At 41.5% G+C, this 71,829-nt stretch overlaps 1 protein-coding gene and 4 long non-coding RNA genes across 7 annotated transcripts in view; 3 read left to right on the top strand and 2 right to left on the bottom strand.

Annotated features, from left to right (window-relative positions):
• LOC121012071 (uncharacterized) overlaps positions 1-15,713 on the top strand; it is a 27,858-nt gene extending 12,145 nt beyond the window's left edge. The window contains exons 4-5 of the long non-coding RNA XR_005781928.1: positions 13,495-13,559; positions 14,287-15,713. This is a non-coding gene — a long non-coding RNA (uncharacterized LOC121012071). The remainder of the gene's footprint in view (positions 1-13,494; positions 13,560-14,286) is intronic.
• Positions 15,714-29,096: 13,383 nt separating this feature from the next.
• On the top strand, positions 29,097-34,952 carry LOC121012060 (uncharacterized). Of its 2 annotated transcripts, none has more exons than XR_005781926.1 (2): positions 29,097-29,204; positions 30,328-31,063. It is a non-coding gene; the product is annotated as an uncharacterized LOC121012060 (long non-coding RNA). The 2 variants fall into 2 exon arrangements; XR_005781925.1 differs by lacking the exon at positions 30,328-31,063 and adding an exon at positions 34,756-34,952 and having other exon boundaries at positions 29,153-29,204.
• On the bottom strand, positions 30,539-59,232 carry NREP (neuronal regeneration related protein). Its single transcript, XM_040446791.1, has 4 exons — positions 58,952-59,232; positions 57,555-57,618; positions 36,583-36,660; positions 30,539-32,292 (listed from the first exon to the last, which is right to left on the bottom strand). Exons 2-4 carry the CDS (start codon positions 57,555-57,557, stop codon positions 32,167-32,169), a joined length of 207 nt encoding a protein of 68 aa, XP_040302725.1. The 5' UTR covers positions 57,558-57,618; positions 58,952-59,232; the 3' UTR covers positions 30,539-32,166.
• On the top strand, positions 35,222-42,222 carry LOC121012041 (uncharacterized). Of its 2 annotated transcripts, none has more exons than XR_005781922.1 (4): positions 35,222-35,389; positions 39,775-39,960; positions 40,050-40,185; positions 42,117-42,222. It is a non-coding gene; the product is annotated as an uncharacterized LOC121012041 (long non-coding RNA). The 2 variants fall into 2 exon arrangements; XR_005781923.1 differs by lacking the exon at positions 42,117-42,222 and adding an exon at positions 41,984-42,079.
• LOC121012052 (uncharacterized) lies at positions 49,131-57,548 on the bottom strand. The gene is made up of 2 exons (XR_005781924.1): positions 54,719-57,548; positions 49,131-54,484 (listed from the first exon to the last, which is right to left on the bottom strand). It is a non-coding gene; the product is annotated as an uncharacterized LOC121012052 (long non-coding RNA).
• Positions 59,233-71,829: the final 12,597 nt, after the last annotated feature.

The raw sequence follows: 71,829 nt of genomic DNA, 5'->3' as shown, positions 1-71,829 counted from the left end.
CTTTTGGTGGTTGTTGTTTTACGGACACTAAGGTGGAAATATGGTGACGGCTGCTTCATGGGTTCTGCTGAAATGCCTGGTCTTCACATCCCTGGCAGAGGGTGTCCAGCTCCTTTTGTTTTCAGTTTAGAGCTGTCTCCAAAATTATCCATTTCTGCCAGTCAAGAATCTTGAAGGAGCAAGAAAGGGGGTGCTTGGGTGGCTCAGTGGGTTGAGCATCAGGCTCTTGATTGCAGCTCAGGTCACGATCTTGTGGTTCAGGAGACTGAGCGCCACATTGGACTCTGTGCTGACAGTGTGGGGAACCTACTTGGTCTTCTCTCTCCCTCCCTCCCTCTGCCCTTCCCTGGCTGTCCCTCTCTCAAAAAAAATAAAAACATTGAAGGAGCAAGAAAGGATCTTGCTGTGCACACTGTACTCTTCTGCTACAATTACCTTGGTGTTTACCATAGGAGGGTAACATGAATGCATGTGTGCATCTGTTTACATCTGTTGATCTTGCTTCTTAACTATAAAAGTAGTAGATAATATAGCAGCAAATTCAAACAACACAGGAATAGAACAAATAAAAACCAATCTTCTGCTGGTTAATTGCCTCACCCCTGCTTACGTTTAATGACTCTTATCAGTTTAGAATATGTCTATGTGTTCTCTGTATATAGTAGGTTTTTTTAGTGTGTGTACACACATAGAGCTGTATTTGCTTTCATTTTTATAGAAATGAGATTATACAATGCATGTCTCTATATATATGCACACATATGCTATATATGTGTGTGTATTTTTCTGAGTCTTTATTTCTCATTTAACGTATTACTATGTCAGGACATTTAGATCTGCCACATCATTTTGGTGGCTCCATAATATTCCTGGGTATGAATGTTCTAGGATTCGTCTCTTTTCTAATCGATGGTCTTTGGGTTGCTTGTAATTTGTTGCTGTTACAATAACATCACAATGTGCATGGGTGTGTGCGCGCACACACACACACACACACACACACATCTTTCCCTCTAGACTCAAAACGTTTCTGAAATAGAATCTTGTAAGTGGGACTGCTTGGTTGGAAAATATGTTTGTTTTAAATTTGCTAAATTCTGCCAAATTGTCTTTCAAAAATGTCATACCAATTAACACACCCATTAATAGAATATAAAGGGGCTTATCTTCTTATCCTCTAAGAAACACTATATGTCATCAAAATATTTTTAAATTTTGCCAGCTTAATAAAAACAAAGAGAACTCATTTGTTTCAATTTAAATTACTGTAACTGTTAGTTTGAGTATTTTTCAAAGGTTATTGTCCGTTTGTAATTTTCTGCCGTAAAATGCCTCCTTTTATCGTTTGCCCATTTCCCCCTCCCCTTCGGTTTTTTATACTGCTTTGTAGGAGCATTTTAGCCATGATGGACATTAACTCTTTGCCTTTTATATGTGTTGCAAATATTTTCCCACAGTCCTCATTTGACTTTTAAATGCGTTCATGTGAACTGATTTTGCCAAGTAGAGGTTTTGGCTTCTTAATCATTCCAATCTGTCAGCCTTTTCCTTTATGGTTTCTGGGCCTCCTGTTAGCCATAGACGGTGCTCCCACTCCAGGTTTGTGAAGATAGGGAGAGTGTGCTTACTTAGAGCCTGAGATGATTAAATTCAAAGAGGCAACAGTAACATAATTGATGGGATGCCAAGGAAAATCGCCCTGAGCCCAGGGAGGAATTCGCCTGGCCCACATTTCCCCTCCACTGTACTTTTCCAGCCTGTGGTTATTTGTTATGCCTCCAGGCAGCCCTGACTTTCCACTAAGTTCGCCTCCTTCCTCCCTCATTCCTGTGCAGAGAGCTGTTGGTTTTCTGTTTTTGCTTTTGGTTTCCTAGTCTGTTCTTGGCAATAGGGGGGCTCCATTTACCTGTAGGTCTCCCATCCTGAGACTGCATGCAACATGACTGGTTACATTTTCATCTTCCTGCACCCCTTTCTACCCCCCCCCCCCCCCACTACTTCCCGGAGTGAGCAAGCAAGGCAGACAAAAGCAGCTATTTGACACATCTGCCCTGGGTTGGCTCCATTCCAATGGGAAAGTTTGATGTTGCAAGCTTTTAAAAGTCACTCGCATTTCCCTGATTTACAATCATACAGGCTTCCTTGACTTCCTTCTAATTCAATAAGGACAAAGAAAGCAAGCTGAGTTTGCTGCTGCTTAGGTCCTGGGGGAACCAGCCCCAGGCAAGGAGATGACATAAGAGTCATTGTCTTGGGCCCCTTTCCTTCCTCCAGGGCTGCCCTTTTTCTCTTGGCTCAGGGCGCTCTTTCTGGGCATAGTCGGCTGTAAAGTTTCTCTCCCTAGTGAGGTCAACCACAAGCCAATGAAAAGCACTATCTTAGGATTTTTGCCCCACCATAGTCTTTGTCGGTGTCCTGACGTCAGTTAGGTACATTCCTAAAACATACTGAGTAAAAGCAGCAGCGTGTCTGCTATGCAAATGTGGCTCCACCACAGCCACATTTCATCTGCCATGTTGAAATCCTCCTGTGCAGACATCTTGGACCCACCCCCTCTCTCCACAGTTTTCCAGGTATTTCTGGGGACAGGAGGAATGCAGGAGATGGGGGACGAAGCCCAAGGGCTAGGATTTCAGTGAGCAAGCCTGGGAGGCATCTGGCCAGGACCTCTGGACTCCCAGCCCGGGGGAGGGCCTGCCTCCTCACTCCTGCCTTGGGGGAACACTACTTCCCATCTAGCCTTTGCTGGCACAGAGCAAGAGATTGTGGACACTTCCAGCATCTCCTTTTGCCTCGGTTACCCATGCTTTTGGATTGTTTTCTCCTGTAATCCTAAGCATTGCTTTTAAGAATAAAACAAGGTTTTAGTCTACACATTTGAAAACATTATCCTCCTGGAAACTCTCAAAACTCCCAGAAAGAATGAAAAGGAAGCTATGTGGATATTTAAGTGAATTAATAAGTTCCCAGCACTTAGGAAGCCCTGGCTATATGTCAGCTTTTCTCATTCTCATTATCAGGACTGCTTTCACTATGCAGGAGGCCATCTGCAGGTAGAGTCAGCGATGAGTGAGGGACAGACAGCTGATTCTGCAGTCCACGTCTCACGGACTATGGAATCTGCTCCTATCAGCCACATTTATGTTTAGGAAGCATATGAGGTTTTCAACTAGTGAGGTTCCCAGCAGCTTGAAGGATGCTAATATCTTGATGTTTCCCCCTGGGGCCTGGATGATGGTCAAATAATTCAGGGGGGAGAAAAGAACTTTTATCAACATAAAATACTGAAGAGAGATTAGAAAAATTGAGAGAGTCGAAGGGAAAGATGGTAGGGACTGACTTCTTAGCTGATCCTGGAGCAAAGAAAGGTCATTGGTCTAGAAACTCCTGAGAGGCGTGTTTATCATTTGCACAGAGGCTTTTCTGAGATTGTCCTGATTTGGGATATTCTGTCCCTTCAAGAAATACAGACAAGGGTTCTGATATTTAAATTAGAAAGCACGACCACCATATGTCTCCTTAGGCACAGAAAAAAAAAAAATGTCTAAATGATGCATGATTCCCTCTGTTCAACATGCATTGTACATCTCATATGCTCAAAATATTTTGAAGTTTCCCTTCACCAAAAGAAGTAGAAAAGCAGCAGCTCGGTGGTGCACAAGTTGTTGAGAACGCATTTCAACCAGAGGGTGCTGTCGCCTGTGTGGCTTCGTGCCTCGCGCTCACACACAGGGCTTCCTCTGTTTGGGGTGCCAGGAACCCTGCTAGGGATCCAAGTTTTCAAGGCTAATGAAGATGATTTAGATGTGACGTCTGAAAGGGCTGCGTGGCATAAGGCCTTCCCTGTATGAAATCCTGGCACAGCTGCGTGGAGAAATGCGAGTGGGCGGGGCCGACGGGGATGTGAGAAGGCTCTGGTGCCATCCTCAGCCGGGCTGGCCCTGAAGAGGAGTTAGAGAACATAACTACTTTTTTGTCTTAACTCTATCAATTTAATCTTTTCTTTTTTTTTTTTTTTAAACGCTCCATTTTAAATAGTTGGCAAGTCATCCAATAAAACGTGTCTCTCTGCCTAAGTAGTGAGATTTACTTTTTAAGATGCAGAATTTATGATCACGGGGTTAGCAAGAGACGGCACAATTACTGGAACAAATGGCCGCTGCTCACGTGGTGAATCAAATAAACTTGAGCCTTAGGACAGCAGGTGGACTGTGATCTAATCACTCTTCATGAACCGTCAGGAACACCTGAATCATTCCAGGTGGAACACTCTAGAACATATATTCATTGGCCATGCCTTTAGTATAAATACTCACCAGCCACTGAGGAACCTTCCAACACAGTAAGAGCAACACAATAGGCTGTTCTTATCCAATGGAGGCAAAAGTAAAAAGATGTGTGGCCTTTCATCTTGTGTCTTTGCTCTCAAGCCTGACCTTTAACCCTCTTCAGAGATGGACGAGCCCAGTACAGTCCCTCATGCCCCCTGAGCTCAGCTTATAGGTCTGAGATCCTGACCTAACAGTTGAACTTCTCATTCTTAATGATTTCCTTAGGTTTCTTTCTGTAGAAGAAGCACACTAAAGGCTCTGCAGTAATGAGGAGCATGACTGCATAGCTACTATTCTAGCCTCACCAAGCTGATTCCTAAGATCAAGGTGGCAATTTTAAACCTTGCTGTATTTTTCCTGATGATGATGTTAATGCTCTTTACAGAGTTAAGAATGATCTGAACTGATTTAAACCTTTTGAGGCTTGCTGCCTTTGCACGAAAGCCTGTAATGACATGTTCAGAGTACATAAAGAGTCACCATTCTTGGTATTTTGGAGGAATCCCAGCAGGAAGAGCCTCACTCATGTGTCTGCTCATTCTTTCAACACCATGGCCTAAGGACCTGATGGCACAGGAGGAAAACGTTCTCTATTTTAACAGATGCTCAGAGGAGTGTACCCTTGGAGTTAAGCCCTTAATTTCCTACTATGTTACATTAGTGATTTTCTAGAAAGGCACCCTTTCTAGATTTTGAATAAATTAGGACAGTTAAGAAGTGCTTTATTATACACTAAGCGCCATATATTCATGTTCTCTTTTATTTCTCACAGAAATCTTATGAGGTTGCTTTATTTTTCTCCCCATATCATGGTTGAGAAATGAGGTATAATATAGAGAGGTTAAGTAGCTTTTCCAAAGTCACAGAGCAGTAAGTCGCAACATTGGGACGCTGTCAGAGATATGTCCAACAATAAAGTTCATGCTCCACTGAGTCTCTTTTTAGGGGATTTATTTACAAAGAACTTCCTCACATGTACTTCAAAACAGCCCCATACACAAGATATTATTACCTTCATCTTACAGACAAAACTAAGGTCAAGACATCCACTTAAGTCAATTAGTTTTTTGAATCATTTTTAAATGCCAAACAATCACATGAACCATTAGAAACTCTTAAATATGATATTTTTCACATGGCATATCATTTAAATATTCATCCCCTAAGAAAATGTTAGTGTTTAATTTTAACATAAAAGTTTGCCAGCTGCCTTTCTGGATAGAGATGCCAGGTTTAACAAATAAAAATACAGAACGCCTAGTTAAATTTGAATTTCAGATAAACAGTAAATGATTTTCATGGGGCACTTATGCTAAAAAAAGTATTCATCGTTTATCTGAAATTCAAATTTAACTGGGCACCCTGAATTTTATCTGGCAACCCTATTTCTGGAGATCTGTTTAATGTGCAATAAATAAGGGTACTTCAAGCCAGTTGGAAAAGATTAGCAAACGATTCCTTTATCATCAGCTATGTTTGTACCAGGCACATAACTGTGGAAGGTGGCTACCTAGCAGCTATGCAGCTTTGTGGTCTGGTTTCTGCCCTCCAGGAGTTTATGGTGCCAGTCATTGTCAGTGTAAAAAGAGTAATAAGTTGGGGCACCTGGGTGGCTCTGTTGGTTGAGCATCTGACTCTTGATTTTGGCTCAGGTCTCACAGTTTGTGGGTGCGAGCCCCACATCAGGCTCTGCGCTGACATTTTCGAACCTGCTTGGGATTCTCATTCTCTCTCTCTCTCTCTCTCTCTCTGTCCCTCCCCCACTTTTGCGTGTACTTTCTCCTCTCTCTCTCTCTCAAATAAACAAATGTTAAAAAATTTTTTTAAATATTTAAAAAAAGGGTGATACGTTGATGATTCTGTTATATGCTTTTAGTTCTTACTACTAAAATTTAATCATAGGAATTGCCACTTGTGTAGCATTTGATGATTTGTGCTAATTTAAGATTCACAAAATCTTATGATGAGTATTCCCAATTCACAGATGGAGAAAAAGACTAAAATGTCATGTTTCTCAACAGCAGGTTGGTCGCAGAGGTGGACCATAGGGAGGGTGCTGCCAGATAGAAATAATGTGCTGCTTTTTGGGCCACTTTTATGATGGCACCAGATACTGGAGCCCCAGATGACATGGAAGGTGATGACACTTCAAGGAAGTGTCTTCAGGTTGGCCTTGGGCCCCTCAGATTCTGTTAATGTAGCAGTCAGGATTGTCTCAGGTGAACAACCTGGAAGGCAAGTTTGTTGTAAGCAAAAAGTAATCCAGGAAAAGCTCAGACCCTATAGGGGTGGTCTGGCCCCCACCTAGGTCACATTTCTCTAAGTGGATATGATTGTTAATTTCATGAGTCACCTTGACCAGGCTGCAGGTTCTCAGATATTTGGTCAAACATTATTCTGGGTGTTTCTGTGAGGGTGTCTTTGGGTGAGTTTAATATTTAAGTCAATAGACTGATAAAGCAGATTGCCTTCCCTAAGGCTGGTGGACCGCATCTAATCAGATGAAGGCTTGAATAGAATCTACAACCAAACTGCTGACATTTCCTCAAATGAGAGAAAATTCCTCCTGCCTGATGGTCTTTGAGCTAGAGAATCATTTCCACTGCCTCCCGCCTTTGGACCTGAAGTGAAACATCTACTCTTCTTGGATCTCAAGCCTGTTGGCCTTTGAACTAGAGCTATACTGTGAGCTCTCAGTCTCCAGCTTTGTCTACCACAGAGCGTGGGACTTGTCAGCCCCCATAATCACATGAGCCAGTTCCTCATAACAAATCTCTCTTTCTGTCTGTCTCTGTCTCTCCCTCTCCCTCCCTCATTCATATTCTCTCTCTCTCTCTCTCTCTCTCTCTCTATATATATATATATGTATACATATATATACACACACATATACACATATATACCTCTTACTCTGTGTCTCTGGAGAATTTTTAACATTCCAGTGGAGACCCATATCACTACCTCTAGATCTGACAGGGAAAGCAGATGGGTGTTCCTTCTTTTTTTTTTTTTTTTTTTTTTTTTTAATTTTTTTTTTCAACATTTATTTATTTTTGGGACAGAGAGAGACAGAGCATGAACGGGGGAGGGTCAGAGAGAGGGAGACACAGAATCGGAAACAGGCTCCAGGCTCTGAGCTGTCAGCACAGAGCCGGACGCGGGGCTCGAACTCACGGACCGCGAGATCATGACCTGAGCCGAAGTCGGCCGCTTAACCGACTGCGCCACCCAGGCGCCCCGGGTGTTCCTTCTTAAAAAACCCAACGTTGGCTTATTCCACAGTAGCTCGCCTTGTCCTGCCCCTATTACTGCAGTCAAGAAAAGTGACATGTCAGGATAGTTCAGGGAGCCATCTATCCACGTCAAAGGCTTTCAGACATTATTTTTAGCCAGTCTTTTTTTTCTAAGCTTACCGAGAATCTCACTATATAAAGTAGATTAAAAGGGGGATCGACTTTGATGAAATTAACAGCCCTGGGGCAGGGTAGTATGGCATTGAGCTCCACTCCTGTACTGGTAACTCCTTGCTCGAAACCTCTTCACCTTTTTTTTCATCATGTGGAATAGAACTTCATTCTGTTTATCTTTCAGCATCTTTTTCTTCTTGAAAAAAAATTTATTATACAAGTTACAAATACTTACTGTAGAAACTATAGCTGTGCTCGAATAAAAGCAAGAATTACCCATTATCTAAAATGCTACCACAAGCAAAAACTACTGTTTTCATATTTCTGAATTGTTAACACATGCACAAATAAATACCCGCATATTCACATTTATATTTGCATAGTATACATAGACCAAAGCCCTTCTGAAACAATTCCTTTCAGAACAATTAGCCATAGAGAATTAGAATGCATCCTTTCATCAGGAAGTGGTGGAGTAAAATTTATATGGACTAATGACACTTTCACCTCTTTAAGCTGACTTTTGATTACACACACCAGAGCCTTTATATACAGATGAGTGCTATCCTTTTCCAAACAGTTACCTAGTGAGACTCGAAATTCCAGTAATGATGAAAAAAAAATATTTTAGAATGTCTAGAGTCCTCAGTACATTTTTCTGGGTATTTCTAGTTGCAGCAAATCTGTATTCTTTAGGAGTGAATAGAATGTCTGAAACACGATGGGTAGATCATCTTCAAGGGACGTTTTGGAAGAGTACTGAGGGCCGTCTTTTCGCTGTCCAGAGAACCTCTCCAGTTTTTGCTCCTGCTTCTTGCCTCCACATGCCATCCCTCTTGTCTGGTTCCCTAACAGCTGTGCTCCCTTCAGTCTGTGCTCTTAACATACTTTTCTTCCTCATCTGTGGAAAACATACTCCTGTTTTGAGCCAGTGGTTCTCAAACATCAGTGTGCATCAGAATCACTCAGATTCTGATTCGTTAAACCGTAGGTGGGCAGGGCTGCGCTCCTGGAGTTTCTGATGCAGTAGGTCTGCAGGAGGGATGACAAATTTGCATTTCTAACACATTCCCAGGAGATGCTGATCCGGGGGTCACGCCTGGAAGCACTGCTCTGCAGGGCTTCTCCAGTGTTGTGTCTGTAATCATCAAGTGTCTTGTTAAGTGCAGGGCCTAGTTCAGGAGGTCTGGGGTGAATCCTGAGGTTCTGCTTTTATAACAAGCTCCCAGGGTCCCCACTTTGAGCATCATGATTGTGAGGCTCAGCTCAGATTAGCCCTAGTTGTTTTGGGAGGCAGAGGGCCCACTTTCCTTCTTCATGTCGGTGGTTCCCAAACTTGTCTGCACACTGAACTCAGACAACTTGGGAGAACTCCAGTGCTTCCTGGTGCCTGTATCCCATCGCAGAGATTGCGGTTGATCTGATGTATGGCCTGGGCTTTGGGATTTTTAAAGATCCCCAAGTGGCTCTAATAGGTAAACAAGCTGAGGAGCCACTGCTCTAAACACTCAAGGTACCTCCCATGCCTCCATGATATTTTCATTATAGGTCCTCTCTGTTTGCTTATTTTTGTCTTTGCTTTTGTCTAATCTGCCCTGCCAGCTCATTAACCCCCCGAAGGGAGGGATGGAGCCTTTGTTTCCCTCACAGTGTTTTACATGCACTAGTGATTAGTGTTTGTTGAATAAACAAACAAATGACAAAAATCAAAATCAAAATGAATATGTCTAAGACATTACCCAGACCACCGGCCCTCAGTAGAGTAGGATCTCTCAAAAAGCCCTTTATCTAAAGTAATTTGTCTGATTTTTCTCAGAATAGGCTTATAGGAACTGCTTCTCTTTACATGTTCAACTTTCTGACCTTTTGCCTTATGAATTCCATCAAGAAACTTCTCCGATACAGGTTTTATTTTACAGTTGATTTTTTTCACTTGCTACCATGGGCAAGGAATCTTGCCCAATGACTTTGTTCACTTGCACAATGCCGGATCCAGGGACATATGCCTGCCAGCTCCTGGGGCTCTAAAAGCGGGTGCAGGGACCACCCCTAACATGTGCACTGAACCTTTCCCACAGGGGAGCTCCTTTCTTCATATGCACGGGACCTGGAGCATTAGGGTGTGGCCTTCCCGCCCTTGCTGAGGGAGCTCCTCCAGGGGCTTGAAAAGATGGGCTCACTTTTCTTTGCTATCGCATTCTTCCCTTCCAGACCTCTCAGCAGCTGCAAATGTAGCTGAGTCAGCCAAGTGTAGGCAGCTGAAACCCACGTCTCAAGGTCCTGTGTCTTGTGATAGAGTGACCACTTCTGTGGGTTTGTGACAACAAGCATGGTTTCTTACAGTCCAGTGGCTCTATAGTCCCATCTGGAAAGGGCAGAGTTTCTTCTTCACACTGCATTTATTCTCAGAGAGCTAGTAAGTCTTATACTCACCCTCTGTGCTCATGGCGACTGCAGTGAGTTCCAGGTCCTCAGGCTGCTTCCTAATGTTCCGAACAGATTTGTTGGAAGTCCCATCGCTGTACCTAACCCAAGAACGGTGCTGAGGCCCTGCGGCAATGCATGAGTTAGGAGAGAAGTTAGCTGCTCATAACAGAAAACCAAATTCCCACTTAAACAAGTAGGATTTATCTTGTTTTTCCTCATCTAACAAGACTTTGCTAATGCTGCAACTCAAAATACCATTAGGAGCAAGTCCCCTTCTATTTTCTGCTCTACTCTCCTTAATAAGAAGACATTATGGTTTCCTGGTTCCAGAATGAATGCTACAGCTGTGTAGTTCATGTCCTTAATTCTAGACAGAAAGAATAAGGAAGAGGGAGGCATCATTCCTTTCCATAATTTGCAAGAAACTGAGCTGATGTTACAAGGCTCCCCAGGGCTGCAAGAGAGTCACATAAAGAGTATTTTTATTTGGGCATGGGGCCAATTTACCCCTTTGGCATGGTACCTTGAGCCCACCATATTTTTAGAAGCCTAAAAAAATCTTAGTTTCACTTTCTTTTAGAATCCAAAGTAAAAAAGAATGTAATAAATATGAATAATAATAAATCCAGTCTGGATTGTATTTGTCTCCATACCAATGCAGTTGTAAGAGAGTTTTAGTTTTAGTTTTTCAGTGGAGAAGGGGGCCACAAAGGCAACAGCCCCTAAGGACTGTGACAGTTGTATATGGCTCAGATTGGGATGATCACGTTGTATTCCAGACTGGAATGATGCCGCCCCAGCACTGGAATGTCTTTGTTCCCTCACCTTGAAACCAGGCCTCTTAAGATTATGAGCATTAAAAAACCAATACACATGAATGATAAAAATAATTACGCTGTGTCTACCAGATAGATATCAGCCACTAGAAATATCCTTTAGTGTTGGTGAGTTTTTCTGAATGGCCTATGAGAACACGTTTTTCTTTGAAATAAGATGCTGTTGTGCAACATGAAATTTCTTGACATCAGTTTCCGACCCAAGAATCTTAGTAGCTTCAACCTTTGGTTGCCTGTTGTTTATCATTGCCCGGTCTGCAAATTCCTTTTCTTAATGTTTTGCCAGTCAACTGGGTATGGCTTAGACCAGCGACTGCCACAGGGTATATGCTTCCCAATTACCTGTGTACCTGCACAGTCTGCCACCTTGGCCCTTCCCCGGAAGACCATTTAAGGAGGAGTCAGGCTAGTGATTCCTGTATTTTCGTTTGTGGTTACAAAAGAATGGGTTTTTCTTCTCCACAAACATTTGGCTGCCAGCCGCCAGAAGTACCACTTATGAGCCGTTTGGAAGAGCTGCCGGTCCTTCATGGTTTCCGAACGATATTTAAAATGGATCATGTGGTTGAATGCCATTTCTGTTCTCTTAGCGCCTCAAAGTTCCGTGCCCAAAACATTGTACAGAGAGCACCTACCATGTAACCTGTTCCCAAAGAGGAGGCTTTAGTTAACAACACTAATGCTGGGGCGCCTGGGTGGCGCAGTCGGTTGAGCGTCCGACTTCAGCCAGGTCACGATCTCGCGGTCCGTGAGTTCGAGCCCCGCATCGGGCTCTGGGCTGACGGCTCAGAGCCTGGAGCCTGTTTCCGATTCTCTGTCTCCCTCTCTCTCTGCCCCTCCCCCGTTCATGCTCTGTCTCTCCCTGTCCCAAAAATAAATAAACGTTGAAAAAAAAAATTTAAAAAAATAATTAAAAAAAACCAATACTAATGCAGAACCCTAGAAGCAGAGACAGTATCTTTTTCTACTTGGTATCTCCACAGCACAATGTACAGAGTGGCCTCTCTAGTCTCTCACCGAATCCTGGTCCAAATGAATTAAATTACCGACCTAAGAGAAGTTGACCCTAAAACCATTTTACATTTCCAAAACCGATGGAGGATATTAGGTTTTCCTGGGAAAAACAAACTGTCAGTACTTACGATCTTGGCTAAGAGCAATGCCAATAACCAATTAAATATCATTAGCATCATGGTCTCCTAGACAAAAGGGTATCCGTAGAATCAGCTTAAAATGAAAAAAGTAAAGAGAGTAAAGGTTCAAAAGAAAAAAAGCTTTCTGAGAAGCAAGATTAATGGGCAAAATGCTTCACTGTCTAAACCTAGTTTCTTCATCTAGAAAATGGGGTAATATTACCTACTTCAGAGTAGGTTGTGATGAAGATACTCAAGATAATGTTTGTTGGGGTGCCTGGGTGGCTCGGTCGGTGAAGCGTCCAACTTTGGCTCAGGTCATGATCTCATGGTTTGTGAGTTGGAGCCCTGCATCGGGCTCTGTGCTGACCGCTCAGAGCCTGGAGCCTGTTTCAGATTCTGTGCTCCCTCTCTCTCTGACCCTCCCCCGTTCATGCTCTGTCTCTCTCTGTCTCAAAAATAAATAAACGTTAAAAAAATTTTTTTTAAAAATGTTTGTAAAGCAATAATGCCATGTCTGTCACATCGTGAGACCCAGATAGGTGGCGCCTCTATTGTTACTGTTGCTGTTGTTCTTACGGTGCAGTGCAGTTACCAGTCTGGGTCCGGAAATTTATCTATGGTTGTCACCACCGTGGTAGGGGTATTGGGAGATGATAGTTGGGAAAGAAGAATATTAGAAAAGCACGTACTCTTGAGTGAAGTTTCTCCTTACCCTAAATGTTCTTCTTCCGTGCAGAAAGATTTTTTTCTTACTAGTTCACAACTACCAACCACCGTGAAGAAAGTGTTTGAGAAAGCAATAACCAGAGGCATGATTCTTTAGCTCTCTACCAAATCAAGGAATGGAGTCTCTTGCATACCAAAGACGTTTTGTGATCTTTTAAAAGCTAATTTTTAATTAATTAATTTAACGAACCATCTCCTGTGTAACTGCTCCTTTTAGTTACACAACTGTTTACCAGATTTTGAAAAATGAAACACAAGGACTGTGAGGTTGTCTTATTGTGGGTGAGCCCACACTCTGTCAGTGGCAATGGGTGTGTACTCTGGAGGGTGGAGATTTCCCCCTGCCAGCCATCCAGGGCATATTAAAAGTCATTCCTTTGGGGGCGCCTGGGTGGCGCAGTTGGTTAAGCGTCCGACTTCAACCAGGTCACGATCTCACGGTCCGTGAGTTCGAGCCTCGCGTCGGGCTCTGGGCTGATGGCTCAGAGCCTGGAGCCTGTTTCCGATTCTGTGTCTCCCTCTCTCTCTGCCCCTCGCCCGTTCATGCTCTGTCTCTCTCTGTCCCAAAAATAAATAAACGTTGAAAAAAAAAATTTAAAAAAAAAAGTCATTCCTTTATCCTGTCTCCAAGGCGATTCCCTTTTCTTAGGAATGAGATGACGTTGGAGGCCTCAGTGCTGGCTGAAGGAGAACAAGGTCAGTCTTCTTGTGCATAGAGGTACGGTGGTCCCTTCATGGCAGCTCAGGGCCAAGATAACCTATGGAAGAGCCCAGTTGGAAGTCCCTAGGATGGGAGTCTAATAGATATTCTGTCTAGGAGCTAGTTTTGAATCTTTGTGTTTTTTGCATGATTATTGCCTAACAGCTTATACTTTGATAATTCTTTGTTAAACGTTGCTACACAGTCTTAGCTGGTACTTGGAGGAATAGCCAGTATCCATGTGGGAGGATCCAATGTTCCTACTTAGGGAGGAAGCAAGTTAGGAGATGGTAAAAGATGAATGGCTAATAAACAAGGAATGTCATTCAGAGCAAGAAGACTGGCCGAGGGGTACAGGGATCACCAAATTGTTTAATGAAACATGAAAACATTCCTAAGTGAATTCTCAAAAATTTAGTAGGGGAGGTAGGGTGGATAAGAATCTGGTAATACCAGACCTCCACATAACACAGAATGGGATTCTAGACTATCGACGTGTTTGTTTATGGTCATTGTTTTTTTTAAATGAAAGAATTGCCCAAAAAGCTAGAGAGTTTGCCAACATTGGAGTTACATTAGTTTGCTAGGGCTGCCATAACAAAACACTACAGACTGGGTGGCCTAAAGGACAGTTTATTTGCTCCCAATTTTGGATGCTAGAAGTCTGAGATCAAGGTGTGGGCAGGAGTCGTTTCTCCTGAGGCCTCTCTCCTTGGCTTGCAGATGTCTGCCTTCTCCCTGTGTTCTCACATGGCCTTTTTTCTGCACACCAACGTATGTGGTGTCTCCTGCTTTTCTTGTAAATACGTCAGTCCTTTGAATTAGGGCCCAGCCTAATGGCCTCATAATCACTCTCTAAGACCTTGTCTCCAAACGCAGTCCTATTCTGCTGGTGTGCTGGGAGCTAAGGCCTCAATATAGGAATTTGGGAGGGACACAATTCAGGGGTTAATACGTATCTCAAAATGCAATAACATCTAGGTCCTACAGTCTAGAAAAATAAAACAAGGAGATGCAGTTGACATCAGTGTCAGGGTAATAGCCTTCCTCCTCTTTACTCTGATCCCCTCTCTTGTCTGCAAAGCATGGCATCATTTTTAACTGGTGGTTTTTCTGAGAACCCTAGGCTGTGTCCTAAATGCTAATTTTCTAGAAGGTTTTAACAGACAGCTCTCCATCAGGGATCAGTGAAATGGTGTGGTGGAAAGGACCACAGGGCTAAACTCATGAAATGAACAAAGCCTCCGGTCTCCAGGCCCAGCAGTAAGACCTTGGCTAACAGACAAGCTGTGGTGTGCAAATCTGCTTTCTGCATTTGACTTCCCAGCCACCTCTGGGGTGTCCAGTACTTGATTCAAACACACTCAAGACGAAGCACTCAAATGCTTGCTGAACATTTCTTTGGTAGGTTTCCAGAGCTTCATTCTTCTTGTTAATGGTGACAGAGAAAATTACACAAGGTGTCCATGATGTTTGATTTGCTACTTGCCTCACAGTTTACTTCAAAGTTCCCTCAGAGTTTTCTGAATTTTACTTTCTAGAGCAAATATTACTGGCATAGACATCAAGCATGCCCATGCAATTATTCTTAATGGTTGTGGTAAGCAAGTTCTGGATTTTCAGGTCAGGAGCAATCTGTGTTTTAGCAATTAGCAACTAATGGCCATGTAGTAATAAGTTTAGTTGGCACAGGCTTATTTCTCCAATTCCCTGAGTCAACAATGACAATAGCACCAATGAAGTGCAAATATGAGCATGTTCCTGTTGAGTTTCCTCCCTTAGCTCTCATCCTTACCTGGTAATAAAACGTGGCATCGCCCCAGGTTCTCCTTTGGTTTCCATGACTGAAGATGACATCTAAGGAGACTTATCTGATTAATCAAATCATAAAGTTAGACAGGAGCCCAAGAAACTGTTCAGTTAAATCTTCCAGGAAAGCTTCAATGCAACCAAACCATCAGAGTTTTCCAGGGCAGAAAGGGAGTGTTTCCTGTATATTTCGCTGTCAGAAAGGTTTCCTGTGTCAGTCACTCCCTTGCCAGTGTCTGAACTTGAATTAACTCTAACTCCCACCATGTCTCCTGACTGATATCCAGTCTCAGGAAAAGGCCTGGTGTTCCAACATTTTGCCAGAAAATACACAAACTGAACTCTGAACGGTGACCCTGCGTTACCCTTGAAATCTTGATTTCCAGCATTAGTCATGGCCATGTTAGAAGGGCATTTAGCCTATGGCTGATCTAAAAGTTCTTGCTTAATCAATGACTCATATGGTCAATCCCTTGAAATCTGGAGATTAATGCTGGTGGTCATAAGTGTGAATTTCCAGGGAAGCCCTTTGCAATTATTTTGAAGCCCAGTTGTTTTTCTTTCGTGTTAGAAATTTGGCTGTTGCTTATTTTGGGCTATTTGCTTATCACTTTGTTATGTCTTTGTGTTGATGATCAAACCATACTTTGTTATGTTCCTTTCTTTCTGTGGTCTCCCATTTTGCTTTCTTTACATCTTCAACAAAGACCAATATTTTTAAGGATTCCACCCGCCCAAGTGGCAGCTTAGCAATGGTATCAGCCAGTTCTGGTTCTGCAACCCAGCCTGTGCTTTTGGCCAAATGGGAAGTGCAGTTTGTTCTGTGATCTGCTGTTTGCAAAAAAGAAACCACGGCATAGTGACAAGTGGCCAAGGAAGGACTTGGGCTATACAATATTGCATGTTAAAACCCTGGGTTTCTGGGCATAGAAAGTAGAAATGCTTTCAGAGCCATTGGCATAGTTAAACTGTATCCCCCGCCACTGCCACACCTAGCCCAGCTCAGACCCTTATTGTGTAGGTGAGGAAACCGAGTCCCAGAGACATGTGGTAATTTGCCGGAGTTCATGTAGGTCACTGTTGGAAAGTTGTGTCTATAACTTGGATCCCCTGACTTCCAGCTCATTGTTTATGACATTATACTGTGTGGCTGTCAAGGGCTTTTTCACCATCCTTCACCTACAGTGCCACCCTAAACCTCAAAACTGTCCAAGTCAGCTTGCTGCATGCAAAATAAAATAACATGTCTGAGTACATGAGCTGTGCAGCCAAAAAACCTGAGTATAATCTCCTCTCCACTCAAGAATCGTCCATTTCCTCACCAGCCAGCGCTGGTGACTTTGCACCCTCATTCTACAGAGAACAAAAGAATATAAAAACCAAACCATACTACTGGTCTCGTCAAATTCCTTCAGTGTTTCCCTACAGGAGTTCAAACCCCTTGCCTCAGTACTAGAGGCAGCCCTTAGCCTGCCCTAAACCTCCCTACTTCCTTTCTGCTCACTCGCTCCTCACCCTGTTTGTCCCTGTCATTGCTGTATTCTTGCCCTCCCCCCACCCCCACCCCCACTATCCTGTTCCCCTTGACCAAAGTGCCCATCCTATGCTATTCTTCACTGAATTCTAAACCTCAAAGACCCGAATTCTTTTTCCCAGGTTTTGCTCAAGAGGGATCCCTTCCACATCCTCTCTGACATCGTGTAAGCACTCCCTGAACCCAGAGTATATAAGGTCTGGTATTGTCTTTTGTATGCACATCACCCAGGTTTCTCCTTTCTTAAAAGCTCTCATGCTTTTTCATGCCTACTGAACACACCTTGCCTCACCCTTCTTACCTCTGCACCTTTGCCCACACTGTTCTCTTGCTTGGAATTCTATTTCTCATTTTTGCCTACTAGAATCTTATGTGCATATCAAAGTTGAGCTGAAATACTAACCTCCATGAAACGTTCTCTAATATTTTGTATTCTAAGGCTGCTGTAACAAATTACCACAAACTTAGTGGCTTAAAACAACACAAATTTATAATTCTGGAAGTCAAGAGTCTAAAATGGCTTTCACAATCAAAGTATCAGGTCTGTGTGTTTTCCAGAGGCTCTAGAGGAGAATCCATTTCTTTGCCTTTTTCATCTTCTAGAAACTCGTGGCATCCCTTGCCTTGTGGCCCCCTTTTCCATCTTCAAAGCCAGCAGAGTAGCATCTTGAAATACCTCTCTGCTTCTGGAATGACACTGCATTCCCTGTCTGAACTTCCTGCTTCCCTCTTCTGAGTACCCTTGTGATGACATTGGGACCACCTGGATATTCCAAGAAACCTCCCACCACAATATCCCTAAATTAATCACATCTTCAAGGTCCCTTTTACCACGTAAAGTAATCCTCTTTAGGTTAGGATAAACTCTTTGAGAGCAAAGACTGTGTCTTGTCTTTATATTCTGAATCAGAGCCCCAAGCTCAGCCAGTAAAGCTCTACTACTGAGAAGTGCTTCTTTGGCTTGAAAGCCAGGCCATAGAGATATTTGCCTTCTTTGCAGCTGACTGACTCGTGTTCCAGAACAGTTGGGCTGTACACGAGGCCCTGTGAACTCTGGGCCCTGTGAATTCCAGGCTTACAGCTCCACATGGTGTGATGTATTCATGAGGTGTGATGTAGCATCTCAGCACATAGAGTGGCTTAGCATGATGTATCTACACAGAGAAAACCTACTAAAATACACCTGAACTCTCATATTTTCTGTTGGTAGCTATATAAATTATTGCAGTTTTTCTAGGGAATGGTTTGGCAACAGATTTGAACATTTTAATTGTGCATATCCTTTTTCCTTATGATTTCATTTCAAGGAACATTCCAACCTTTCTCTCCCACGGTGATGCCCACACATGGGCACAAAGATTATTTACACAATTATGTTCATTGTAGAAGTATCTATAGCAATGGATAATTGGAAACAATGTAAAAGTCTATCAGTATGGTACTAGTTATTAAATGATGGTATAGTAACAAAAAGGGGGTAGTAAGCAGACATTCAGACAAGAGGGAGGTTCATAAACTAGCATGGAAAATGTTCACAACATGTTGTTAAATTAAAAAAAACAAGTTGCATACAGTACATCTATAACTGTTTGGCTTTTGAAAACAAAATCATAATATACATATAATAATATATATATAATAGAAATATCTGGAAGTAAAGACGTTATCTCTTGGGTCTGTGATTTTGGAACGTTTTCACCTTCTCTGAGTATTTGAACATGATTTTACAGTTACGGTTTGCTTCTATTGTTGGAAAAAGGGAAAGAAACCTATTTCTGAAAAATACAGCAACAGATGCTACGTGAATCCTGCAAATGAGAGAGGTCAGTAATGGGCAGTTGGTTAGAGACCAAGGCATTTTTTTTTTTCCAGAGGAAATGGAAAGCCAAGAAGGAGGTGGTACCCCTTGTTAAATTTCCTGAAATCAACTGCTTTACATTTTCTCTCTCCTCCACAATGTGACAGTAGTCACATAAAAATGTTTCTTAGTGACATTAGGATGTCACAATTCTACTACTCTCTACATCTGACCCTTTTCAGTGTTTCTGCAGCTCGACAATAAGCTTAAGGAGATCTTCCAGAATTCCCAGGATGAGGAGGGAGAAAACATTCCTTATTGTTACTGAATTGCTAACTGTCCTATACCAGTTCGATCATTCACTTGAATCTGAGGTTTTTCTTAGTATGTTTGTTTATTTGTTTATTTGCTTTGTGAATAATGATAGATAATTTTGATAGGTAATATTTAGAAGTAGGTGAGATTAGTTGCCTCCTGACAAAGTCACTGCCAACAGTTCATACAATCTGAAATGCCAGCTCTCTGTCTTTCGTGTAATCTGACCATACTTTTTGTGGAGAAATCTCTAGATAGGACAATATTTGAGTGGCAGAAATCTGTAGCTCTGAAGGAAGAGCTGGCTCCCAAGACTTACAGGACTGTCACAAGGGCAAAGGCTTAGAGTTTCAAAGCAGCTTAGCAGAACCTAACAAAACACTGAAGAGAAAAAAGCTGGAGACACAGACATGCCTGGGTTCAAATATTGGCTGTCTCCATATGCTAATTTCGGTATGTTACATATTCACTTTTGCTTCCATTTATTTATCTGTAAGGCAAGGGTAATAAAAAAAAACATGCTATTGGAATTAAAGGAAATAATGCATATAACTGTACATAGTAGCCAATAGACAACATTCATTAAATATAAACTATTGTTGTCATTGTTTTGTGTGGTTCCAGGGGGAGAACTAGAATTTATCGGTGAGAATCAGAAATAGGAAAATAGTGAGACAACTCAAAAAAAGTTTTCTGGCAATTATAAGTATTATAAAAATAGATTAAGCTATCTTTTGCAGAAATAAATTCCCATCAAGGGCAGTATCCAAGAAGAAACTATCTGAGGTCTTATCAGAGATTTATTTATCTAAGGCTTCGGGAGTGTTTCCTGCTCAGGGTAGAAGACTGGATGTAGGGAGTTCTCTTCACTTCTCTGCAATACACAGATCCTATAATATTGGCCCATTTTCTTTCCTCGTAGGTATGGTTTAGATGTGATTATCCATGTGTAGTCACAGGAGGGTTCTCTTGTCTTTTACAGATTGAGAAGGCTGGTCTGTAGCGACCACTTTTTCTTCATTTCTAACTCTGTGCCCTTGTCCTGAAAACCAGTCAGGAGCCCTTCACAGCATCTGTATTTGTTACAAGTAGCATAAATCATTTTCTGCTTTCACATTTCTTCAGGCTCATACACATTTCACCAGTCGGACATTTCCCATTTCTTGATTTACGTCCATAGTCATAAACATCTTCAAACAACCCTAGCCCCATATTTGTTCTAAAAGATAGGTCTCTGTTGAAACAATAGGACCTTGGTTCTGGAATTAAAATTGCACCCTGGGCTATCTCTCTAGCTCTAGCTTTCTGTCATTTGTATTTTTATGCCATTTGATTCTTGCATAATTTTTGTGTATTTATCGGCCCCCCCTGGCTCCTTTTTTCCACCAGGAAAGGCTACATGCAGCTCTTTATTCTTGAGCCCCTCCACCTCCACCTCCACCCCCATCCCTGTACTATTGCTTTCTGTACAGAAATTGTTTGCTGACTTCACCCAGACTTAGATTCTGCCTTGTCTGGGCCTTACCTCTGACCTCTAGCTGTGCCTGCTCATCCTGTCCATTCCTTGGTTGTATTTCACCTCAGGATTCCCCTAACACCCAAAGCTGTCGCTTTGGGTGTAACTTTTACTGTAACTTTTAAACTTTTAAACTTTTAAACTTCTGTCGCTTTTACTGTAACTTTTAAAAAATTAGAATCAAGTTTTAACCAGTTCATAATGTTTCCTGTGCCCATTGCTTCATGCATGAAGAGTCAGAGGCATCCCTTGGTCCTTGATGAATAGACTAATCATAAAATGATATAAATAATTTATAAACATTAAAAATGTTCACCCTCACTGGACACTTGTTGGGACAAGCACTGGGTGTTATATGTAAGTGATGAATCACTAAATTCTCCTGAAATCATTATTACACTATATGTTAACTAACTGGGATTTAAATAATTTAAAAAAATGTTCACCCACACTATTGTAAAATAGAAAATAGAGGCAATGAGGTACTACTTCTCACCTATGAAATCAGAGGAGATTGCAAACTAGGTATGCGCTGCAAGCCTGATGGGGGTGTCCTAGGGCAGACAGACTACCCTATTGATCAAGGGTGATTTGGTACAGACTCTTGGGAAAGCACTTTGGCAAAATATAAAAGGAAACACGACAGATACATACAGAACTTTTGGAGCATAAAGGTTTGTCACAGCATTATTTAGAGTGTGAAAAATAAGAAACAATATTCATGTCCAATGTAGGTAATAGGTAAGGTTTGTCACAACTGAGTGTTTTGCAGACATTCAATTCTGAAATCATGGTAGATTCACATGCAGTTGTCAGAAATAAAATAGAGAGTTCCCATTTACACTTACTTTACCCAGTTTTTCCAGTGATATCTTGTAAATATCTAGCACAATATCGCAGTCAGGATATTGGCATTGATACAGTCAAGATGCAGAATATCTCTGTCACTGCAAGGATCATTCATGTGGAGTTTTCATACCCTCCCTCCTGCCCACACCCCCTCTTCAGCCCCTAGCAACCACTAATCTGTCCTGTTTGTATATGTTTGACATTTTTGCACTGAGCAGAGTTCTCTGGAGATTCATCTGGGCTGTTGCATGCATCAATAATGCATGTCTTTTTATTGCTGAGTAGTATTCCATGATGGGGATATACACAGTCTGGTTAGCTAAGCCATCGGAAGACATCTGGGGTGTTTGTAGTTTGGGGCTGTTATAAGTCAAGCTGCTGTAAACATTCACACGTAGGCTTTCACATGAACATAACTTTTTGTTTCTCTGGGGTAAATACCCAGGAATGCAATGGCTAGGTCCTATGTCAGTTGCGTGTTTAGTTTTTTAAGAAACTGCCAAACTGTTTTTCAGAGGAGTGTACATTTTTGCGTTCCTGCCAATGAAGTATGAGTGAGCCAGTTCTTCCTAACATCCGCAGCCGTCGTGTGACTATTTTTTAGTTTATATTCTGATAGGTCTAGTGAAGTCTCACTGTGGTTTTCATGTGCATTTCCCTAGTGGCTAATGATGTCGAGTACCTTTGTGTCTTATTTGCTGTCTGTATGTTTTCCACATTGAAATGTCTCTTTGTGCCTTGTGCCATTTTCTATTTGGATTGTTTTCTTACCATTAAATTTTTTAAAACTTGAGATATAATTAATGAATGAAACTCATCTCTTTAAGGTGTGTAATTCAGTAGTTTTTAGTGTGTTCAAAAGATTGTGTAACCATCACATTTTATGTTAATCACCCTAAAAAGAAAGCCCACATCTGTTAGCAATCAATCTCCATTCTCTCCTTCCTTGGTTCCTGACAACTTCTAATCTACTTTCTTATTTCTATAGATTTGTCCACTCCGGACATTTAATAACAAACGGAATCATACAATATGTGGCCTTTTGTGACTGGCTTCTTTTACTTGACATATTGTTTTATTTTTTTAGCATTTTTTAAATGTTTGTTTACTTTTGAGAGAGAGAGAGAGAAACAGAGTGTGAGTGGGGGGGGGGGCAGAGAGAGAGGGAGACACAGAATCCAAAGCAGGCCCCAGGGTCTGAGCTGTCAGCACGGGACCCGACATGAGGCTTGAACTAGTGAACCAGGAGGTCATGACCTGAGCCGAAGTTGGATGCTTACCCGACAGAGCCACCCAGGCACCCCTACTGGACGTAATGTTTTCAAGGTTCAACCTTATTGTAGCATTTATCAGTGCTTCATTCCTTTTTATGGCTGCATAATATTACACTGTGTGGATAAACCACATTTTTTTAGCTATTTATCAGTTGAGGGACATTTAAGTTGCTTCCACTTTGGGGCTAATATGAATAGTGCTGCTATGTATGTTTGTATCCAAGTTTTTATGTGCACCTATTTTCAATTCTTTGGGCATATTTCTAGGAGTGGAATTGCTGAGTCATATGCTAAATCCATGTTTTAACTTTTTAAAGAAACTGCCAAACTGTTTTCCAAAGCTGCTGCCCCACTTGACGTTCCCCCAACAGTGTATGAGTGTGTAGGAAATGTAACGATTTCAGGAAAAGGCTCTGCCGTCTTAGATAAAACATTTCTTTCTGGGCAGTTAATTATCCCTCAGCTGAACTACTGATCTTGACCGCGCAGTGCTGCAGAGGGTCCATATGTTTAGTGATATAAATGATAGCCCCTCAGGCGTCCTACGCACACAATGAGCAAGGACTCTTTCATACCCTTTCCCAGGGCCTGCCACCACAATTTTCACATGTCCCTCTGAGCTAATCATCCTCCTTCAGGAGAACTCCCATCAAATACTCCCTCATTATCACATCTGACAAAGCAGATCCTAGCTGTTAATGACAAATTAAAGAGTTCTAGTCACCCCTCTCTCCTAGAAAGCAGTACCCCTTAGTTCTGTAGGGAACATCTGCTTTTCAGAAACTAGTGTTGGCATTTTAAGGCGTGAGCCAGCAGGGAGATCACCCCTGCAGGGGCCTGAGGAGGCACTCTTGCTTGCTACCCTCTCCCAGAAAGCCAGCCCCTTAGGCACGAACAGCTCAAGCAAAGAGCAGGAGGTGGTCTAGGGTCTCTGAAAAAGAAGGGGCTGACTCCCTCCATCTCAGGGGCGATGGGAACAGCACTGTGGTGAAGAGCATAGTGGAAACTCTGTGCAGGACTGGGTGGCTCCCTACAGCTGTTAGGCAGGAACCAGGACTCCCACTTTCTCAGCTTAGCTGTGTCATAGGGGAAGTCTCTGCCACGGACCCTATCATTTCTGAAAAGAAGCTGGGTCAGCTATGAACAAGCGTTCTTGGCCCGAGGGCATTAGGGGTGGTGAGAGATACAGAAAATGGATCACAGGGATGCTGGCTGAAGGAACTGAGGCAGTTTGGCCTGGAGGAGAAACAGGGAAGGGGAGCAGGACATGAGAGGCTGCTGTGCTGAAGGAGGAGCCCACTTAGTCTTTGCAGCTCTGAGAGCCCAGCTAGGATCAAAGGGTGGGTGGAAAGTAATGGAAGGCGTTGGGCTCAGAAAGGTTCCAACTAATAATTAAAGCTGCCCAACTCGAAGGAATCAGCAAATTAATGCATTCTTAAAATTCTCTATTCCATGAGGCTTTCACGTAGCCACATGGGTCTCTCAGTGACATAGCTAAGCTGTGCATTAATGGGACTGTGCATTGTGTGAGGGAAGAGATTAATTTCATACTGCTTCCAGTAGCTATGCTCAGGGGTGAGCCTAATGGACACGCGCAATAAAATAAACGGTGACCCCCTTTTTCTGCCCTGATTCCAGAGCTGCTTGCTGCTCTTTGGGCTTTCCCCCAGGAGTGCTGGGGTCTCCGGGACTAAAAGGCTGGGAGTCTGCTCTACAAGCCCACTTCTCTCACCATCCTACCCCCTCCTCCTGTGACCGTTAACCCAGCTCTTTTGGATATCCTGGATAGAGATAGAATGACATGTTTGGAAGAATCTGGGGGAATAGGATTTTACCACTGAAGAGATTTGACCTTGTGAGGGAATTAAATAAAGGCTCTGAGAAGAATTGCTCGTCTCTACAGACTCATGGAATTTGCAGCTCAGGAAGGTTGATGTCTAGGCTCTCCCCCATGTGGTTGGTTAGTGCCTCAGTAGACCATCCATCGATAGGCAATCTGAATCTTTTGCTTCCCCGTCAAAATTTTTTGGTGCTATGTCTTATCAGGGTTTTACCCTCTGCAGTGCCTTAAGTTCATGGCCAGCTACTTTAAAGGCTTCCATCAGAACAATGGGGGAATTCAGGCATTGTGGCGGGGTGAGAAGAATTTCTGGCCAAGAGTGAGTTCCTCAAAATAACAGTGAATAGGTAGTTTTCTAGCTCAGAGGTTTTCAAACTTTTTGGTTCTTATACTAAGAGAATCTTAGTAAAGTGTGTATCATCATGCAATTTTAAGTTAATAAAGTTTTTCTTCATAAGTTTAAATATTTTCAAAGGGTATAATTGGGAGCATATTATAAATGTTAACATTTTAAAATAAAAGTTGTATTTTTTTTGGTAAGTGTATATAATCAAATCTAAACAAGGCAATTGATAATCTATCATTCTATTTTTAAAAACAAACTTACTTAACTTGCAGAAATTTGACTTCTTTTCTCCTTGAACTCAAATTTTCATTCCATTTGTCCTCCAAAATTTTACTTTAATATAATTTTTGTTTAAAAGATTTTATTAATTACACATTTACCTTTAATAAAAATGTATCTAAATTAAAATTTTTAACTTTTATGTTCTGTGACCATAAAGCTCTAAGCATTAAAAAAAAAAAAATCTGTGTGACTGGGGTACCTGGGTGGCTCAGTCGGTTAAGTGTCTGACTTTGGCTCCGGTCATGATCTTACGGCTCGTGAGTTCAAGCCCCACATAGGGCTCTGTGCTGACAGCTCAGAGCCTGGATCCAGCTTCAAATTCTGTGTGTCCCTCTCTCTCTGCCCCTCCCCTGATCATGCTGTGTCTCTCTCTTTCAAAAATAGACATTGAAAAAAAAAATCTGTGTGATTGAATTATCACGATTAGCAATACACTACTGATTAAAACAACATGAATACATTATACTAATTAATAAATACAAAAAAAGAAAATGCATCGTTTGATCTATTGCAAATGCATCACTTACTTGATGAGATGAACTTTCTTCAGTTAGTTCATGTATCTGTAGAGGAATAGTATTTATTGCTAGAAGGAGATGGGTCAACTTCAATTCTATTTCTATTTTTTGGTGTTTATAGATGTAAACTGCAGGAATTTAAAGTATTTTATTATAGCAATGCAATTCAATAATTTTAATTTCTGTGTCAGATGCCAAAATTCATCTACTGCAAAACATATTTTTAATCTTCCGTCACCTGACAACTTGATTAGGTTCTTCTTCGTTTTTCTTACAAGCGGTGAATTGGAAAGCACGTGACTTGCAAAGAGCTTTGTTCTTGTCATTAGCATAATTCACTTTCTTAATTTATGGGAAGTACACCAAAAGAGCTCTGCTAAGACTTATCACTGTTTTTATGCTGTTAACACTTTCACTTAGACTCACCTTTTAAAATTCTGTGTCTTCAGAAAAGATAGGAAAAACAGGTACATTATTCATTTCATTACACTTTTGCCAAAATAATGCCTTTTGATAAAATGCTTCGACCTATTTTTTGCTTTAAGCATGTTACTATTACTCGAGGGCTGCAAATTCAGCTCCTTTACAGAAAATGTGTCACAAACCTTATTGGCAGAACGAGGCTTTGTTGCCAAACCAAGTAGCCAACTCAGATATGCTTTCTGTCAGAAAAAACTTTAACTTCGCTTTTCAATTCACATGGCTATTTTGAAGATTATTATACAAATCAGTGAAGATTAAAAGCATATCTTGTGAAACTGATCACTGAAGACAAATATTAAAATTATAAAGATCTAATATAATTATTCCATGTTTAAGTTATTAAAATAGGACAATCAAAAGACTCTTTTCCATAGAAAGTAAGAACAGTGATAAAAGGCATGGTAGACCTCTGGTAAAACCGTATATTAAACACTGCTGACTGGCTTTGGAGAAGAAGAACTAGTATAAAAATCAGAACTACCACAATGATGCAGAAAGGTCCTAGGCTACTAATCAGTCTGGCAGCACATAATTTTTTTATTATGAAAAAAATATTAAACATTTAATAAGATAGAATCTGATGAGAATGGACTATAACTGAAATGAATACTTTATGTTATGATTTGATGCAACAGGTTTTGACAACTGTATTAACTAACACGCATCAAACCTGAAAACGCACAGGAAAGTTTATCCTTGGTTTTATCCACTTTATCTTGTAAAAACCAATGGTATTCCCTAAAGCCTCTCTAGCTACATTGAAAATAGTCAGCATTGCAAACCTATGTTGCTTTAGCTGCCCTAAGTTGCTTTTCTTCCCAGTTAAGATATATCCTAGGGATGAGTGAGGAGAACTGTGGAAAATAATTGTTTACGAGTACGTGAAGAGGCCATTTTTGGTGTTCCATGTCTCTGACTGATTTTCTCCATTCTTCATTCTCTCAGGGCTCTCCCTCAAAAGCAAGGGGTTCTTTGACAAGAGAGTAAGGATGTGGAAGAGGAAATGGTATGATATAAAAATTGTTACTATTTCTGTCACTCCACTTTACCATATGTATCTGAATTCTAAAAAACCATATAAGCATCCAAACACCTTATTTCTGTTTTTCTAATATATCACTTTTAACATGTGTTTAAGAAGGGGAAGCCAAAAGTTCTATGGATTTGTGATTAAAGGAACATTTAAAGGACCACAAAGATTCCATTAAAGGAAATTTTCTCTTTGCCACATCTGGAGATTTGTGGTCATATTAAGGGCAATGTGTTATATTAAGATTTGGAATAGGTGAAACTTCTATCTTCATTTTTAGAATGTGGGGAAAGGGCTAATATGAATACAGACTGATTCTCAGTAGATCAATTTTAGTAAAAAGCATGATAGGTTTAGGGGATTTGGAAATTAATTCCCTTAGAACTATCCATGAGCATATACTCCTTGGAAACACTTCACATGCCCTGAAGCACACATACCCTAGTTTAAACATCATGAACTTATCAGACCCCTGTGTAGTCTAACCTGACCCAGTCCAAGATTTTTTTTTTTTTTTTTTTTTACCATGGTCTTCTCAGTCACTGAGGCAGGGTCATCAGAAGTTTAAAAGAGGACCTGGGAGTGCAGATGGGACGGCAGCAGCCCCTGTTCTGGGAACAGTAAAGGGAAGCCTGTTCCCAGTCTGGTGTTCATATAGAACTGCATGCTCCTCAGCTACCAAACTAAAAGGTCTCGGAAGGTTCCCTGGCCCTTTGTTGGTGAATAAGCACATCACCATTCCCTGAAACCAGGGATTTGTGTTGCAAACCCACAAGCCAACGGTGGCAGGCACGTAGTATAAGAAAAGAAGAGGTTATGAGCACTGGATCTTGGAGGGGTACTGGCCAAGAGGGCCAGGGGTGGCCCTCCAACCCCTCTGTTGCCAGATCTTCCAGTTTTCAAGGGAAGACAAAAAGCTGCATTTTCACATAAAATCTTCCAATTTGTAAATACTGGCAATTTAACATTTTTACAAAACACCCAGCAGGCAAAACAAGTCTACAGGTCCTATCTGATCCATGGCTGTTGGTTAGCTATCTCTGCCCAAAGGTGACATGGTTGTTTGCCTCCAAAGAGGGAACAGAGTGGTTCCTAATCAGAGTTTGTGTTTCCCCGCATGGACTCCAGCTAGCGCACTAGTTTTTTACCTCTGCCTCTGCAGTTATTAACCCTTAGCTTAGCAAGTCATAGCTGGGTCCCGAAGGTTTCAAGTGAAGCGAATCTTTCAAGCTTCATGGAGGCTGAGAGAGTTGTCATCAGCAAACTGAAGTCCGCTGAGTTGAATAGAACTTTAGACGTCATTTATTCTAGCTTTCCTGTTTTTACAGTCTCCAAATCTTCCAATACAGGTCCAATAGAATAGAATAGACTTCTAATCTTCCAATAGAAGTCCAATACATTCTCCAAATCTTCCCTTCGGGGGTGACAATACTAGTCTTAATAAATGGAGGCTATGCAACCCCAATATTACAGTTCTTGGATGCTATCCTTAGACACCTTCAATCTGGAAAGTTGAAACTTCTCTCTGGAACTCTGAAGACTGTAAAAACCTCTTCAGTGAAAGTAGCTATGATTCTATTTCAACCTTCTCACTTGCAGCCCCTGGCTTACAATTACCCTGAGTGCTTTAACTTCAGATGGTATGCTGCTTTTAAAATGTGGCCATAAACTCTTTAATATTTTTCTCCTTAGGAGGTAGAGCATAATTTCCTCCCTGTGATTGTGGGCTATATTTAGTGACTTGCTTCTAATGAATAGAATATGATAGATGATAGTGACTTCTGAGAATAGGTCCCAGGCATTGTGGCTCGCTCCCAGCTCTCGAATTACTTGCTCTAGGGGAAGCCAGAGGTCATGAGGACACTTAAGTAGCCTTGTGTGGAGGCCCGTGAGTGGAGGAACAGAGTTCTCCTGCCAACAGAGGATTCTCCAGCCCTAGTCAAGCCTTCAGACGACTGCAGCTTGGTAACATCTTGATGGCAAGCTCATGAGATCCTGAGCCGGAAGCACTGGCTAAATTGTTCCTGACTAGACTAGAATCTGTGAGGTGAGAAAAGTTTGTTGTTCCAGGATGCAGGGTGTGGATGTCATGTGTTACGTGGCAACAGATAACTAATAGAGATGGGCATAAGGCAGCCTGGGCCGTACCCCCTCCATGGCCGGCCTCATCACTTCTGTTTCCCCTTTAGCAAGGGCAGGGAGACAAGATGGATCCCCTCCCAGCTGTGACAACATACAGGTGATGGGAAGCTGTCGGGCAAGGAAAATGGCAGTTGTTTATAAGGTGGAAGGTAATTAAGTTTAAGGAGGACTTCTCTTATGTTCAGAAATAGGACCTCTGGATGAAATTACCAAAAAAGGTAGTGGTAGCTCCGTTTTAAGACTTTTCTTTCAGATTGGACAAATTCTGAGTACATGGAAGGCAGCTGGGATTTAGTTCTGCCCTAAGCCTCCTTTATCTTAATAAAAGTTGAGGGTAAATAGGACACTTCACCAAAATCTGAGATGTGCATTAATTTCAAAAGTAACTCCCCAGTGTAAAAGTCCTTCCTGACACACACATGTCAAGACTCGAGATTTCTCAGAGAGCATCGGATTGCCTCTCCAGAAACTGATCACCCAGTTTGGGGCAAGGTCACCTTCTGCCCCTCTCCCTTCTCTCTGGCCTTTATCTCAGAGGCCTGTTCCTTAGCCTCTGTTCAGGTGAAACTCAAGTGTCTGAACCCAGCCAGCCACTTTTGCACCTTGTGGTAAGGCAATGAAGTTTCACTGTCATTGGAAGGAGAAGAGAGCGGCTGTGTTTCTCATACAGGGAGGATGAACCCCCTGAATTTCTGGGTTTCAGGGTCACAGGAGACCTCCAGGAGTTGTGATGCCATTTTACCATGTGCTAGATTCCAGGTCGCTGGACCCCTATGCATTAGTGACTTAAAATCGTGTCTCAAATTTGTATCTTCTTCCAAGCATAAGCCTTTTATCTGTGTATTAAGTGCAAATATGCCATGAAGACGTGAGGGCTGGTATCTTTGGGATAAAGAATGCCATAAGGTAGGTCTTAATGGCGAGGAGTAAGAAAGAGTAAGTTTTGAGGTGTGTGGGAGTACCCTGAAAGGGGAAAGAAAAAGTGTAGAAATAAAAAGGGTCTTGGTTTAATTCTTCTTTGTATCCAGAGGCAGCTCTCCAAAACCATCCCGACAAGCCACTGCCTCACCCCTCATCTCGTAAAACCTTCAGAAGGGAACGCACATGAAAGGCAGAGCAGATTCTATCTCTTTCCAGATTTGCCCTTCGGTCTACTTTCGGGGCTCTGAGAACACATGAATTAACATGAACCAGGGAAAGCATTCAAAAGTAGGCCTCTCCAATGATGAGCCAAGCCAGTTACCTTACAGCTTGCATATTTATTGAACAAAGACTACTAAAATAGCTAAAATACACTGGGTACTTGTGAGTGCATCAGTAAAGATCACATTGTTACAAAAGCCTGCATTTTCAGCAGCGCACAACTGCAACTCTACATAAATGCCACAGATGCAGAATACTGTTTTCTTGCTCTATTTACACAGCTGATATACCTATTCTAACAAAGGAGGGAGGAGGAAAATGCACAAGAAACTCAGGCCAGTGGGGGAGCAAGAAGAGAAAGAAGAAGTTACATGCATCATCTGTGTTAACAGTCAGAAGCATGACAGGGCGGGACAGAGCCTGCCTTGTCAAAGGAAGAGCTACAAGACAGTTATATAAAAATTAAGGTGGGCTTTCAGACTGGCTAACACAACAACAATCCATGAGAAGATGGTATTGTCTGATTTTATTTTTGTTTATCCATTTCATTGGGAGCAAGGACAAAAATGTAAAATCTACACCTTGCTTCTCAAAACTGCCGGAAAAGAGTGCTCTGCCTTTAAAAAAAAATTTTTTTTTATAGATAGGTTTTCCAACTTGACTTTTGGGAACGGTGTAATTTGCATATACCTACTCAGATGCCAGTGTTTTGGATTTTTTTCTGGAGGGCATGTATTTTAAAAGTTTGCCCTTCCCCCCCCCCCCTCCCCCCCCCCCCCCCATATCCTTTCAAACAAAAAGAACCAAAAGAGACACCTAAAAATGCCTGTCAAATTATTGCTTGTCTTTCTCTAAGCTAGGCAGGCGAGGCTACCGGAAAGAAGAGATTTGGTAAGTAAGTTACAGTTTTGTGATTGCTCCCGCTCCACTGACTGCATGTCCATGAGCGCCAGCCAATGAGACGTGAGTCTCTTACTCTCTCTGGTAGCATTCGCCAACCTACCACGCTGAAGAAGAAAGCCACACTGAAGACACGAGGAAAACAAGTCAATCCGGTCTAGAGAACAACATTCAGGGAAACAGAGTACCAACACCTTCTTAGAACATGGAAATAAAATATAACTCCGTCAGAGCTACCTCGCCAAGGAGCATGTTGAAAGTCCAAAATAGCACCATTCATCAGTGTCTCAGGTCCTGTGGCAGCATCTCGGTCACTTACCACAAGGAAACAATGAGTTTCAAACTACTTCTATACATCAAAAGAGTACATGGATAAAATATAGAGATATACAGACAATTGATGAACATAAACTACTAGGCTTGTTACATCTAAATGAAAAAAAAAATGGGGACTCTCAGCCTCTGCAAGAAGCAGTAGGGAGCTGTGTGAGTGAAAAGGCAGGAGTGGACCGGTTGTGTGACAGCAGAGGGAGTCTGAGTTGTGGAAGACATCGTCATCGAGAACCAGGCCTGAAGGCCCACCTGTAAGGGTTGTAAACGTGGATTCACAGTGTGAAATTCTGAGCGTTTTCACTTGAGTCAGAATGATTAAAAACTGGTTTGATGATACCTATTTGTCCACTGTAAATTCTCTAAAGCAAGGCTCAGAGTCCCATAGTTTCTTCTTATACTTGATGATTTACACAGAAAAAAATCCCATATATGATACCATGACCTCATCAATACCCATACACCATATGTAATACAAATGGAGGTGTTAACGATTAAAAAGAGTGGAGGTAACTGATGCCTGGGGAGTGGAGTTCACTGCTGCCAAGTGGAGTCAGGGAGGCAGCCTCAATCTTGTCATCCTTCTTGCGGTTCACCTCCTTGGGGACAGGAAGGCTTCCCTGAAAAGCAGGTGGACCCACACACAAACAGATGGACACACACACACACACACACACACACACACACACAAAAGGCACTTAGTCATGCTTGTGAAACCATTTGAAATTTTTTGCCTCTCCCTCCCGCCTTTTATCCTTGAACTCCCGATGTTTTGCAGAGTTTACATATTAAACACAGTTCACCTGAATGTAAATATTAGGTCTGTGGGGGCATGAAGTAATTAAACACTAGCTGCCTTGGCTTCAGTAGAATCAAGTGCTTCTCTGATGGCTGTGCCCAGCCATGTGGGAGGCAGCATTCCCCAGAGTCAGGTTTCTGAGGACAGTTTCTAGTATCAGACAGGGCCCAACATGAGGTTGGGTAAGAGGTGCTCATGAGCGTTAATACATTTTGCTTAAAGCATTCAATGACTGTGGAGGTGGGTAATTGCCTGTTTGACAACATATAATAAAAAAATGTTTAAAAGAATATCACAGCTTGTACAGATGTAATTTATGTATGGTTCATTCTCTGAACACCTGGCCCAGTCCATGTGGGTCTGATAATCAGAATCACAAGCGGTACCAAAGGTGGGAGTGGGAAAGAGGGAGACAGTGTGAAACCCAGGCCAGGAGAGAGTGAGATCAGTGAGTTTGGCCTGGGGCTATTCTAAATCTGTCCTCACAAGCCTGATAAGTGAGGTGTTTGTGCTTCTGTCTAGAATAATCCAACTGCAATGTGACTGATGCTCCATCAAGCACCCGCGAGGAGAAGCTCTCCATCATAACCAAACAGCAAGAGGGCAGGTCAAGGAAGCCCATTTGCCCAAGGTGTAATTGAAAAATACAGGGCTAACCCTGTATGCCCCAATCAGATACGAAAATAGTGATTTGACAACAGTCTGTCAGCCAAACCATTAATTGCTGTAGTTGTCTCAGGTACATTATCCAATATGGTTTTAAGAGATTTTTTTTTCCCTTTTTGCTCAGGTGACATATTCCAATAGGACATTTATAACAAGCTATTTTGACTGGATATGAGTAAAGTAATAATCTTGCTCTGAGGTCTGTAAATTATGGCATTTGAATTTCTTTTTAAGAAGAATTCAGAAGTCAGGGACTTTAAAACAACTTGAAATTGAATAAATGTTTTCAGCAGCCCCAGGATGAACTAAATGTAATAGATAATTTAGCTTTAATAAGTCTTATTTACTGTATAGATTTTTCATGTTAAACATCTGGTATGCCTAAATTTGGGTTTAAAAATTTCAGACTCTGCGAGCATACTACATTTCCGGATGTATAGAAAATCCACTCAGTATGTACTTCAGTGTTCCAGTCTTAGACTGTGATTTAGAAGTTGTTTTGGCACAACTAAATAGCAATAGGACAAAATCAGAAAATTGAATTAAAATATAATTACCACTCACACACAATTAAGGATCTAGGTAAGTTTCCAAAATCATTATATTGGGCAGTCTTTTACAGTTGTGAAAATAAATTTAATCATGACTTTTTGGCATACAACCCCAAGATTTTTTTTAAAAATCCACTATAATCCTGGTGCTTTTAAAGTGTGTGTTCTTGCTCCCCTATCAGCCATCAGCACGTTTCAAGATATGGAAGACTTAGGTTTTGGATAAATGAAGAATTCAATGGCTGCTAATTATCACAGGCCAGGAAGGGAAATCAAAAGTTCTTAAGTGTTATTTCACTCAACTGCACTCTATACGTGACTGGCCTTAAAGTTGCTTACTTTAGTTCATACTTCGTTCGTTAATATAGAGTGAATATATAGAACATTTGTCTCTATGTAAGTCTCTGTCTTACTGATCTTTTACCTCCGTGGAAAATACACAGCAAAACCAAATGAAGAGTTGGGTGGGATTCTGGGTAATTTGGGGAGAGGTCTTTCCAGACCAAAAAATACGAAGGAGATTATTTCAGATTTGAAAGTACCATTTTTACTGTTTTTTTTCTCTTCTGAGCCCCCCCCCCCCACAAACATTTATGTCTTCTTTAATTTTTCATGTTCTGAGTGCCTACTGTGGCTTGAGTACTCAGATTTTAAGGCTACCAAGATTAAAACAGAGGCAGAAACAGTCCCTGTCCATCCTGCCCTTCGGCAACTTGCTGTATAGGAGATACCCAAGTGACTGGACATTGCAAGGAAGTGGCGGTAAGCCATGCAGGCAGGTGTGCTAGCAAAGCACCCTGAGGGACTACAACCCAACAAGCCTAGGGGGAGAGAAGCTCCTGGGGAGAAAAAGTTCTGCACATCCTCCCTTTGGAGGCTGGAATTTACTAGATTTTAGCCCTTAATCCCTGTCCCTCATTTTTTGAAAAAAAGAATAAAGTCTGCACCCACTGAAGCAACTGTAGGCTTCTGCAGCAAGGGAAGACTACAATGTAGTCTTATTTCTCCAGAAGTTAGGCCTTGTAAGAATTCAGGCAAAACTAATCCTATCTTCCTCCATTATCCAGCACATAGTGGCTCCCAAGGATTGAGGATCTTCAGCAATCTAGAAGGCTGGAGAAGCAGGAACAGATGTGTCCAGTGACTTCCACAGACCAGTGCTCCTGGATGCTCCTGTGGCTCATCTACCTCAAGCTGGGTGGTCCCTCTCTGCTGAGGACTGTTAGTGTATGAATCCCCCAATTACTCAGTCATGTGGCTCGGATCAAGTAAGTCAAAATTATTTTTCTCTATTATGCAAAGATATGCTTTTCTACAAAGAAAGGCTTGGGAAGGACAAATATGCTTAAAGTACTCTTCACATATGAAGAGAGGAAAGAGATTAACAGAAGACCTGAATCTCAGGATTCATTGTGCCAACCTCCTGGAGGATGCCTCAATGGAGGCAAGGCCGATGACCTGGATGGGCCTTCTAAGAAAAAGGGAGGCATTGTTGACCTCATTGAAGAACTTGCCTAGTCTTGTCACTCTGGTTGATGTCACCAGTATCAAGGACTTCTGGATGGCTGAATGGGACAGAAATAATGAAAACACTATACTCTCTTTACCCCTTCCATTATCATGTCTTACCCTCAGCTGCTCGGACGAATTATGCCCTGAGCTTCTCAGTAAAGGATGTCGAGAGTTACACTACTGCTGTTGGTAAGGTGACGGTGTGGCAGTGTGGTAGGGTTGCGTTGAGGTGGTATGGTGCAGGGGCTGTGCTAGGGGGGTGGTTGAGTGGTAGGTGGTGGTGGGGAGGTAGTCTGGTGAGGTGGGGTGTGTGTGTGTCGTAAGTAAACCTCCAGTACACTAGCTCACCTCCATCCCAGCTCTATAAGACAGCACAAGTGTAGCTAGAGCATGGCCAGAATCATTTTGTTCACCCACTTTCCTAATAGTGGTTTCACTCTGCACCGTCAGAAGTTCTCTGGAAGACTAAAAGTGATTTAGAACTGTTTTCTCTTAATGCAAACTGCCAGTTGACACAATCTCTTCAAGTTCTGCCTGTCAGTAAAAGGGAACTGCTGAAACCATTTAGTATAAGTAAGAATTTCTCAAACATTAAAAAGTCAATAAGATCTGGGAAGGCCTCACCATTTGTCAATTACACTTATGAAACTTTTAAATGGAAATTTTATTTTCAGTGCACTTTTTCTTTCTTAATTGCAAAATCAACAGGTCAGTGGTAAAAAGTACAGTCCTCCTCCTTAAGGTCAAATTGATATTTACCTTAACAGGAAAGTCCAAAGGTATCTAAAAACTGTTGCTGTTGGAAATGGTGCTAAAATCCAAAATGTAAATTTGACAGATTTTCTTAAGGCAGAAAATTGTCATACCTAAGATGTCAGAACAATGAAAGCATGTTTGTAGAAAGTATTTTTAGGCCTAAAAATTAGAAGAAAGAAAAATAATAGTTTTTTACGTTCCTTCTGTTTTGTTTCTTGGGGCATTTCATCAGACATTTGGGCACTATTACCAGACAAAAGTGTCATCATCTTCTACCTTTAAGATATTTTTCAGTTTAATCACCATACAGGAGTTTATCTACCCAAGTATGGAACAAATTGAAAACCTGTAAAATGTACATTGGATAAATTGATTCCACGATTCTTATATGATATATATAAGAACCTTATATATATATATATATATATATATATATATATATATATACACACACACATATAATACATATACACACATATTAGTATATTTTATTTCCAAAGTTATAACAGTATCATGTCAGTGGATTATTATTGTAGACTAGATGGATATTAAAAAAGACACTGATTTTTTTTAATTGCCTTGAAATTGAAAAAAAAAAATAACAAAATGGTAGGTAGGGATCTTACCTTAGGAAGCCTTCCCTCCATTTCCTTATTTGGAAATGGTTCTTGACTGACCCAGACAAAGAGCTCTGGGTAATAAACCTACAGAGACATAAAAGCACACACATTCAAATTAAAAACAGCATCCACTCTGAAACCACACGGGATCAACTTCATGAGCTCAATCCCCCTCAGTGTCACTTATTTCCTGATGACAACCTGGAGCAATGGGGAAGCCCATCACCTCTTTCAGACTGTTGTGTGCTTCCAAATGTATACTGCACTCAGGAGAGTTCTGGCTCAGTGTCTCCCAGGACTAAGTCCCAACAGAACAAAGATGTCAATCAGTGTTACCTTTAGCATGCTAAATGGCAGCCTTATGACATGACTGGCTGAGCAAACTAAGGTACTGGGGAGGTCTAACTTTCAAAGCAACCTATGATAAGTATGCTTGCAAAACTCCGTGAGATAAATGTGCCACACACCCATAAAACACTGTTAGGGGTTATTCTGATAATTGATTATAAAGTTCAACATTATGCACAAAGCATGAGGGCAGGAACAAGCGGCCTGCATTCTCCCCAGGTCCATGTGGCCCCTGGCAACACTGTCCCGTGCCTGAAAGTAGCAAAGTGTCCAAGAGAGAGGCAGGGAGATGGGCAGTATTGCCATGAATGACTCAGAGTATAGCAGCTGATGAATCTGGGGGTGGGGGCAGAGCTGGGACAAGGTGGAGAGCGTGAGTCAAACTGAGTAATTCTTCTCTAAATATACAGAGGGTATTATCATAAGAAGGTTGCTGACCAGCTGTTCTCCATCTCTGGGAAAGACAGGAGTAGGGGGTTAGGAATTAAATTACAACATGGATTTAGGTCAGCTATAAGGAAGGACTTGGCATAAGAATTGTTAAATTACTGAAAGAATTTAAAGAAGAAAAACTGTGAAATTGCCTTCAAGAAATTTAGAAACAGAATCTAACAGCCATCTGCCAGAGTTAATTCACATTTGATATAGCCTGGCTTGAAGGGAGGGGAGAGGACGGGAGAAAATTAGATAAGATTCCCTCCAGATCTGATTCACTAAATGCTCTAAATAAGCCTCACATTTAATAAATAATATTGAGAATCACATCTCACTACTAGGTTAACAAGCAGAGGTAACATCTTTGGTTTTGGAAGCAGAGATGTGGTAGCCTAGTCACTGGGCTAAGTGTAATGTTTTCAGTGTCCCAGGTAATCCGCTTGGTCAGGGGGCCTGAGGTAGGAGCAGTGGATGGCTGTGTTGATTCTTTTGGGGTAGTTTAACAGTAACCATCTTTGCCATACTCCAGTAACGTTTATGGCACATCCCAGTTAGTTTTGCATATATCACCCTAATATATCCTGACAATAAACCTGTAAATAGGTCTTTTCATTTCGGAGATGAGAAAACAAAAACTCAAAAAGGTCATCCACTGCCCAAAGCCACAAGTGAGTGGAGGATAGGACATGAACTAAAACTAGATTTCCAGATTCTACACGTCAGTTCTTCCCACTACCCCGATGCCCTCAAATCACCCCAGAATGCAAATTGCCTATCACCTCTCTTGTACCTTAAATATTTGAGAGCTCATCCTGCAAGAACTGGACCTATTTTCGTACTTTGGACAGGTCTACTTTCTGGGCCACGTGGTTCCCCCAGCCTGAACCTCCTTTCTTTTGTTCAGCTTTCCCCTCCTGTGCTCAGATCCTTCTGGGAGAATTCTACCACCTGCCTCATTTGGGACAGACAAGTCACCCCTGACACTCCCTCTAACCGGGAATGGGGGAAGACCACAAAATTGCAATCTAAAATACATAAGCTTTTTTTAGGGCTTAAAACAATGTCACAGCATACAAAGTACCTTAATTTAAGGAGATTCCCAACTGGAATCAACTGTAGATTCACTTAATATAAATATAAAATGATAACATTTTTACATTACTACCTTTAAAAACAGGCTTTAAGTACAATTTCAAATGTCACACATATAGCAAGAAATGAAGTTCCACTGCAAACCAAAAATGTTGACACAAATACATGTAAAAACTTAGGCACACGGACACTATGAGAAGTAATATCAAGTAAATGTTATGTGTCTGTTCTTGGGCTTTTCTGTGACACTCCATCTTAACAAAATGACACTGCTTCCGCATTTAACTTCCCAGGTTCAAAGCATCACTATGAAAGCCGCTCAAGTCCAATCTGCAGGCATAAATAGCCTCATAAATCATTTTGCTTGTTACTTTTACAATTTGTTTTTTCTAAGAACTTTCCTTTTTTTTTTTTAATAAAAACAATGATTTTTTTTTTTTTTTTTTGGCCAAAGAACTCAGGAACATGAGTATCTGATAGTAAAACCCACAACTAAGGAAACTTCCTCCCCTAACCCAAATTGGTCCTTTTGAAACATATTTAATTTAGCCACGAATTGACCAAGGGCATTTTTTTAGTGTTTGAATCATAAAGTAATCATTGTATTCTTTAGGAAAAAGAAATGTCACTTTGGCCTTGTGGTAAATTCTTCCAGTCTCCTGGAGACTCAGAACTTCAAGCCAAAAATGGCAGGGATAGAGAAATCTTAGTTACATTCTTAAAACTTGCTTGGTTCGTCTCTAAGAACTCAGCATACCCCTGGCTATAGCATCTAAAGTGGATATTTAACCTTTTTTGGATTTGGAAAAAGTTGGTAGATTACTGGAAATACACTACCTACATTACAGCTTGGTTCTTTTTCATACTAGTGGTGTTTTGAGACTCTAAAACAAAGGACTTAAGGGAAAAGATCTAGGACGACCATTACCCTTGCTTTCAAATACCTCAGAATGCCTTTGCCCATGCATGCATTCACTTCAAGTATGGGAAGCACCTGCAGTGTGCCAGGACACTGCTAGATTCTAGGGATTGCAAGAAGAGAAATACAGTTCCTGCCTCTTAGGAGCGCAAATCTAGTTGTGCCGGAGGTGGGGGGTGGGCGGGTGGGGGGGGCTTGATGACAGACCTTCAAAAAAGATCATTTCATAGAAGGGTGTTCTACGGGCTGAATTGTGCATCCCTCACATACAAAATTCCTGTCAGAAACCTACCCCCCAGTTGGAATGTGGGTATGTTTGGAGATAGGGTTTTTAAAGAGGCAGTTAAGTTAAAATGAGTTCATCAGGGTGGGCCCTAACCCAATAAAACTGGTGTCTTTATCAGGAGGAAATGAGGACATGGACACACATAGAGGAAAGACCATGTGAGGACACAGGGAGATGATGACCATCGACAAGCCAAGGAAACAGCCTCAGAAGAAACCAGCCTTGCCGACAGGTTGACCTCAGAGTTCCAGACTCCAGAACTGTGGGAAAACAAACTTCTGTTGGTTAAGCCACCTAATCCTTGGTACTCTGTCTTGACAGCCCTAGCAAATTAATAGTGTGCTTTAAGTGCAATTAACAAAAACGTATAGTTGTTGGAACCCGTCTCCACAGGCTAAAGAAACAAAACCAACACTCAGCAAACCATCCAGTTGTGCTGTCATGAGAGGAAATGGGGATGGCAGTGAGCAGATCTGGGAGGGCATCCAACGGTTACCAGACGCAAGCCAAGGAAGATGGTGGGTTCAGGGTAAGGATGTAATGAGGTCCATGTGGGAACGCACCTGATGGCCAGGAGGTCTCACTGCAGCTCTCAGTGGCCATAATAGCAATAGCACAAATGCAACCCCACAGGCTGCTGTACCCAGTCTTTTACCTGGTTCTGAATATCAGGTGCTGGTAATATATGGGTCAGAAAACAGAGGTAAGTTGATCTGTCTTCCTGAAGCCCATCTGTTCCTGCTGGACCCTAACCCTGTTCATTCTTTTTGGTCCTGGTCAGCTGATGCTCCAAAGGTGGACACATGGTTTCAACTCATTCTATTCATTCAGTTTTCTGAATTCAAGGTCATGTTTTTCATGAAGGCCAATTAATCGAATTTTTTCTTTTTTAAACTTCATTGAGTTCTCTGTTGTTGGTAGTGGTTTACATCTCAGAAATGTAAGCGTTCTGAGTAATACACATGGCAGTACAAAACTAGTTTTTTTTGTTTTTTTGTTTTTTTTTTTAATTTTTTTTTCAACGTTTATTTATTTTGGGGACAGAGAGAGACAGAGCATGAACGGGGGAGGGGCAGAGAGAGAGAGGGAGACACAGAATCGGAAACAGGCTCCAGGCTCTGAGCCATCAGCCCAGAGCCCGATGTGGGGCTCGAACTCATGGACCGCGAGATCGTGACCTGGCTGAAGTCGGACGCTTAACCGACTGCGCCACCCAGGCGCCCCCAAAACTATTGTTTTATTAAACAAGTAAACCAAAGTTTGCCATAATCTTCCCAATAGAAGACTGCGTTCTTTTATCAAGAAGATACATATTCTTTTAAATTATTCTATATATTCCATACCTATTCTTTTAAATTATTCTATATATTCCATATATAAAATAGTTGTTTGCTCTTGCTCAAGCAAAATCCTCAAAACCCTCTGGAATACTATTCTTCCAGAAGTCAGGAATCAGAGAAACAAGCCATATCCTCAACAATTAAGAAAACCTGAGTGTTTGAGAAAATACAGAGGCAAGGAAAATTTTACTGTTTTAAACTGGAGAACATACAAAAGTTTTGCTTGAATTCTGGGAAAGGCTGAGTGTTCATGCTTGTCACTGAATATATTATTACTTGGTATCCAGATTAGAAAAATAAAATGTGGGGGGAGTCAGAGACAACCCCTGCAAGGTCCTAAAACCACACAAACTAGATTATCATTTAAATTCTTTAAACCTCTCCTAAGCTTTTCATTTAAAATCTTGCAGCATGTTTTCCAATAGTATGGTCCACACACAGAATCAAACAAATTGACATGTTTCCTGGTTCTAAATTTGTATTTTCCTCTCTTCTCTCTTTAGCAGTAGCTCTTTGAAGAGCCTGTTATAGGAGAATGGCCCTCAAAGGAAGGTTCATGGCCATTTCAGAGCCTGAACATCACATATGTGTATGGAGCTTACTTATTAATTGGTTAACATACCTTCTTAGCAACCTGCTATGAAGATGTTGCATGGCTTGGTTGTTAATGACCACAATTATTCTATCCTTGGTGGAGTTGTGTGTGCTTAAGGAATGCACACACATGGCCCTTTTATGACTTAACAAGGACAGGTGCCCACCCCCTGCAATTAGGAAAACAGACCAGAGCAGCAGGTGTCCCACCTGCATAATTAATTCTTCAAACAGCAAAGTAGCATATTTCGTAATCTCTGCCAACTAAACAGTATGTGTGTGTGTCTGCGTGTGTACATGTTCTCTTCCGACTAATTGGCTGGGAGGTCATGAAAGCGGGTACTGTATTACAAGGAGAATTTATATGCATATACATGTACTTCATTTCTGCAGATACCTTTTGAAGTGGTGCTGTTAAGAATCTCCCTCAAAAGCTAGTCTGCTCCCAGGTGTTGTTGGCCATGTGAGAGGGCAGGATGTAAACTGAAACCATAAATGAGTTACAAGGATCATTTTCTCTGAACAGCATTACATCAAAGATCAGATGGTGCCAAAAGATGATGCACTCAGCTCCCTCTCTCTAGAGACCTAGTCTTAGTGATCCGCCTAACCCTGCGAGTGCTGTCTGGAGATGGAGCACACCATGGAGGAAATGCCCTGCAACCAGAAGACAGATAAAAAGACAGAACACTGGGCCATTCAGATAACATATGTCACCTGTGCGCACTCTGGAAAGCAGAGTAAGTGTTAGTTGGTGCCCAAGTTGGCAAACATTCTTGTTGGGGAACTAAATGAAACATGCAGCCACCTAAATGCCACACACACACACAGAAGCTGGCTGTGGTAACAATGGGTAATTACAGAGAAAGTATTGCAAACACCTGACTATTGCACTCAGCCATAAGTGCCGTCCTGCTAGAAAGGAAACCAGGACCTTTTAGGGCACTGCTGTATTACAGCACCTGCTGACACTCTCAGCTTTTCTGTGGCCCGACAAGTTCTTAACCTGTAGAAACAGGGGTAGAGGAGACAACTGGGTCTCAAGGAACAAGATGATGAGAGCTCGCACTGGCTAAGCCCACTGGCATGAGCTTTGCTTTGGGTGCGTGTGTCCACTATGGGCACGGAAAACGTCCACGTTTTATTCCCATGCAGCGTGTTACTACCTGTTACAGGCAGGCGAGAGATTTAGAATTCTTTACTTTGTGAGTTGGGGTGTCTGAGACAAGCTGTGTAGACTTTCATAGTAGAATTCTTTAAATTCACTCTGCTCGTCATGAAGCCATCTTGAGAGGCTGCTGATGAATATGTGGGAACCTGACAGCTGTGGAATTTTATTTCTAGATTTCAAGGAGGCAGAGAAAGGAAAAGGAAATCTCCTCGCTGGCAACAAAACGAAAGTGTTTACATGTGAAATTAATCGTCAGCGCAAAGAGCTTTCCCAGTCACTCTGTTCCACAATATAATATGCTGCTTGTTTAGCTGCTGAGTCTTTAAAATTTTGATTTCTAAGAATAGCAAAGACTTTCGAGAGGAGCCACGAATCAAGTCGGGAGCAAGCCACAAAAGGTTAACACAATGATCCAACTTTGCTTTGCCACCACTATCTGAGACTGTTGTGTGATTTTTTCAGGCTTTGATGGTGCCTGGTTTAAGGCAGGCTGCAGCGGCAGCTGGCTAATTTGAGCGTGGTGAACACCGAGGTCAGCTGCAAACGTGTGTTGCGCAAACTCCTCCTCTCACCCCTGCCTCATTCCTTTCCAACAGGAACATGCTCAGCACAAAGCAATCCACCTAAAGACTCCATAAATCCAAAAAAGGGAGTTACTGATCGAGGAATTCTCAGATTTCTGCCAAGGCACCCTCCCCTGGGCTGGAGGTCAGCCTGGTACAGTAATCCGAGCCAAACTGTGGACTGGACTCAAGGAATTAAGTTGAATGCTTCAAATCTTGACTTTTAATGGACGATTTTTCTTTTCGGTGATGAAGACAAAACAAAGTACAAACAGCTGATAACAGCCCAAAGTAAACCAGAAGAGTAAGCACGAGAACAAAGCTTAGACACAAATCTCATAAGGGATATCTAAGGAGAGATTTTTCCAAACAAAGGGAAAAAATAAAGCAGCTTTTTAAAGCTCTGGTTTGAGATTAAGCAGTTTGTGAATGAACAATAAGAAAGTAAAGGCCACAAAACAAGATATTTGCTCTTTTCAGCAGAAAAAAAAAAATACTGGCCTTTGTTAACTAGCAGCAAAAAAAAAAAAAAAAGGGGGGCCCCTCAGGCATTTAAGCACAGCATAAGTTTTTCCTTGACCCCATGACCTCAACAAATATGTTAATAAAATCTTTTACCTCCCTGGAGTGGAACCAGACTAAATATTTACTTAACACGTTGGGTTTCTAAGTCTGGACCACCTTATTCCTTCATACAAATTGGGTTTTACTTGTAATTAGAAACACTGTATTTTGCAATGTTTCTCCTACTTTTAAGATGAAAGATGAGAAGGGAGGGGAAGAAGAAAAAGAAGGAAGGCCCCAGGGGTGGGGGGAGAAAGGGAGAAAAAGAAGAAAACTATACTGCGCTCACTATGACAAAGGGCACTTCTGAATTTCTGCATGGTATTTTCTGTCACAAACGAGGGTAATGCTGCTGATATGCTTTCCAATATCAGACATCTGGAGCTAGCAGGACTTTTTCCAAGCACATTCCAAGGTTAATAGGAAACATCTCGTCTTGCTTTTATTAGCTGGTTTAAGTAATGTTAGGTATGCTGAGTTTCACCTTCAAATAACTATAAGTCTGATTTCTACTCACCAAGAATGCCATTTTTTCTTTCCTCTTGTCCCAAAGTATGTACTACTCACAAAAACCTTATGAAAATTTTCACCAACATAAAAGTCCTCCAAAATCAGTTTCTTTTGTTAAAGGCTTCAAAGACTAGTATTTTTTTTTTTTTTTTATCTAGACCTAAGAATTTTGGACTTTTCTTGCTCTAGGTGGATGATGCGATAGCCAGTTGCTTTTGAGGAGTTTGTGGAACTATCAAAGCATTCCTTTTGCTGACAAGTTCAAGACTGAGTTTTCCAGAAACTGTGCATTTTGTCCCCAAGTGCTCATTCCCAAAGAAATCACTCACTCTTCCCATCGGTGTGCCCTCTTCTACTGGCAACTGCAAATAAATCCCCCAGCCCAAGCCACTCTGCAGCTTCACGCTTGCCCCGCACTGCCTTGGTCATTTAAAGACTGCTACCTCTTCAACAGCATCATAACAGATCACCAAATTTGGAGGGAAAAAGTCATTTCTATTGCAAGAAGCTATAATTAAAAGTAGTTTAAATCAGATGCTAGCTGATTGTCTTATAAATTTGGCTTTTAAAAAAGGAAAAATACAGTCAGATCTGTACCCACATGCTGTAAGTGCTCAGGTCACAGAGAGGCCACTAAGAAGTTTCCATAACCTGTCCTCTGCGAAAACTGGCAAAAAACTAAAAGTACCAAAGGATAAGAGTAAGATTAGGATGGATGTGCCCCCGTGCACCACCTGGATTTTCAACCTCACTGGCAGGGGGCATGGTCTGATTTAGGAGGGATGAGGGCTCAGTCAGGCAGTACTGTGGGAAGCAAACAAGACCCAAAGGGGCAGCCACCCACCCAAATTGATGTAGGGTTTCAGGGCTGGGAGTCACCGAAGACACACATACATCAAGAGTGTGAAGGTAACTGCAAACGGAAGAGGAATGCCAACTTGGGAGGCAAAATTACCTCACTTATATTCTAATGGACATGAAAAAGGTAGTATTAGAAACTCAAGGGGTGCCTGGGTGGCTCAGTAGGTTGAGCGTCCAACTTCAGCCCAGGTCATGATCTCAAGGTTTGTGAGTTCGAGTCCTGCATCGGTCTCTGTGCTAACAGCTTAGAGCCTGCAGCCTGTTTCGGATTTTGTGTCTTCTTCTCTCTCAGCCCCTCCCCAACTCCTGCTCTGTCTCTCTCTCTCAAAAATAAACATTACCAAAAAAATTAAAACAAAACAAAGAAACTCAGGCTTTGATTCTAAGTCCTGACTACCTTCTCCAACAACATAATACTTTGACCTCATGTTTTTGGGGTTTTTTCCCCCCTCAGTCTCTCTTCCCTTGTAAACCAATCATTAAAACTTGACTTCTCCAAAGGAAGAGAACTATGAACAATACACAGGAGTTGCTGGAACCCACAAAGGGAGAGTATGTAAATCTGGAGACCCCAGTTTTCTGTGGAAATGCACACACGGGTTCACTATAATGTCTTTAGGCATGTTTCCCAGGTGTGCTTATTTAATCCTCGGTGTGGTTCCAAGGATGAAATTCACCAATACATCACAGTGCCGCAACAGGTTGAGGCACACGCATAAGGGGATCTGGACTGGCTGCCATTTCCATCATCCTCATCATTTTACAGATGAGAATACTGAGGGAGACACATCAGGGAGCCTGCCCACAGAACCCAGCAGTAGAGAAGGCAGGATGCAACCCAGCCTCTCCTCTCATAGACTACTGTCTGTCGACATGGACCTCCTCTGCCAGTTCCCCAGGGCCACGTAGAGTGCCGACATAAGCTCCCCCGAGTGCCAGGGCCGGTTTTCAATACCCCAAGTACAGGAGGCGCTGAGCATCTCTGCTTAGTGCCCTAATGCTGAATTTCTGACACCTACTATCAAGAGGCATTTTCTCAAAAATATTTGTTGCTCTGCTGCCTGTGTTGCCCTTCAAAAATAACTTACCTAAAAACCAATTAGCACTGTCTGAGGGCAGAGAGGGTTTGCTCTCCAGTATCCATGTGTTGCCACAGTCCTTGAGGAAAGACTGCTTTTAGACCAGCAACTCTGGCTTGGTTACGTTAAGACGGGATCTAATTAAACCCAAGCTACACTGGTCATCACACTTTGGTCCTTTTTCAATTTTCCGTGGAAGGAAATGTTTAGAACAAAACAAGTATCTAGCAATGGCTGCAGCTAATTACAAAGGGCATTTACTGAGAAACCAAATTGTTTTAATATGACCCCCAAATGAACTCTCAAACAACTTCGCAGAGGGCCTAGCAATGCACAGTCTCATTCAGAAGATCTTTCTTTCATCAAATGTACTTGAAATCATGTTCACCGTAACTTTGCTTTCCAATATTTCAATTTAAAAACAAACTGCTTAAAGGAGAATTAAAACCTTATCTTTATCAATGATCTTCAAATATACAAACCATATATAGTTGACCCTTTAACAACATGGGGTTCAGAGGCACCAACGGCTTGTGCAAAAATCTGTGTGGAATTTTTAACCCCCCCCAAACTTAACAGCCATAATTAACACATTTCATATGTCATATGTACTATATGCTGTATTCTCGCAATAAAGGAAGCTAGAGAAAAGGAAATGTTATTAAGAAAATCACAAGGAAAATACATTTACTGTCCTGTATCTATAAAAAATCTGCATGTAAGTGGACCGGCACAGTTCAAACCTGTGTTGTTCAAGGGTCAACTCTACTACATAAAAATATGAAATCATCCTAGTGGAGGAAGAAACACTCATTAGCCCAGAGAGACAGTGTATAAACTACTAAGAATGGTAATTCAAGAAAGAGAAACAAATTTAACCTGACTCCGTTTGGAAACATTTAATTAATGCAGAAGAAATGCAGATATTCCTAAAGTCAGAAAAATGGAAAAACAGAGACGGGGTAACAAGCCAATTAGCTATTATCATCATGAAGGCACTAAAGAGCAAATAACAAAGCAGGTGATCCTCAGATTACACTGATGCAATGTATTCCATCCCACTCAAAAATACAGCGTCCCTCTGGCTTTGTCTAAACAGTGTAAGAACAGCTGATAAAAATTCACAATAATCAGATGAATTGCTCTAGGATGCCAAAGAACAAATTTAATTGAATCCCTGATTGAATTGATTGTGACAGTGTAGACAGTTAAGCTTCATATAATAAAATTAAAACTTTAAAAGCAGTCATCATGAAAAAAAAAAGGAAAAAGAATATGCTTAATAAAGATGAAAAGATGTGGAGACTTGGCTCCCAGACCTTGATAACAAGATCAGAACAATTTAAGATTCTATTATCAAGAAGTGAGCAAAATATGCAAGGGCCTGGGGCATTTCATGATGTATGATTAGACCCAAGTCTCCACAGGGCAGCATGAAATGGACACTCAGTTATGGTCCAGAGCATCCAGGCTTCAGAAACAGTCAAATCCACTTAAGGAAGGATCAAAATTATGAACATGAGGACTCAGAGAAGATGTGGGCACAATTTCTGATGCTGTATTAACTGAATTGGTTGGGTATATAATCTCAATTATCCAACTAATTAATCAAAAAATATTTGCTGTGTCCTTAATTTTGGTGAGGTATTCACTATTTGGTAGGTAGCTTTCAATCCTATAGAATGAACATCTTACCAAGAGTACATCCCATTACTTTGGGCTGGAAGTGACAAAGCAGCAAGCACATTTCTTCAAAAGAGTTTTTTGTTGTTGTTTTTTTTTCCCTTGGAACTAAGCCATCAAATCCTGGGGTGTCTGTGCAGGAAAGGACTGGACTTGTAATTAAGTCCTGTTTTCAAAACTGAATTCTCTGAACCATACAACAACTGGAAGTCCCTGATAGTGCATGTTTCAAAGAGTGGTTCCTTTCCCTGCCCACTCTTCATTCCTTCAGCCAGCATTCACCGAGTCCCCCACAATGCAGCAGGCACTGGGCTAAGTGTTCAGCCATGTGCTGCCAAACCCACACAGCACACTGACAGGCTAAGATTCAGCAAATGCCTGGCAAAACAAGAACAGACTTTCAGATCATGATCCCAGTAAGCCTTCTGGGTAACTTTCACTACCATCATTTAATGAAGGGCATGAAACAGTACTTCTTGGAAAAGTACTTAGTAGCAATCCCTTACTTGGGTCATGTTTATTACTATCTTAGTAAGTTTTATCCATCTGACTACCAACTCTAGCTTTTCCTTGACAGTTCTGAATGTCGGTTGCCTAAGATGCAGTATCTTCTCCTAATTTCTCTTCTTTCCTGTCCAAGAACAGGTTTTCCATCCGACACTGACTTTATCCAACAAAAGCGTCCTCAAAATGCCTGGACCCACTTTAAACACAACAACTTTTGTAGATTTCTCCCTGTTCAGCCACCAGACTGCAGTACTTTTCCCCGCTGGAATTGTATCAAACGCAGTTCAGACAGGAAGGCTGTTACCTGCCCCAGTAATCAAAGGACAGTGGCGTGTGATGGTGATCTGAGTACCGGGTGGAGTGGAGAAGGGAGAGGAGCTAGAACTGGACAACCACACCAGAACTTCTGTGCACATTATGAATCTCCCTCTTGTTTTAATTACTTTTTGGTAGGAGTCTTTGGCTCATACTATTACTGGCAATGACTGCTGAGCTATTCTCCCTTTCTTTCCAATCAATGGCTCTGGTTCCCAATTTCAGCTTAAAAGGGGCAAACAGACCTTCCTTTCATTGGCCACGTTCTCTTATGCATCTTCTCTTTCTCCTTTTCAAACACGAGTCCCATTTGTATTTCTGTCTATGAAAGTAAGGATGAATGCTGAACAAGCACAGCCTGAAGTCAAGGGCTTCAAAACATCTCCAGCTAGATAATCCTAACACTTTTAAGGCACAACGTTAAAATGGGAGCCACTCGAAGGTAATAATAGGCCATGATTATATTTATGAAGATTTCATTACCTTGTGAAACCAAAGCTGATTATGCTTTACCATCATGACCGCCTCAGTCAGGTTGCTGAGACACAAACTGTGGACCTGCTGGAAAAACAGCATTAATAACCCAGCACATAATGGCTCTCCACAGCAATGTTGCAGATGAGACGGGTGACTCTACCCTGAGAGGAGATTCCTCTTTCAGCAGGCCATTCCAAGTGAACTTTTTGGACTCTTTTAGGACCTCTTCCGTCAAAAGAAGTATAAAAGAAAGGAGCACCAAATGTAGGAGTTGTTCCTGTACTGTGTGTAGGTTTCACTTAGCTATCCCCCTACCTCCCTACCACCGAGCTACCTTTAATGATTATTGCGAGGGGCTTTTCAGTAGTAAATTCAAAATCTACCTGTGCTCATCTCATTTCCTGGGCCATAAATTTTATAACCTGAGCTGTCACAATTCTGCAGAGTATTAGGCTGTTACTAGCTATAAATCTCAAGGTGAGTCGCCTGGTTCTGCCCAGAAATAACAGATCTCCATGTTTCCCCAACTACTGACTCATTCATTTATTCCACAGACATTTATTGATCAATAAGGATGTGCCAGATCCTGGATAGGTACTGAAGCAATAATCAGACTGGTTCAGAGACATGGGATCTGTTCCAACGTCCCATTAGGACATGTCAATGAAAGTTAGGGTTTCCTTCCACTGTGCAGAAAGAGAATGCCAGTCAACTTCACTAGCTGTTCTAGAGTTCCCTCTCAGTGATGAAACTTTTCCACATCTGAATTCACCATCCTGACTAGAGAGGAAAAGGAAACAAAACAAAACAAAACACAAGGCATCACAGTCTCAACTGCTACCAAAGAGAGAGGTGATGATGCCCATGTACTAGTGGTCAGTGTTCTTGTTTCAAGTTTACAGACCTGGAGGGTAGAAAAACAGATGGGCAGAAATAAACCAGCCAGTAAGTAGAATGTTGTGTGATGACTGTATAGAGAAAGCATGAGATTATTCCTACTGGATATGCAGGGGTGAGTTTCGTAGAGGAGCTGTTATTTAAACTCAGTCTTGAAGAATGGCTTTATTCTGTCAGAAGGAGCCTTCTTTCTAGGATTGAGTAAGCAAAGACACAGAGGGACTCCTGGGGTATGTTTAGAGTAACAGGTGTCTGGTTCCTCTAGGAAAATATATTCCATTGTGGCCAGAAATAAGATTCGTTTACATGGTTCCTGACATGACTGCCCACTGACAGAAACTAAATTTATGAAGGTCTAAACACAGAAATTAAAAAATAAATTATTTAAAAGTATGAGGTGAGAGTAGGCATAAAGAATTCAAGGAATGACGTTTACCTATGTTACTTTTACCAAGAGAATCAGGTAAGTCCAGCCTCATCTGAAGGGACTAAAAGAGTTAATGAAGTCATTTCACATTGAAAATCTTGAAGCTGATGTAGTCTAAGCTACGAGTCTAGGCTGTAACAAGAAGAAATTCAAGGAAAATCCTTCTCAGTCTTGGCTTTCCCCAACTTCTGTGTGTCATGTGATGAGATTCCCTTCAAATGGTCACTAGACTATTGACCAACTTAGTAACAGCATGTAGGCCTCAAACTGTAAACAATTTTATGATGATGATGTCAGTGTTGGCTTGAATTTTGAGTATGTCTGACTAATCAGGAAGAAGTGGAAAGAGGGAACCAACCGGGTACATGTGGTTACAACTGATTAGCACGTGGCTCCACCCAGTTAGCCTCATGAAGGAAAGTGTGGTGCCTCCTCTCAGGCAGCAGTAACGCCCTCTCTGGCCACATGGGCGCTAATGAACCTGCTGTAATTGGCCAGTGGAAGTGGTGCTACCTTCTCAATAGAAAGGGGTTAACAGTGCTCCCTTCTTCTTTCCCAATTCCTTGTAGCTAGGGGCCAGCCTTCTCTCCACCACTCCACCCCAGCCTGAGGACAGGGAGATGCAACAACAAAATAAGCTACCATCTAGCCAGGAGTATATAGAAGTGTGTGTTCCTTTCTGTTGGGCACAATCAAAAGGCAAAGAAGTGGACAGGTTGGAACCCGAGTGATGGCCTTGGGCCAACTCTAAGATGCTGGCTTGGTGGCTTCCTATAGCTTAGCACATCAAGTCCTTGGCTTCTAGATCTAGTTTGTGCAGTCTGCGCTTGATGGCACAGAGGCCCTAAACAGGACAGTCTCTACTGTGTACAAATGCATCGTGCTTACTCTTGCAAGCATATGTTTCTAATGTATTCCCTTCATCTGGAATACGCTTCTCTCTCATCTAAATCTATCCAAATATTCTTAGTTCTTCATTCACTTAATAATTATTAAGAACTAGTGTTAAGCCCTAGGGATAAAAGCTTAAGAAGGCATGACACCTGCTGTCAAGGAGCAAATAGTCCACTCCTAGGTTTTCAGTTGAGTGCCAACTCCAACCAATTATTAACAGAACTCTATACTGAGGATTCTGAAATCCGATTCAGGCTGAATAATAATAATGGGTATATCAAGCTTGATTAGCAATGTCTGCCACATGGGTAGCAGGAGTTCGTGATGGCATGCATGCCATATACTTGCCATCTCTGGGTCTGGCTTAATTTCTACCTCCTAAAAAAAAAATTTCCCCTACAATCCCCATTCCCCAGTGTTCAATAGTATCATTCTTCTGCATCTTACAATTTAGAACTAGATTCTATTGCATTACATTAAATTTGTCACACATGTTAGCCTTCTTTCCACAACTAAAATCTAAGCTGACTGAGGGCACAGGTCAAGTGTGCATCTTCTGTAATGCAAAGAACCAAGCACAAATAAAATGCTCAAAAAATACTTGTTCAGTTGACATGGGAATAGATGCACAATCGCACCAAGAACTTTTCTCATTTTCTTCAGTACTCTCTAGTCATGGCACCTTTGTGTTCTCGAGGTTATTTCCATATATCACAGAATCTGATTATAAAGTGGGGGATTTAAAATTCCAGTACTGGGATCAAAGCTCCTCCTGGATCCTGGAGGGGATTTTTATGGCTACAGGAAAAGTTACTGTTAGCTCTAAGTTACCACAGCTGGATCAAACCTAGCATATCACCAGGTTGATCAGAGTGTGGCTCCAAAGCTGGTAAATGTGAGCAATTGCAAGCCACTCTCTTTTGGCAAGTGGCTTTCTGGACTAACCACAATTTTTTTCTCTTGTTAGTAAATAATAGAAAATGACTGACTGTGAAAACTAAAATTATATTCACTTCAACTTCCTACCTCTTAAGAAGAAGGTAAGGGTACAAGTTACTTCCAGATCACCAAAACTAAACATGATTAAGTCTTAAGGATGAATTTTTAAAAGTCCAACCCAATATTTATTGAACTTCTAACATATATTTAAAACTTTATTAAGCGCTCTATGTGAAATTTATAAACCCTCTGGGAGCCTGTAATTTATTTGGTCAATGAAAGAAATGAGTATGATCCAACCAACCAATAATGCAGGAGAGTATAATCTAGTGTTACACCCAGGTTAACACCATGTCATGGCTACTAATAACTGAATTGATATTTAGAATTTAGTTGAGAGCCATGTTAATGCTTAAATCCCAAACCATTAGAGCTGCTAAACCATTAGCTGCTGCTAATCATGCCCTCACAGTTCAATTTCAGGGTCACTGCTATTTTTTAAACCAGTAAGATAGAAATCTTTGAAGCTGTCCCTACCTGCAAAATATGTCTAGAAATACCCATTTCAGATAAATTTAGACCCAATAAGTGGTATTTTTAGCAACCATGATTTCTACAGATGTGGGCTGAGATTTATGGTTAATCTGTTTTCCAGTTCAAAGCAAAGGAGCAGTTTAAAATTGGAATCTTTTAATGTATCGTGATCAACCAAGATGACATAGTCCAAGTACATTCAATACATTTTCCTCTGGTATATTCAAATTGGATTTGTGGATATGATTTCCTTATCCCTAGTCTTTTCCCGTAGAACAAAGGAATTACACAGATAATTCAGGCAAATCCTTCCCACTCCTACATCACTCCAGGAACATTCTGAATAACCAAGATGAATCAGATGAAATCAAGCTTTTTGTTTTGTTTTAAGCGTAATTATTCTGATAACTATGTCAGTGCTCCATTTCACTTTGACTGTGAGGATAAGACCTTAGGAGACTTTTCAGCCAGGAACAGCACTAAGGAAAAACATGTGGAAGACCAAGGGAGCCGGTATTTCACCCCAGGGCTCCCCATCCCCAGTGTGGATGAATACTTAACGTACAACGCTTGTAATCTAGAGGTTCCTCATCTAATTTAGTGAAGTATTCACATTTTAGAAGTTTATTTTTCTACTTCAGAAGTACTCATTTCAGGATTTCAAATAAAATGAATGTCTTTAGTATTTGATGATGATCTGCTTTACATACAAGTTTTTAAGAATTCCATCAGGTTAAAATAGAGTGAGACTCTAAATAACTGTTTATTCAAAGATTTCTGCTCAAATGCCTTCTACCTGAATTATCTATATAACTCAAGATGAAGCTGGGCTGGGGTTAAAGCCGGATAGATCATCCCTACTGTCCTAATTCCCCAAACAATCCCCAATCTCCCCCTTACAGTGCGCTGGAAGGCCTTGTGTAAAATAGCACCAGATAAAATTACCCTCCTAGGTACTCTTCAGCAACTCCACAATCAACTGAGCAACCTATAAATTTACATTCCAAAGCCCAATGGCACAGCGACCAATAGTACCTCATTCCTCCTCAATCTTTGTCTTTCTCCTTTAAATAAGAAAACCTTATGTTAATGGGGAGATTATTGAAAGAGTCTCCTTGTAAGCCATGAATGCCACTTCACAGACTGTACAAAAAGCAGAGCTCTATGAACAGTACAATAAAGTCAACTCATCTTTGTGAAAAGCTCAGCATCAGCCTCACAGAGAACTTAAATAGTTCCAATTCCTAGATCTCTATTAAAACATAATGAGTCCATGCTTATGCCACTGTGAGTCCATGCACACACATACGCAAAGGCAAGTTTACTGCACAGAGGGTAGTCATATTGTAAATTGGGACTTAACCTTGACATTGGATTACATTATTTTTTCAAGCTATTCAAGATCATCTGCTCATTCTGAAGTATTTTCTTCTCATTGATGTATCTGAAGCAAGTACCTTTAAAATAAAACACCTAGGGGCGCCTGGGTGGCGCAGTCGGTTGAGCATCCGACTTCAGCCAGGTCACGATCTCGCGGTCTGTGAGTTCGAGCCCCGCGTCAGGCTCTGGGCTGATGGCTCAGAGCCTGGAGCCTGTTTTCGATTCTGTGTCTCCCTCTCTCTCTGCCCCTCCCCCGTTCATGCTCTGTCTCTCTCTGTCCCAAAAATAAATAAACATTGAAAAAAAAATTTAAATAAAATAAAACACCTAAATACCAAAAACCCATACAAAATATACTTTGATATTCAAATTTAGCAAAAAGCCAAATATAAATTACCGAAAATCTCTGCAGACTTGCAATATCTTGTTAATTGCAAAAATAAATAAATAAATAAATAAATAAATAAATAAATAAAATAAAACAAAACAGGCAACTGGAAAAAAATGCACATGAACCAGATAACCTAAAAAGTTTGGGAAGGAGTTATTGAAAAGAACACTCTGGTCAACTAAGACACAGCAAAGTAAACTCAAAATTGCACCTTTGACAGTACTCCTGAGTTGTATAACAATATATTTTAACTATGTAAATGGTGCCCCCAGAATTGCCCTCAGAGAGTCCCCTACACAGAATACACTGTGATCAGTGCCTAGGAGAGTTAACAAAGTGGTTGTATTTTTCTGGTAATGCAAAGACACTCTAGGAGTCTTGAGTGTCTTGAAATTATTGTTGTGAAACATCATCATTTTAGGGTATATGTAAAATGTCCAGATACTGAATCGTTCTGTTTTGAATTCTGAAGTCTACCTGTAATTTTGTACCCTGGAATGAGCTGATTATAAATTTGTATTTGGCATAAGCCCTTAACTAAACCAGATAAATACACTGAAATTAGATCCTCTTTAATGTTTTAAATTATGTAAATGGAAATACATGTTTAACAGAAAAGGCATGTTCATATATTTTGCAGAGGTGGCCAGGTATTAAATCTGCTGCTTCCCTAGAAGAAGTTTCCATTGTACATAGGCTAAGTCTTCATGTAAGCTAGTTACAGAGATCAGCAAAGTAATTCCAGTTCTAATCAAGGAAAGAAAATAACTCCATTTTGCCAAAAAGGATAAAAGGAGGTACAAGATGCCTCTAAAAGAAAATAATGAAACTTTTTTTTTTTAACATTAATAGGTGCAGAGACTTTGAAGGGCTCAGGCTACCCAGAATAAGCAAATTGTTAGAAAGTTACTTGGAATCACCCACAGACAATAACTGTCGGTGGTTTCATTTCAGGCAATGGGCTTGTGCCAAAAGGGACTGACATCTTGATGAAAGGGTCACCAAAAAGTTGTGAGAATTTTTCCATGAGTAAAAATCCTTCCAAGAGCAACACACTGTGATTTCTCATTCTGCCACCATACATAAAGGACAACTGTAAGAAATTAACAACATGTAATAATAATTCAGATTTACTCTTCTGCACTCAAATTGTTCCAACTTTCATTCTCGGCTTTGGCACACACGTTTGCCTTTCACGAAGCTCATTCCACTCACTAATACAGAAACACGGTATTTACTCTTTGAGCCTGACCTATAGTCAGTTTTTGACCTACAGTCAGGTCTGCTGGTTTTGGCAGAGTCAGTGGTCAAATTTATGTTTAACCAAACTGGTCACCTGACATATTACAGCATATGTGACCCTTTGTGGTCTGTCCACCTATGGTGGCACAGAGGGTAAGACTCTGGATAAAAAGCGACAAGACAAAGTGATGCGGCCAGTCTCAGTAAAAGAAAAATAAACAAAAATACTGTGCAGCGGTTCATTTTATTACCATCCTAGCACTCTATGACAGTGGCTAATTGGAACTTAATAGGAAGTTGGGAACCATTTGCACAAAACCTGCTGATCAGTTTACTTTTCTGTTCATCCCTTTTGCCCGTCCACCTCAAGTTCCTTAATTTGGTCACTATCCGCTAAGTCCGAGCAAAAGCTACTTTCCACAAGGCTTTGCCACCCACCTGTTGAACTGACAGGTGAGGCACACACAAAAAATAGAGAGCTTACTTGCTAATAGGATTCAAACTGAACTCATTTAATTGCTCTGATTCATTCTTCTCCCTGGAAGCTTATACTTGGGTTGTTCTCAAAGAAAACACCAAGTATATCAGATTTAATTTTGATTCATTAAATTCCACCCTCGATTAAAAAAAAAATAAAACATGAAACTAAATTTGGAAATCACACATTCTGAGTGGCAGAAAGGTGTTTTAAACAGTGTAGACATCTGCAGTAGGACATGTACTTAAAAGTTGCCTGACATTTCGATTATTTTCTTCGCAGTCCAATCTTATTTCCAAGGAGGAAATTTTTCATAGAAGATCAATATACTTATTCAGCTGTTTTTAATGTGTATTTCATCTGTTTCGCTCTTTCCACAGACATCCAAAATGAAACTGCCTTCTGTGTGTATCACAATGCTTGTCACAAATAGTCACCCTTTCATTCAGAGGTAATGTGCTTGACTTCTGAAACGGAGCAGATGCCTCTGAGAAGTGAAGTTATACATCAACAAAAAGTATCAAGGCTAATTATAACTGAGATACAATAGGCAGGGTATATGAAGGTAAAATAAAGTCCAAGCTCTTCACATATATTGCTCTTAAGAAGAGCAGACTGTCCAGGTGTTTGATGAGCAGGACACGGACCCCTACTCTGAGGGTGACTTCTGGTGAGCTCTAAAATAGGACCCATTGCTTTGTTTGAGCCCTACGACTGCCACCTCCCTCCATGCATGTCACAACAGACCACTCTTCTTAAAGAACAGAACGGTTTCTGTTGTTCAAGTTAAATAAATCTTTGCTTCTGAAAGAGGAATTTCAGTTTCTGTTCAAAATGACTGCAAATCAAAAAGATCTAATTCACCACATCCAATTCATATCAATTGCTGCACTGCAAAGCTCCCACATGCCGGACGGAGAAAGACCCCTTTAAAGGTCAAATGGGGTAGGAACAATAAGGGGTTGAGGCGGGATGAAGGCATGTGGTTGATATTTATATGAAATCAAGACACGAGAACCTACTGAGAATTGCCTCTGATGGCCCATTCTTACCATTTTGAGAATCGTAACAGTCTTGGCCTTGCACCCTCCCTCTCTTCAGTCCAGGGAGATCAACCTGCAAAATATGTTTAAATACAGAAGACAAATCGCCTCACCGCAGGTCAGGAAATGAAAAATGCCGGTTTAGAGGTTACAGACAAATAACCATTTTCTGTGGTTAAGATAAGTTACATGCAAATTATTGTAACCACTGGGGCTTCTCAGAGAGCTTTCCAAGGGTCTATAGGCTTAAATAGGGGACAAAGAAATTCCTGGTACCTGGCTCTGCAGAGTCCTGGGCTATTCTTAGTGTTTGGTTCCTCTTTAAATTGCGGGAGTTCAAAAGGTTTAGTAACTTAAAAGTAGAACCAAGCGATAAAAATAGATTGTTTTCTGGCTGCTCTTTGTTCCCAGACATACTACTGGCAGTATATTTGCAATCAAGACAGCAGAATAGGAATCAGCCTTCCACCGTGTAGTGTAATGCCTCAGAGTGGGTATTTTTGGAAATGGCACTGCATTACATAACCTTCCGTGTCTTAAAAAAAAAAAAAAAAAAAAAAAACCCCCCCGGGGGGGGGGGGGGGGGGCAGTCAGGAACATACACCATTATGCCCTTCTCTTTATACCAAATAAACATTAATGTACATGCTGCAGTGATTTTCCTCTCCACCTTTATGTCGTCAGAACACGGTTCTTTTGTTAACATAAGTTATGGCAAAAATTAAGATGAATGGAAAAACTAAAAGTTCTCCAACAGGGTATCATAAGCTCTTAGAGTTTTCCTATAATGTTATTATAGATACACATAAATGCAAATCAGATTGTTATCATCATCATCCAGCAAAAAGCAGTCATGTATTTTTAAACCCTCCCTCCCCCAAAGTTCAACTGCTTTATAAGAAAATGCAGAAAAAGTGTTGCAAGATCGAATGCCTGAGAAGACCCTTGGCGGCGGCAGCAGCGCTGAGAGAGTAATAAAGTGTATGGATGGAGGGATACAAATTCATTTAATAAAGGGGGTGGGGGTGCATGCACCAAAGTGCATCTAATGCAAAGAAACAAACCAGTCCCTAAGAATGCTATATGAGCAAGAAGAACAAAAATTAACCATACCAACAAGCAAAAAACCCCACCCCTTCCCAAAAGAATTCTCCCTCTCAACTTGTGCATTAAAAAAAAAAAAAAAAAAAAAAAAAAAAAAAAAAGCTCAAGTTAAATTCCAGCCTTAATGCACCAGGACCAAAATGCCAGAATTTTTTCAAGGTACACGCTTCAGCTCTTTAAAATTTAGAGGGAAGAAGCATGAACTCTGCAGGGTTGAAGGGTCCAGCTAAGAGCAATGGCAAGAAACCGACACAAAAGAGAAAGCAGCGCTCCCGGCCGGGGATGGGAAGGCATATACTTACAGACAAAAGCCCCGCTCCCTGTTCACTCTCTCCTCTCTACACCTGAAACACAAATGTGGATGAAAAAGGGCATCATGCTAGAAAGACAGCTGGGAGGGGGAGGGGGAGGGGAGGGGGAGGGGACAGGGGTGGAGGAAGAGGAGAGAGGAGGGGGAAGGGAAACAAAACCCAGACCGGCTTCACTTCCAAGAAGTACAGCCGTGGAAAAAGGAGGGGAAGGTCTCCCTGCCTCGCGCGCTCTCTCTCCAAGAGTGTGTGTGTGTGTGTGTGTGTGTGTGTCTTTCTCTAAGAGTCTCAGTCTCTCTCTCTCCTCTCTCTCTCTCTCTCTCCCGCTCTCCGCTGCCAGTGTGCTAGTGAACAATGAGCTAATTCTGATGGGGCTGGCGCTGCGCCAGCGCCCCAGCCTTGCTGCCACTGTGCGGCCGCAGCGGAGCCAGACTGCTTACTCTGCAGGAATCGGCGACTCGGGGCCCCGTCGGCGAGCGGCCAGCAAGCGCGCCCCGCCACCCCGCACCCGAGCACCCCGCCGCCCCTACTGCTCCTGCCGGGCCCCTGGGGGACAAAAGGGCCCGCAGACCGGCGCGCCGCCCCGGCCCCGCCCCGGAGCACGGCGCACACACACCCCGGCCCAGCCTCTCCCGCCCCCCGGCGGGCTTCTCCGCCTCGACGTGCGGTTGCTTTTCAGACAAATAAGGAGGCGGAGGAGGCGGTTTGGGGGCGCGCCAGGCGTGAAGGCGGCCAGGGCGCTGCACAGCCCGGCAGGCCGCCAGGCCGCGGGGAGAGGCGGCGCGGCCCGTACTGTAATAATAAACCTGCAGCAGAGGGCATCTGAGGGAAAGAGGACGGCGACGGGGCGGCAGCCGCCTTCCCTTTTATGTGCCTGTCCCGAGCGAAGCAGAAAATGGTGCCCGCGGAGGCGCGCGCGCGCGCGCGCGCGCGCACACACACACACACACACACACACACACACACACACACAGCGGCGCAGCATGCATTTGCGCACGCCCCCCGGGTCTGCCCCGCAGCCCCGCCAGGGCCGCGTGCCCGCCCCAGCCCGCAGGAAGCCCGGGGTCGGAAGCTCCCCCAAGGCCCGGCCCAGAGGCCCCAGTGGCTGCGCGCGCACACTCGGGCACACACACACACGTGTGCACACGGCCATAGGTGCGCGGACAGCCGTGAGCCGCGCGACCTGCTGTGATCTGTGATCGGCCCGAGACACACTCCCCTCTTGCTCCCTTTTGCTTGCAGGATTTAGCCTATTCCCGCTGCTCCTCGCCCTAAAATTATACTTTTTAAAATTGGAGATTGCTTTTTTAAAAAGTGCTTTGTGTTTGATTTTTTTTTAAAATTGGTTTATTTAAAATCTGTCTTCATAGTAGTGTAACAGCTCAAAATTTTGCTACAACTTGGTTTTGTTGCCAACAAAACAGGATATCATTTTATGGTAAATGTCAGATGTTAGAGGGAAAGATTATTTCCTAATTAAATTGCTTTGCCAAGAAAAAAAGATATAAAAGATCATAACGTCTTCTAAATTTACCATCCACATTTTACTTCTAATCACTGAAAGCAATGTTTTCCCATCATAGCAGTCAGGAAAGGTGAGGGGGTAAGGGGAGAGGGAGAATTTACAAAAACATGTTTATAGATTGTCTTAAATAAAAAAAATAAATTTTGGGGGGGTACAGAAATAGCATACCTTAAAAAGCAATATTTTAAACTATTATAAAGAAAAAATTCTCTATAAGCTTGTTGCCAGCACTATAGATCTCCTTTCACACTACAAAAACCACTGCAGCAACAAATATTTCTTGATCTGACAGTGGGTGTAACATTTAAGGGGCCAGCTAGGAGTTTTCCTGAATTAATCTAAAACGTCACATTTTTCCTGCAAAAAAAACTTACCTTGGAGCCATTGCTAGGAACAAAGGCAAGACACAAAACTCAACAAACTTCCCTAAATGCCTTCAGGGCCAGTGTTCACCAGTGTTCACCAGGGAAATGGTCTGAAGAGTAAGTGGGGAGGTGAGAGTGGACAGAAACCTGGGGGCCGCTTCTGTAGGTCCGAGCCCCAAGAGGCTAGCCAAGGGCACCTCAACACTGAGATCTTTGACCTCAGAGTCAGGTTCAAAAAGAAATCCAAGAAGACACTGCCACATCAACCAAAAATCTATCCCAAAGAGATATGTTCAAAAGTTATTTCTTCAAGAAAACATATACACACACACATACATACACACTGACTTTTGTATTTATACAAAGCTTCCCTAAGATGGCCTTTAAAAACACAGGGAAATTTGGGATTTATTGTGTGTTAATTTTTCTTCATTGTAGCCACAAATATTTGGGTGACATAGTTTTTTGTGTGTGTTTGTTTTTCTGTTTTTTTAAGCAATAAGAACACTGGGTCAGAATCATAATCTATTTACTGTGTTCCAGAAAATGGTTATAATCCAACTATCCAAGAAACATTCTTGAGTCCTTCTGGGTAGAGGAGACTGTACTAATCACTAGGGACATAAAGGGACTCACAGCATGCCACCTCATTCAGGCAATGTAGCATTCAGGAAATGTCTTAATGCTCCAGGGGAGCACCCTCTGCCCTGCTCCCATCTGCCCTACAGGTTGTAGGGTAGACCCACTCTCTTGAAATATCTTTCTAATCATCGTACCCCCTTGCTCCATTATAGGATAAAGACCACACTTTAGCCTTCTACTCAACTCTCACCACAATGTGACCACAATCCAACTTTCTAGCTTTATTATCCTCATCTGTCTCTTTCCCAGTTATAGGAGTCCTTTGATTCAGTCTGATTACTTAGGGCATTTATTTATCCCTAGATCATTCAGGAAGCAAAGTCACACAAAGACTGACTTAAACCAGGGTGTCTCCACCTCAGTGCTATTGACTTCTGGTGCTGCATAATTTTTTGATGGGGCCAAGGTGCAAGGTGGAGGAAGTAGGGATATCCTGTTCCTTGTAGGATGCTCAGTGGCATCTCTGGCCTCCACCAATCAGATGCCAGTAGTGTGACAACCGAATTTGTGTCCAGACATTGTCAAATGTTCCTTGAAGGGGCAAAGTTCCCCTTGTTGAGAACCATTGTCTCAAATGATCAAATCCATGGGTTGAGATGGGAGAGGTGGCCTCCCCTGAGTCATGTGGACTACATGCAAAAGAGACAGAGACCTGAACAAAAGCAAGGTTCTCTTAGGAAAGAGGAAAAAGAAGTAGGCAATGTCCTTATCTTCATGGAATCTATGGTCTGGGATGAGGGGTGGAGATACAACCACAGCCAAACTTACAGTGCAGTGTAATAAGGACAATTGCAGAGCTCTGCACCAGGGTACACTGTGAGAATGAATAAAGCCTCCTTTCTCAATCAGACTGGGGTTTAAAAGAAAGTTTTGTAACGGAGGTGATGCTTAAACTGAACTTGTAAAGAATGAATAAAAGCCAGCAAACTCAAGAAGGGGGAAAGGGACATTTGGGGTAGAGGCAGGGGCACATTGTGAGCTAAGGAATTTGATCAGTGCCTGGTGACAGCCAGGTGATACCAGAAAATAAGAATCCCGGGTCAGAAGCTGACCCCTGTGTTCTGTCCCTTACATGAATGTGAATGCCAAAGAAGAGTCCATCCATCAGAGGATTTGGTCAAAAGGAGAAGGTACTTTAGATACAGGGTCTTTCTTCCACCTCCCTTAGATAGACAAAATATATCTTCATATTTTCAAATGTAACTCAAATATATATTCTGGCAATTTTATTTTCAGTCTGTGTCATTCACTGCTTCTGGTAACAAGTTCCATGAATCTGAGCTCTGTGCAAAAGGCTGCATGTAAAGTGGTTAGAAAAACAAGTGGTTAGAGCCAGCTCTATGTGACCCTGAAGAAGTTATTTAACCTTTTAGTCTCTGTTTCTTCATTCTTCAACTGCAATTTATATGGTAGTACCAGAGTGCCGTGTTATGTGAAACTGCATACTGTACTAGGTAGCCTTACACACATGGAAGTAATGGGTATTATAGGTAACTTACTATAATAAAACTTATGTACCATATCTTCTCTGAGCTTCACCTCCACTCCCCCTCTGCTCAGCCTCAATGATGTGTGGTTCCCCAGTGAGTGATTCTGCAGCATGACTCTTGGACTTTTTCACTTGCTGTTCTGCCACCACAATGCCCCTTTCCCTTTCTTCAACATTTCCTGCTCCTTCCTCATAAATGTAGGTTATGTATCACTTCTTTTAGGAAACTTATTTGGAACCACTGGCCCAATTTAGAAAGGAGTCTTTGTGCTCAGAGCTCTCCACGGCCTTTATCACACTGCTGTAACTTTGGCTTTATTTTCCTGTCTTCACCACCAGACTGTAAATTCCATGAAGGAACAGACTGTAGTACACGTTTTTGGTTATTTGCCTAACATGCATTGTCTCTTTCCTTCTCCTTTTTTTTTTTTTTTCAAGTTTTTATTTAAATTCTAGTTACTTGACGTATAGCATAATGTTGGTTTTAGGAATAGAATTTAGTGATTCATCACTTACATATGACACCCAGTGCTCATCACAAGTGCCTTCCTTAATGCTCATCACCCATTTAACCCATCCCCCACCCATCTCCCTTCATCAACCCTCTGTTTTCTATAGTTAAGAATCTCTTATGGTTTGCTTCCTTCTTTTTTCTTCCTTCCCCTATCTCTATCTATTTTGTTTCTTAAATCCCACATGTGAGTGAAATCATATGGTATTTATCTTTCTCTTTATTCTAGCTTACCATAATATACTCTAGCTCCATCTATATCATTGCAAATGGCAAGATTTAATTCTTCTTGATGGCTGAGTAATATTCCTTTAGGTATATGTGTGTGTCTGTGTGTGTGTGTGTGTTTGTGTGTGTGTGTGTGTGTGTGTGTGTGTGTGTGTGTACTACATACTACATCTTCTTTATATGCATCAGTTGATGGACAGTTGGATTCTCTCCATAGTTTGGCTATTGTTGATAATGCTGCTATAAACATCGGGGTGCATGTGTCCCTTCCAATCAGTATTTTTGTATCCTTTGGGTAAATACCTAGTAGTGCAATTGCTGGGTTGTAGGGTAGTTCTATTTTTAACTTTTTGAGGAACCTCCATACTGTTTTCCAGAGTAACTGTACCAGTTTGCATTCCCAACAACAGTGTTAGAAGTTTCCTCTTTCTCCACAACCTCACCAACATCTGCTGCTTCCTGTGTTAATTTTAGCCATTCTGACAGGTGTGAGGTGCTATCTCATTGTAATCTTGATTTGTATGTCCCTGATGATGAGTGATGTTGAATATCTTTTCAAGTGTTTGTTAGCCATGCAGGTGCCTTCTTTGGAAAAATGTCTATTCATATCTTCTGTCCATTTATTAACTAGATTATTTGTTCTTTGGGTCCTCTTCCTCTTTGTTAATGAAATCCTGTCTTGTCCTAGTCTCCATCCTTTCTACCTTAGAGCCCTCAAGTTCCAGGGAAGGTGATCCTGAGGAGTAGATCCTAATTATTTTAGCCCATTACTGAATTAAGCTGTTTGGCTCTGATAATGGGCTAGAGATGAGCATGTGACCGAAGTTCAACCAATCATACTGAAAGGAAAGAATTATAGTACATGCTTGAACTAAGAAATTTGAGTCCTATGCTTAAAGCAATATACAACTATTGAACACATTTAATCTGAACATGACGTGAACAGGTATTTTTTTTCCTAGAAAGATTATTCTTAGAGCAATTCAGAGGATGTATTTGGGTATGAAGAAGGTAAAGAATTGGAGTGAGATCAATTAGGAGACTATTATAGTAATCTAGGTGAGTAATCATGAATGGCTCATGGGAAAGAAGAAGAGAGAAGGAGTCAAGTTACATTATGGAGGTAGGGTTACATTATGAATTGCAGGGGTCCTTGGGGGCTTGATGGAGTACTACAGATTAACTGGAGAAAAGAGTCTAAGGTGATCCCAGACTTCTGACTCTGTGATTGCTTGGATGATCGTGCTTCTTCCTAAAACAGAAAATACTAGAAGAAGAGTGGATTTGGGAGGAGAAGGGGGTGATAATGAGCTCAGTTTTATATCTGCTGAATGTAGAACCCACATAGTCAATTTTCCAACAGCAAGCCTTGAGTAATTTTCTTATCATTTCCCTTTTCTTCGTGCTTCCTTCCTAGGATGGGTTGAATTGTGTCCCCTCTATGTTGAAGTCATAATGCCCAGCACCTCAGAATGTGACTGTATTTGGGGACAGGGTCTTGAAATAGGTAGTTAGGGTAAAATGAAGTCATAAGGGGAGCCCTAATCCAATGTGACTTGTGTCCTGTAAGAAGAGGAGATGAGGACATAGACACACATGGGGAAGACCCTGTGAAAACATAGGGAGAAGACAGCCATCTACCAGCCAGGGAGAGAGGCCTCAAAAGAAACCAGCCTTGCTGACACCCTAACCTCTAGAACTGTGAGAAAATGAATTTCTGTTGTTTCAGCCACCCACTCTGTAGTACTTTGCTATGGCAGCCCTAGCAAACTAATACACCTTCCCTGCACTGAACATTCAGAAGGGTAGAGGATTCATAATATTTCTATTCGTTATGAGATTTAGGGTATTGTAAGATGTAAAGTCCAAGAAATATGTTGAAGCTGAAGAAGTAATATGTCTCCAAGGGCAAGGCTGTGTCTAAATCTAGAAAGTCACATTAAATAGGTATCTGAAAGTTGCCATTGTGGAGGCTCCTCTGAAATTCAGGGTCCGTGGTTCTCAGATCAGCATTCCAAAACGCATAAGGAAACCTATTTACAATTTCAACCCTGTCTGCTTGCAAGTTTCCAGCTGTATTTACACAGCTGCTGAAGGCAGCGCAGATGAGAAGGATTCTCCACTTCACCACTTAGAAACCCACACTGAGAATAGTTCAGAAAACGCCTTCATATTTGAGAATTCACTAAGTCTCAGGAAGGAACACAAAACATCAAGAATTAAGCCACTGACATGGGGACTTTGGCAATGAAAGGAGGAAAAATAGTGTAAATTTAGCAAAGTATGAAATACAAACTTAAAAGTGAATACAGGATGACTTATAACCTATGTCACTCTATAAAACATAACAATGAACATAGTATTCAAAAGATAAAGGACAAGGACACCTGGGTGGCTGAGTTAGTTAAGCATCTGACTCTTGATTTCAGCACAGGTCATGATCTCATAGTCGTGAGATCAACCCCCGCATTGGGCTCTGCACTGGGCATGGAGGCTGCTTAAGAGACTCTCTCTCCCTCTCCCTCTGCCCCTCTCCCCAGTTCGCTCACTCTCTCTCTCTCTCTCTCAATTAAAAAATAAAAAAATAAAGGACAAACATAGGAGGTGAGGATCTTCTGAAAACCATGGCACCCTCAATCTTGTATTTTGTCCAACATCTGGAAATAATTGAAAATCCCTGGAAAAGTCAAGTGAGCCCTCCTGGAGGTGAGGAACAAGCTAGCTGTTGCAGAAACAAAGAGATAAATGGAAGGAACGTCTCAAAGGAAGATTTATCCAGATTATCCTACCAGGCAAAACAGACCATATGAAACACATTTTAAAAATTAGCCTTCTGCTTGCCTTAAAAGTTATCTGAATGGTGATGCAAAACTTTAAAAATAATACCGGTGGTGAATGCTGTTCCAAAACAAGTAAAAGGAAACTATTTTAAAATCCCAATGTGTGTGCACCCGTGTGTGTGTGTGTGTGTGTGTGTGTGTGTTAGCTAATTACCCTTAACAAAGAAGAATGTTTTTTTTTCCGTGGGAAATTCTGAATTTTAAAACTGATTAAAGTAATCAACGAGTATTCTCCACAGCACTAGGGAAGTACAGAATTGTGCTCTAAGAAACTGACAAACTATATACTATTACATGATATGAAGGTGGTGTTTATCATTCAAGAGGTAGAGTAACAAAATGTCCCTAGATGTAAATATCCCTTGATCTTGTGCTGTGTTTACAACATTCTGTACATACTAGCTCTCATTTTGAAATTAACTCAAGCACCTTGTGAGCTGAGCAAAATTCTGTCCCATTCTCCAGACTTTAATAGAGCCTGAGATACCCAGGATTAGAGTTTAGGGCACCCTCACTGAGGCACCTTCCTCACCTGACCACTCACTGGAGACGAAAGGAGGAGACTGACCAAAGAGAGAAACAGCTGATTGGAAGACAGAAGACTCTTTGCCTTTAGAATGAACTTCTGCTTTTCAAAATTTGGGGTAATGTACCTCTTCTCCTTGTGGATGCAGTCAAGAAGGTAAGCCCTTGTCAGAAGCTTCAGATACAGATTCCCCTGGAATTCATAGAAATACACATGCAAAGAATAATGAAGGTGCTTAGGCTTCACTAATAATATCACATATATTTGTTGTACTTTTAAAACATATATACATAAGATTGGGGAATAGGTAGCAAAAACAAAGGGAGTCACTTAGGATCACAGCTCAGTTAGCAACATTGATTAGCCTGTCTAAATCATGACTAGATTGCATTACTTTTCGCTGAAAGCCCATCGTTTTACAGAACATAGCATTTGAAACAAGCATAGCTCATGTGCAGGCAGTTGGCTTATGTAGTCCTTATATCGATTCTGTGACATTCTCATCTCACAGATGAAAAACTGAGGTAGAGAGAGGGTAAGCCCTCCGCTCAGCACAGTGTAAATAGTACAGCTGGGACTTGAACCCAGATCCGATGGACACTGGTTAGTCCTTCACTCTTCGACTTCCCCTAATTTCTTGGCCATACTCTCTGGCTTCCTCTCTCATGTTTTCACAGACACATCTTCCTTCTTCTACCCCATACATTTTTGTGATTTACAGAAATGAGATGGTTCTTCAGGCAGAACAGTTTGTTGAAATGGCACCTAAACTGTCTCTAAAACAGCTTGTGATCCTCTGAGGTGATCAATTTATTTCAAAAATGGTTTTGAATGACACCATGTGCTAGTTACTCCACTCCATACTGGTAATGACAAACTGTCAGGAAACACCCCTGAAAAACCAAGATTCTCTTCCCCCCTTCCACACACATGTATTCATTTACATACACACCTATTATTATAGCTCCTTTTAAAAGTGCACACATATCATGACTTCATGCTCACCTTGGTTTTGGCCTTGTATGTAGCCCTTTCGTTCTAAATTCAACACCTTACTGGAGTTAGAAAAGGTGTCCTAATCATTTCTTTTAAACCGTGTAAAGTTTTATTTTTGTAGATCCTCAAAGGCATTATAATAAAATAGTGAGAATTTGACTCTGTGATTAGGAAAGCCCATGAGACTTCCCTGAGAATTCTGAGAATGTGCACTTGAGAAGCTGAAATCAGGACAGTTCCAGGACAAATTGCCAGGTTTTCTTTTGCATGGACTTGCCTAAGTTTGCACCAAAAGGTCAGCGCCTTAAAGCACTGTAATGTCTCAACTGTACCCTGAAGAACTGAAAGGGTAAGACACCTCAGCTCCTCACTAAAGAGAGAAATCTTCAGGCAATCGAGAACACAAGTGTAGAAGGGCGTGCCAGGTGGTGCTCTGTTATCCTCCCCAACACTGAATCCGCCCAGGACAGACATCTGAAAACTTCTCTTCTTGGGTCTGCCTCCCTCATTGTCTACTGGGTATTTTCAGCCTTGTCTCTCCCCCTGGACTTCTGTTGCTTCTTCCCCAAAACCTCAAGTTCAAATGAGCAGTCCATTGATTTCTCCTCCATGGAGTTGGGTGCTTTTCTAGTTTGAATGGGAGACAAGAGCCAAAGGCTCAGGAAAGGGGTGAATAAGTGCCTTTTCCTGGAAGAGTCTGATGAGGGGCAGAGGTTACATTTCTTTCTGTCATAAATCCTTTGGGTGGTAATTCTTCACTGGTTGTTAAGTTCAGAAACTTTTTCATTCCTCTGTCAACAAATTTACAGTTTTGCAGTTTTAAATGTCCTGAATTCTTTCTGTCTACTTTCCACGAATTGCAATTTATTTTAACATCTACCCTACTCCAGGGATTTAAGGGTACACAGGAACAGAGCCTCTGTTGGTGATACACCATCACATCCTTGGGAATCTAAGCAGTCAACAATTTTGATGCTTCAACTTGAGTTAGGCTACACAGAGATTAGACAGAACTGTATTTTTGTAACATATATGAAAGGAAGATTTTATGAGACAAATTAATGAGATAAGGATTTAACCTTCCAGAAGCCTAGCTCACTGTTTTAAAGACTAGCTTCAGCACATTTTCCATAATTTTCATAAAATGTGCTGTAAATTACAAAAAAAGAACTTATTTATTAAAGTAGTCTCTGAAGGATCTATGCTTAGGAGTAGTTAGCACACTGGCAACTCTCTTGGTGGCCTCACAAGGTAAAAAGTAGCAGAAATCTCCATCTCCTATACAGACCTAGCTCTTTTTACTAAGTGTCCCTGACGCATCCCTACCTGAATGTCCCATGGGCATCATAAACTCACCTTATCCTAACCTGAAATTATCATTTTCTTCAAAGTCTTTGAATAGCTTCAGTTCTCTGTTTATGCAAATGGTCACAGCTCCATGCATTCACTTACTCTAGGTGGAAACCTTCTTCAACTCACTGTTCTGATCAGTCTCTGGTTGGTGTTAATCCTTTATCTTAAACAGCACCCTTCAAGCCTCAAGTAAAACATGACCTTCTGTGTGGAGCTTCCCTGATGGTGCCTGTGATACCTTATGGCACTGTTCATTTGACTAAGTATTTGTTGAGCACCTTCTTATTGGGCACAAAGGAAAGTGCTAAGCACTGGAGCTAGAACAGTGAACAAGACAGACCCTGGCACTGTCCTAATGAAACTTAATTCTACAGTCACAATCACAATTCATGATGCAAATCAACAAATTATAAGATAAAGAACAAAATGTTCTAAATGATGTGCCAAAGAATGGCTGGGGGCAGGGTGGGGGAAAGGATATTTAGGGAAGGTGTCTTGGAGCTGACACTTGAGCTATAAGACCTGCAAAATGAGATGGAGCCAGTAACTGAAAGACATAGATGGTGAGCATTCTATCAGAGGGGAGGAAGGCAAGTGCAAGGGTACTGTGGCATCAATCTATGGGGTATTTAAGGCATAAGAAGAGTGTGATTGAGATCATATGGCTGGAGTGTAATGAGTAAGAGAAAAGAGTAGTGAAGAGGAGATCAGAAAGGCAGGCATTCTTCTAGTTTAGCACATATCACATTGTATTGCCCCTCCCCCACTCACGCTCTGTCTCTCTCTCAGAAATAAACATTAAAAAAAATTTTTTTAAATAGAGCTTCAAGAGTCTAATAAGTTCACAATAACGAAGTTTTACTAAATGTTTGTTCCATCATCAATATTCAACTTCAAAGATGCACAGAATTTGTGGAGAATTATACAAACTATGGTTTCCCTCCTTAGGTTATCAAGGCATATCTTAACTTTAAATTTTTTTAATGTTTTATTTATTTTTGAGAGAGAGAGAGACAGACAGACAGACAGGCCATGAGTGAGGAAGGGGCAGAGAGAGAGGGAGACACAGAATCCCAAGCAGGCTCCAGGCTCTGAGCTGTCAGCACAGAGCCCGACATGGGGCTTGAACTCCAAACTGTGAAGATCATGATCTGAGCCAGACGTGGGTGCCCAACCAACTGAGCCACCCAGTCACCCCAAGGCATGCTTAACTTTAGAATTTATTTGAGGCATTATAATTATTTTTTTAATCCTTAACCATACCAAACTCAAGTATGATTTAGTGCCAAAGTTGAAGTTGAGTTGATGCTAATCTGACTGGATGTCAGGAAGAAAAGATAATGAATTATTCCCAATCCCCTCTCCCTGGGCAAGCAAGAGAAAAAAGTGGGACAGCTTGACTTGAATGACTTCTTTCAAAATATTTTCCAAAGCTCATGCACAGAACCATTTTTCTCCCAGGAAAGAAACATTCAATACGGAAAATTTTGGTTCGCTTGAAGAACAAAAAAGTCTTCAAACTTCTATCTCTCATCCATGTTAATGCCTTGTTTTCTTTTCCTCTAGCTGTTAGGGGAATAGCACCGATGCTTCATTTAGAAAGAATGAAATGATGCAGACTGCATGGTAAGCGGTAGGTAAAGACACATGAGGGGGGACATAAGTCATAAGAGGGGCAGCTACTAATGTATATGTTTTTAGAGGTTCTGTGTTAGCACATTCACCTGCATAATCTCCCTTAAACTTCCACAAATTCTTTGAGTTAGACATTCTTTAACTGATTCTAACAGATTTTAATACATTTTAACAGATACGGGATTACTGAGTAAACAATTTGCCTGAGAGCACACACAGTTACTAAATGACAAGAGACAGGATTTGAAAGCAGGACTGACTGGCCAGAAGCTTCATTCTCTTTGACACACAACTTTTATACACACAAACATGCATACATATGCATGCACAAGTGAATATATATTCCTTACATAGCTATATCTGCCAACGGAAAATTTAGAAGCAGGGTTTTATCGTGCCATCAAAATTTAGTATTTCCCCATCCTTCTAATGTAAACCAAAAATTACACCCCAGTCCCTAAGAACATGCTGCACGACTTCAGTTTTAGCTCAACAATTGAAGTAAACGAACCAGGATTACAGAATGATTTAAAAATATCTATCTGTTGTTACAATAGCTTAGTTATGAAGGCCACTGTAAAATGTCACCATTAAAGGATAGGTTTTAGAGGAAATGGAATTATTAGGAATTCCATGGTCTGTAAGACAAGGAGTTTGGACTAGAAGTGTCTCCAAATCCTTTCTGGTTCTAACATTGTAAAAATCCTATGACTTTAAAGCTTGGAATGGAATGGTTGCGTGAAAATTTACAAATGGGATCTC

This window comes from Herpailurus yagouaroundi, unplaced genomic scaffold (genome assembly GCF_014898765.1).
Source record: "Herpailurus yagouaroundi ecotype Mexico unplaced genomic scaffold, PumYag 29, whole genome shotgun sequence".
Taxonomy (NCBI): domain Eukaryota; kingdom Metazoa; phylum Chordata; class Mammalia; order Carnivora; family Felidae; genus Herpailurus; species Herpailurus yagouaroundi.
Note: the sequence above shows the minus strand (reverse complement) of the source record. Positions and strands in the feature narration are given on the sequence as shown.

Bases quoted from the DNA above. Each gene is read 5' to 3' on its own strand.
- NREP (XM_040446791.1), bottom strand. The intron at 32,293-36,582 runs GTAAGATCCCTA...CCTGCTTTTCAG, and splicing joins TGGAGGGAAGGCTTCCTAAG to GGAAGCCTTCCTGTCCCCAA.